Genomic DNA, 71,386 nt, shown 5'->3' with positions numbered 1-71,386 from the left:
TGCGATCATCAAAGTAAACTTGGGGAGGTTTTATTCAGTATCCATCTGTCCTTGCTGTGAATTATTATTGTTATTACTTTTTAATTCTGCTCCTAAAAATTATTGTATGAAGAATGCTACTAAAAAGAAACATGTTTTTTTCTAAAATTAAATTTTATTTGCATATGTTTTTGCTTCCCAGGAGAAGCACTAATTCTTGCTTCTCTTTAACAGCAGATTTTCTGGTTCTGCCATAAGCACTTTTATACTTTGGCCCAACACCTGGAAAAATTAAGAAGTTTTCTTCTTTTTTTTTCTTTTTAGGTTCTTAAGACATCAAATTCCAGTTAACATCAAGGAACTAAGTTTGTCACCATGAAAGTAGAATTATCCAGCAAGTTATTCATAAAATTAGGATCCGAAGTTCCAAACCTCCAAAGCCATCTTAATGAGCCAGTTTTTTTTATCATACTTCTAAATCACTGCTTGCAATAAATGTTTCCCATTCTTTTTTTGTTTGTTTGTTTGTTTGTTTGTGCGCGCGCGCGCGTGTGGAGGGGGGCTGAGGTAAGCTTTTAACTGAAATGAATGCTGAAACTCCTAATTAAAAGAGCAGTTATATAGTAATGATACCAATAAAAAAAGGAGCAGTTATTACCTCAACCCTTCTGTATAACAGATCCAGACTTCTTATAGCATCCTTTTCATCCTGTAAAGAGGTGATAAAATAATGTATACAATAAGATACCAAGAGTCGGAGGATAAAAAAATTAGTCAAACTTCTTTTAGCAATAGACACTGCACCAATTCTAAGATTTACTTCTGACAATCCCTTTCAAATTATCATAATGATATCCATGAGAGAACAGTACAAAAAGGAACCATAATCAATCACACTTTAATTATTTATTTTTTGGTGGGAGTCACGCTTTACTTAATATGTCTATGAAGATGATAAATTACTTGGCTTAATAATGTCATAATCCCATATTGGTACGAAGCCTGCCATATGACAAAGGAGGGCTGTGATGAATTGACAGCTTGAACGAACACTGCAAATCTGAGGAAAATTAATAGTTGGCCTAAAATCTGTTGGCCCAAAACACCAATTAGATTATATTTATCCATTCTTTAACCTAATAAATTCAAGGATTATTTGATACTTCAAAATATTTTCTTCCTTCGGTCGGATAACAAGCTAATACTTTTACCAATCATATTTTTAAGACAATATAGAAATTTCTATAAAAATTATAATTTTCTCAAATTTCATTTCAAAAAATTGTGAGATGATAGAAGTTCCAACTTCCAATTTAAAAACAATGCAGTGGCTGTCAGTAGCTGCTACTTTTCAAGTCACAAACTTCCACTAGTTAAAAGAGTCCCTCACTGCTTGCATACTTCTAATTTTCTTTTGTGATGATGAAGAAGTTGATATTTACTCTAACAAAACTAAAAAGAAAGAATAACTTTTAGTAATGAATCTAATCCAACTAAAATTTCAAGTATTTTCAAACTGTTTGTATATTATTTTAACGTATAAAAAATGGTGTCCCCTCCAAATTTTATTCTGTAATTAAATATTATTATAGCTCTACTTCACAAACACACCACTGTGTAGATCATGCTTCCAAAAATCAGATAATTGGGGACACAACATCTTCCAAAATGCAAATGATTACCTTAAGAACTTTGTGAGGAAAGATTTACAATCAAAGGATCAGATCATGGCAAAATAGTAAGAAATGTACGCTACTTCTTTTTCATCACAAAATGAAATACTGTGCAAAAGTTAATTGAAATATATACCTAGCATAATTCAGATGCTAAAATACCAACTTACATCACGCCGGGCAAGATCAAGGCGATTCCATATGACCATTAAAACAAGTTCGGTAAGTTCTCCTTTCTCAGCAGCTTCCTCAATTTTCTACCAGAAAAAAAAGGTCAGTCAGTAACTCTGAATATTCATTAAATGCTAGTGACACTTCAAAAAAAATTAGACACAAACATAAATGAAAGAAAAAAAAGGGCTTATGCCATCGGGACACAGAAATATTTTCATTTAAATATTTTCTTTATAATATTACTCTTTTCTTATCTGCACAAGAGACGCAGAAATTATCAATAATAAAAAACTGGATCGCTATACATTGTATATAATTGAATGGGAGGAATAATTTTATGCAAAAACATGTTAAGAAGACTTTGATAATGTGAACCATGTCAGACATAATGAGCTTACTATTCTTCTTGCTTTTTTCTTAGTTACACTTTTTTAAATGTGAACTACATCACAATTACTTCTAGTTACAAATGCAGAAAAAAAAAATTAGTGATCGTTCCCAGCAAATAACTAGCTCTCTCTCCCACTCTTTGCCAAACATGTCCAATTTACCAGTCCAGATATCAAATTTATAACCTTTAGAACACCTATGTATTATTCAGTTTTACGTTTGCGAGATCAATTCTCAGTTGAATTCCATATTATAGTTAGAGTGACCAAGGAAGTCCATTGCACTAAAATCAGGTTCTTGATGCACACCAGAAGAGAAAGATGACCCTTATATGGCCAAGAAAAAACACTCCAAACTTCAGATTGGTTACCCAACATTTTATCAAGGTGAGCCCTGTATTTATCCACCGTACAACAAGCAAGATCATTTTCATGATGAATTAAAATGCAATCAGGTGTAAATTTATAAAATGAAAATAAACACCTGATAATGATGAAATATTTATCTGCATGACATTAGGATATTGCTGCACCAGGAAATTACCTCTTCCACTTCTTCAGCAGCTCTTATAAAGCTTGAAACCAATTTCCGTGCTTTTATAACATCTTCTTCTGGATATCCTTTCAGCCGCATGCCAATTTCACGATACTCTTCAATCTTTCTCTCTTCTTCCTCGTCTTCTTCTTTGCGTTTTTTATGCCACTCCTTGGTCTTTTCACGTTGTCGGGCTTGCCATTCCTATCCTAGAGAAGGTTAATGAAATCTCTCCAAATAAAATCCTACAACAATTTTGGTTTAACAAGATAGCACACATGCAAGCCAAGAGACATACTCATGCTACAATGTTTTTATAGTCCATATTCATCGACCAAGGGGAAAACTGTCCACTCATCCACTGTACATTTTGATATAATAGCTATGAAACATAAAACAAACTTAAAAATCAGAATCATGTCAGGCATTTAAGATATGATAACATAATTGCCCTAAACATACCCTGCCAATGTTGCTAATAGAAGCACAGCCCCAATTGACTGTACTTCAAAAACCTAACCAAGGAAATTCAAAGCTGAAAACAAAAAATGGAATACGTAGGGTCAAGGCAATTAAAGAGGATGATTTTACATTCACAAAGTAATAAGGGTTAAATACTTTTAGTTTATATAGTGAAACCCCTCTCAAGAAGAGTATTCAAAAAAAAAAAAAAATCACCAGAAGGACCTTGAGTTCAAGTTCTTAGATAATGAAATATAAACAATCATGATTAAGCAATAGGTTGAAAGCAAATATAATGAGATAGACAGAGAAAGGTGCATACATACATCATCATAGTACTCCTTTGGCATCCCTTCTAGAAGAACCTCTTCCTTTTCCTTGTTAACACATCTCCTTAAAACTGTAAGCAAAACCCACAACACAAGAAAGGAAATAATAATCAATTTGAGTGTGTGTGTGTGTGTGTGAGTGGCCATGTTATGAAATATGTGGCGGAGAAAACTAACCTGCGCTGGATGTGCGTTTGTATGAAGAAGATGGAAATAAAGGAACTCTTGTTACATCAACAATGGATGAACCATAAAGGGGAAGTGGCAAGAAAGAAGCAGAGGTTAGAGCAAGAAGCTTCATCCCCACTGAGAATTGGGCTTAACTCAATTCAACGAGTTAAACCCTTTTGCTTGGCTGAGCGTAAAGGTGTTAACTTTGTGCTTTCTGTTCAATTAGATTTGAGAAAATTAAGGAAGGTTATGATATTGCTGGTTGCTATATGTTCCTTCAAAAGCGGGATTTGTCATAAAGGGTCAATAGCAGAGATAGAATAGAATTACACAAACTAACTCAACACAGATACAGATACAGATACAATCACTGCAAATATGTTCATGTTCTGTTTCCTGGTGGGAAGGGGCTTTTATCCAAGATTCTCTATAATACAAATTTTATAAGATAATGATCCAGATATGCAAATAGAAAAAATTGCAAGGAAGAAGACTAAAACCATTATTTTTAGGTTCAATTTAAAATTTCAAAAAATAATAAAATTTATAAAAGTGAAAACGAATAAAAGAAAGAATAAGAGATAAAAATAAATATAGAGAATTTTTTAATGAATTTAATTCATTATTTAATTATTTTTGTGAAATATTATTTAAGCATTTTTATCATCATAACAAGTTAAAAAAAAAATAAGAAATGGGATCATTTTATTTTTGTAGACATCGAATTATTTGGTTTGATTCTTGATCTTGATAAAATATGATAAACTCATCAAAAGCCAAAATTCATAGAACAAGACCCAGGCCCACCAGGCCCAGAATGAGGCGCGATGTCATCAATCACGCATTAGAGGGCGCGATGTCATCAAACCGCCCTTCAGCATAACTTCAAAAATAAGGAAGCAATCGCATGAACTAATAAAGATTCACCGCGCCATTGAACAAATAAAGATAATACAACACCAGCTTGCCACCACTCTACCAAGAAAGCCTATCTCAGCAAAGCTCCTCAATATTAAAAGCCATATGACAGCAAGCTACACCTTCTACATACTTCTGCAAACATTATTTCCAAGCCTCCTACAAGAACCAATAAGGAGGAATCTCTGCCTTCACTGTGAAGAAAGGCATCTCCCAAGTTGGTCATCTCTCCACTATAAATACATATGTGTTAACTCAAGGTACACATCTTCTACATAATTAAAACCTGCTTGTTCCATTGAAGACCAATGGGTTAAAACTGCTCCAACTGTAAGATGCTCTGTCCCAAGGCGGTTCCAGGCCATTTGTGTAGAGGGAGATCACATGATCGGTCCAATTGTAAAATCGATTCTGATCATTGACGCCGTCTGTGAGGAGAGGTAAATTTTAATTCCCATCCCCGAAAAGGTACACACAATTTGCCTTGAGATTTTATTTTTGCTTATCATACGTTAATGTTGTTACAAATATATTATGACTGTCTCGTATAGCTTCAAAACTCATCGCGCAAGGTTTGACTTGAATTTCTAACTTAAATCCCGTGGATTTATTTATTTACCAAGAAGACTTCATACGTCACATGTTGTTTAGTTCTTATCTTCAACATATTATAACCTTTCCAAATTTGCAACTGTGTTATAAGCCATACTCAAGATATATATGAATCCATCTCGCTAGCAAAACTTACGGCTTGTAAATCTTATAATCATGATATCTAGATCATATGCGCAATGAATATGCGCAATATATATAAACTTGCGAAATTATCGTATATATAAAGCGACACAGTGACGGCGCCGATGCTTTGGATATATATACATAAAACTTATGGTTATGGTTGTCTTCTTATTCCGAACATCTTACACAAAGTATGAAGTCTTCTTGGTTGAGAGGAATCATAGTAAAACCGGAATTATATTCGCCAGTTAAGAGGAAGCCGCACTGGTTGAGATATTTCCAAAATGATTGGGTTATACCTGCAATGGATTGGCTGAGACATGTTGGATAAGGTACCTTGCTCGGTATGGAGTTGAAAGCCGCAATCATTGTGACAAAATAAAGATCCTCATCGCGATGAACCAGCATAGTTAACGTGGCGCTTTTGGCAAGAACCACATATGCGCAAAAACCAATTATCATTCTTATCGAATTATGGCGCGATGAACCATATATGGCGTGATGCTACCGATACCAGGTGTTGAACCACATATGCGCAAGAGCCACATATGGCGCGATGCTACCAATACTGTATTTAATTCTATTCTACATTCAATGATAGCGTAACCAGTTAAGAGAATAATACCAATACTCCATATGCGCAAAAACCACATATCGTTCTATTATCAGCCAAGATGGCGCTTTTGGCATGATGCTATACAAAATATAGGTAGAAGCTCATACAAATGAAGAGTTTTTGCAAGCTTAGATATCTAACTACAACAAATTATTCTACCAGCTTCATGGTTAGGATAAGACAAAACTGACCCTTCTTCATTAGCCGTCTCGTTGACGGTTTAGAGATGAAACCATTTAAGGTTCTATATATATGACTTTATGCACGATAGGCTAAACCAACGTCTTCCTCAAAGTTTTATATATGACTTTACATGTGCCAAAATGCGCGATATGCGTATGCCAAGATTAAACATGTCCAAACTCTTCATCGAAACCATTCCTCTGATCAGTTTTAGGATTGCACCAAGAGCATGAATACAAATAGGTTTTATGATATTTCTTACTATTATCCCCAAGGTATAGAAGTGAAGATTCATGTTCAAAGGTTGGCATATAAATCTCCCATGGTAACTTATATCAACGACATGCTCTCTGGTATGTGAAATGCTTATATTACTCATGCTTCAAGAGAAAGGAACATAGCTACTACTCTGTGGCCATAAGGTTAAGCTCAAATGGTCTTCTTGAACGTTCATGCAATGTCTTCTTGAAACGTTCCTTAGTTAAGTTCATAGCCACAGTTCCTTTTCCTAAATAGTCTTGCAGTGTATCTTAGGGAAAAGGCTACAATTAATTAGAGGGAATTAAAAACAACAAATATATATCGTCCAGGAAAGTAAATCCTTGTTAGATGATCTCGTTTTTAGTATATGCAACGAATAATAGGGATTCAAGGAGCGATGAATATCATCCCTTAACAGATATTTGGCTTTTGCGGAACAATAGAAGACGAAGTCATCTTTGTGTCCTTTAGCCATTAGGAAGAAGTAAGAGCCAGACAAATTAACAGTACCATACATGCGCAATGCTTTAATATATCCGAGATGGCAAGGTGAATTTGCGCAATGTAATTTGTGCTTGAGGAGCATATTAAATTTGGTAGAAACGATGATAAATTGCACAAAGAGTTAAGCCTGGATCCTTAATCGCATGATGTGATTTTGGCTATTGAATTTAGAATGCGCGATGCATTTTTCTATCTCAGATTTGTAGTTCTCTAAGGCAACGTGACCAACTACATAGCTTACTTAGAGAGAAATAAATTAATTATATTGATTCTAAGGAAGCCTTTAGATGACGGAATAATTCTTCTATGGTGAGATTCATGTCAGCAAGGTTGACAAAAGTTGTGATGAAATAAGTGATTATTGCTGAAAGTACCCTAGAAGGAAGAACCAAAGTACATCACAGGGTGAAATTTGATCATTAGTAAAACATGATATGAACAATTTCAAAGGGGTGTTATAAAAGCTGTAGAAATTAGCTATCCCATTAAGGAACAACTTCAAAGTTGGATTGACAAGGTGAATGCTTATAAGCTTCCTTATATGAATTTTTAAGAGATTGACATTGATTTTAAAATCTCTGTATGGTTGATTTTCAAATTTTGGAAATACAAGAATATCAGTGAATATCGCGCGAAAAGGAGGCTTACCATAAAAGCATTAAGCAGATGCATATGGATGTATATGATATTGACAAAGTCTAGTCCGAGCACATCCTAGGCTTACGAATCATCTTTATGTATCATCTTAGTCCTGTTACAAGGGGTGAATTAAGGCAAACATAAAATAAGGCCTGGCAGGCTATCACATATTGAATCGTTCTGTGATTTTTACAAGCAACAAGATAGCATATTGACATAAGGTATTATGAATGCCTAAATCACTATTGTGATCGTACTTTTTGCAAGACTACATAACTTGTAGGGTGACTATGTGAAACAATCTTGATATTTATGACTTATTTTGAAAAACTTGTGTCTCTATTGTGAAATTCGTGAAAGATGCAGGGACCCACGAATAATGAATGGCAAAGATGTAAATCTCGCCTACAGGATCCAAACCAAAAAAGCAAAGACATGAATCTCGCTGCAGGGAACCATGAATAATGTTTAGAAGTTATTAAATATGCTTTATCTTAAAATTATCTTGAATTTCTCTGCTTTTACATGAAAGATTGCAGGAAATCATGACTGATAAGAGGCGAAGACAAAAATCTCGCGTGAAACACAGATAAATGATATCAGCAACATTATTATTTTGAACTGCTTTGAACTAATCTCATTGAACTTATCATCTTAATGATATGACATTATTCTGTGAGATTTGTAAAAATTACAGGTTTTACCGAATAAGAAAGATATGAGCCTCGTCTACAATATGCTGACAAAGTCTAAAGCTCTTAAGCTTAGGTTTGAAGACGCTTGAGGGTAAAGCCCGATAAAGGTTTAAAGCTCAAGTCTTAACTTGAGGATAAAGCCTAAGGGTTAAAAACTCAAGTATGAAGAAAAATGAAGGTAAAACCTTAACTGGCTAAGACTTTCATGAAGAAAAAGGAAGGTAAAGCCTTAATTGGACAGAACTTCCATGAAGATGAAGGAAGGTAAAGCCTTAACTGGTTAAAACTTCCATGAAGATGAAGGAAGGTAAAGTCTTAACTGGTTAAAACTTCCATGAAGATTAAGGAAGGTAAAGTCTTAACTGGTTAAAACTTCCATGAAGACTAAGGAACATAAAATCTTAACTGGTTAAAACTTCCTTCAAGCGCGATGAAGAAAAAGGAAGATAAAGCCTTAACTGGTTAAAACTTTCTTCAAGCATGAGGAAGGTAAAGCCTTAACTGGTTAAAACTTTCATGAAGATTGAGGAAGGTAAAACCTTAACTGGTTAAAACTTCCATGAAGCGCGGTGCAGAATAAGGAAGGTAAAACCTTAACTGGTTAAAACTTCTGAGAACATCAAAGTGACATCAAAAATGCGGCATCAAAGTTCCATAACTGTTTCACCTAAAAACAAACTTCAGCGGCATCAAACCCAAGAGAATACAAGATGTCACCGTTAAAAGCACCAACAGGGTACAGACCATAGTGCACAATAAAGGCGCAAGTAAAATGAGGTTGCTTAGTCACCACACAGGAAAATCATGTCGCAGACTTATACATCTCGCTACTCATACCTTCGGCATAAGCACCAAGCTGGGGGGCTTCTGATCTGGATAAAATATGATAGGCCCATCAAAGGCCAAAATTCATATAACAAGGCCCGAACCCACCAGGCCCAGAATGAGGCGTGATGTCATCAATCACGCATTAGAGGGCGCGATGTTACCATCGCGCTCAAACCGCCCTTCAGCATAACTTCAGAGATAAGGAAGCAATCACAGGAACTAATAAAGATTCACCGCGCCATTGAACAAATAAACAGAAGACAGCACCAGCTTGCCACCACTCTACCAAGAAAGCCTATCTCAGCAAAGCTCCTCAATATTAAAAGCCATATGACAGCAAGCTACCCCTTCTACATACTTCTGCAAACATTATCTCCAAGCCTCCCACAAGAACCAATAAGGAGAATCTCTGCCTTCACTATGAAGAAAGGCATCTCCCAAGCTGGTCATCTCTCCACTATAAATACATATGTGTTAACTCAAGGTACACATCTTCTTCTACATAATTATAACATGCTTGAACTATATCTGACTTGAGCGTTGGAGTGTCTTGCAGGTACACCCCCCCCCCCATCTTGTTCCATTGAAGACCCATGGGTTAAAGCTACTCCAACTGCAAGATGTTCTGACCCAAGGTGGTTCCAAGCTATTTGTGTAGAGGAAGATCACATGATCGGCCCAGTTGTAAAACCAATTCTAAATAATTCTTAATCATGAATTGGAAATAGTTATAATATATTATTACAGTTATATTTATTAACACAATTACCAAAGCACTTTAAACTTAAATTATCATAATCATTTTAGAGATAAATGCAAATTTTTAAGTTATTCAACATTTTTTTTTTTTTGGTAAACAAGTTATTCAACATTTTTAATAATGCTTGCAAATGACCTACTAATACCAATAAAAGATCACACATAAAAAAGCGAACTCAACCTTTTCATTGATGCTATTGTCTTTTATCTGCCAATTGATTAGAACGTTAGGTAGCTTAAATGCAATTGCTGGTTTTGTCGTTTATAATTGAATTAACAGAAGCTCTTAGATAAAGTTTCTATGTGATTATTTCACTTAAAACATTTTTGAAGTACTTTTATTCAAACTTTTTCCTACTTAAGGTAAGTTGGTACGGGGATAAAAAGATTATGAATTAGTTTTTAATACAATTTCACTAACAAATCTGATTCAAGAATTTTTCACTTGGAATTTTACTATCAGAATGATCCTAAATTCCAAATGTAAATAAAGCATATTAACGCTACGGGACCTATCTCTCAGACCACAAAACTTGTCAAGCATCACCCCTATTCACTAAAAACAAGGGACTGATAGCCAATGATGTTGGCTTAATTAGTAAGATCATCCAGCATCAATTGAAATATTTTTGGTTCAGTTTGAAATTCCATTTATAAACTCTCGCTAAAGCTTTTCAACTGTTTTTAGTTCAATTCCGTAAGTCATCTAAAATTTCATTTATGAACACTCCCTAAACCTAAAGCTTATATCATGTCCTGACTTTCAAATAACACACTCTCCAAAACTTGTGATCCCCTAAATAAAGACAAGGGGCTGGATATGCACAAGCCATTAATTAAATAACGAGAGGTTTTTGACAAATGTGAGGCGATTGCATAGAGAGAGCAATCTTGAAAGACAAAATCAGTCAATCAATCAACCCTTCTGAGTTCGGTCTCAAAGAATTCGGAAACCATTAAATACTAATGTGGATGGTTTGAACACTGATGAACTAAGCTTTGCAGATATGTGTGCATTGTTTATACATGCTTAGTTGCTATCCTTAAACTGTCATTTTCTTTGAAGAAAAAAAACATGTAATAAACAAAAGAAGGGGTAAGAAAACGCAATGCAGCTATATTTATATCACTTTTTGAAGGCAAAATTGGACAATGCTTCGAAAAGAAACAAAAGGAGAAGGCAATATAGATAGCCTCATAATTGGTAAAAGTTTCTAACCAAATTGTCAAATACAGATACATTACAATAATTTGACCAGCCAAATTAGCCACCCCGAGATTTCTCTCCTGGTTGCATCACGAGGCAATTGCACATATCTCACCACCGTCCCTCTAATGAGGCAATTCCTTACAGAAAGCTGCCAACAAATATAGAAATGTTTACACCCAGCATAGTTACATGGCCATCATTCATCAGGAGCGATGCACAAGAGAGTAATATTGGCTATAATGCTATATCATGAATAATTAAAATATAATAAAAGGCAAACTCTGATGCACAAAGCTCCTCGAATTACGAGAATAGGAGTAAAGATCGATTGTACCCGCCTTCCCTTCTTTTGTAAAGAGACTATTTCTCAAACTCAAACCCATGACAATCACAAGGAGCAACTTTATTATTACTCCAAGGCTCGTCCTTAAATAATTAAAATATAATTAACATTAAACTAATTACGACATAATCAGATATAACAAAATTGGCAGGAAAAGAACACAAAAGGATTCTTATCTGTATACACGCAACAGATGATGATTTTAGAAATTGGTATAAATATTCATCAGTTTTTTTTTTTTTCATTTTCCATGGGTGTTCTCACTCATTTTGATGAGATTAATTCCCTTTATAGCATAGAATGCGAAGGCTTTTGCCATTGGCCCCAAGTTATCGAAGCAAAGATTTTTCATCAACCCGCTTACCAATATAGTTGAGAAATTGTATAAAATATTCATCAATTCTACTATTACTTTCCATCGTACCTAAACTTATGTCCCAAAATCCTTTTGTAATTGTTGTGAATATTAGTTTAGAATAGTAGTTTACTAGTCTCACATCATGTATATCTCTTTGTACTTCCTTTCTTTTCAGTTATATAATAGACTCTCTGCTGTGTAGTCAAGACACATGGATTACTCACAACCTCTCGGGTCCTGATATTTAACATGGTATCCAGAGCCTAACGAGAGGAATTTTAATCTACGTCTGTCCGGTGGACCTACTGTTTATCGAGTAAAATTTTTCTTTTCAAAAGCTGTCACACCGACAGTATTCCGGCCACCGTCAGCCACCGTCCTCTGTCACCGGAAAATTTCTCCGGCGACCGTTTTTGTCAAAGCATACATCAACGGACTCAGAAGGAGCCGATCTACGCAAAGCCGAAGGACCCACCGTCATAGGTGGCCCCACGCTCTCTGACGCGCCACTTTCTTCTCTGCGCGTGGCCAACACGCGCCACCTTCCTCCGGCGCGTGCGGTGTTTTCCGGAGGCCGTTCGCCGTCGATCAAGGATAGACTTGGTCGCCCAGCTGTTCTCTTTCCAGATCAGCCTTCACCTCGTTCAACCGACTTCATTTGGATCCAGTTCACAGTTCGTGTCCCTTGATTGTGTTGCCTTTGTTCGTGTGCTGCTGTTTGAAGCCAGCCACAATCGTTCGTTTCTGTTCTCGGGCGAAGCGGTTCGCATTTGCTGCCATATCCAGGAGCTAGCTTTTTGGGTGGTGACCTCAAGGTTCTTAACAGTAATGATATCTTAAAGTGGTATCCCGCACTATAGCAGCAAATCTTTTTGTATTTATCACACCTTCTCTAGAGTAACAACATAACAAATCAACCTCACTATATTCTTCTTTTTAACGCAACCCTCAGTAATCTAATTGTCAACTTATTTTGCTGAGTTGGCATTTTTAATTGGATGGACGAAGAAGGGGACAGGAAAAGAGAACCGCAGAGTTGAATCCTACAATCATTTTTTTCTAGTAGATGGATTCCTACAATCATTAGTTCAACAAGAATGCAGTGTTATGATCTGAAGAATGATACTAACAAGTTCATGTGAAAATTTAACATAAGTGAGGAGTATACCTAGTAGTAACTAATAGATGTTTAGATTTAAGCAAAAATCCAGCACAAGCATGAACCGAAATCAGCATGCCCCAGTGGGCGCATGGTTCTACTTATGCTCCTCTTAGTAGTTATTAACAAAGAAGCATTATAAAATCCTCTCTATATGAAAAAAAAAAAAAAAAAAAAAATCCCCTTTCTCTGCACTTTTACGTTTAAATTTCTTTAGCCAAAGACTACATTTTTTTAACTTTTCAAATCACGTGAAGAGTGTAATCATGATCTGCAGCTGCATTCACAATTAACCAAATTCTGGTACACCAAGAAACAACTTGAATCCTGCTTGAAGCATAATCCAATTATTCATCCAATATGTGTATATTCTAAGTGCTTAAACGCTTGCTAAACCGAGCAATACCCAAAACCAAAATCCATAGCCTTGGAAGTATTAAGCGTGAAATAGAAATAGATCGTTTTGCTTTAGGAAAAAAGTAAAATGTAAAAAATCCTAGACAGAAATTGAGATGGTTACCATGTGAGGGTACTTGTACTGGTCGACAACGCGAGTGATTTCGAGCTTGATGTTGAGGTACTGATAGACGAATTGCAATGTGCCTCTGATGGCCAAATCGTTCTTGAGCTCATCCGTTACTTCTCTACCAACCAAATCCTTGAAGTACGAGAAGAACAACTACAACAACGAAATCGAAGCGGTTGACTTGCCACTTTGCCCATGAAGGAAAACACAGAATTCGAAGACAAACACACCTTAACATACTTGCCACTTTTACTCCGTTCCCACTTGCCTGCAACCAATATGTGGCATATTGGAGATGACCAAGTATGAATACTAGACTAATCAAATGAGCCTACTACCTAATTAACATATCTTTTAGATATCCGCAAAACTTGTATATCAATTCAGATGGCCCCAAGCACGTAATTATCATTGAAACTTACAATTAGTAAAACTTATTCGGTGTAATTTTGTATCATAAAATTGATAAAATTAATCCCAGAATGTTGAGTTCGCCACTCGTGTATATCATTTATAAATGTCATCCCTTAAAAAGTTAATTTTATCAAACTTCCAACTCCCCATTTTAATAAAAAAATGTTCATATCAACGGCAAAAATGATGCCATCTCTGTCACACCAAAACAGCATTTTTTGATTGATCAGCTCTTAAGGCAACATGTAGAATACCAAAACACAAATCCAAATGTAAGAGCAGACAAACAGTGCTTTGATCAATACTTTCATTTCAGACAAATGTTTTCCGAGTAAAGAGAAAAAGTATATTACAGAAACCTAGGTGAGACAGACCTGCAACAGCACCGAAACAAACTACATTTACATCTCCTAGACATGAATGAAATAAGCTAAGAAAATTTAGAATTGCCTCTAAGCCTATAAATGCTTATCGTCCCCCTCTATCTATGGCGCTGACTGTAATTTTTAAAGGCGAGTGAAGAGGGAGGAAAGAGGGTTGTACAGAGAGCTATTCAGTGTGCACACTATAGCCTTTGCTTCACACGCCTTCCATTTATGTCGCTGCCATCAAGTATTGCTTCATTCCTATGCTTGTACATGAAGTCCGAATGCTCAGTAAATCTAGCCACGTACTCCAATAGCTCAGTCAGAACAGATGGGCAACTTTCTTTCAAGTACTCAAAACCATCAGTCTGCATCACAGCTGAAGAAACAAAAGGGAAGAAAATACTTCAGTTGATAATTATAGTTCTGGATGAAGAATAAAATGAACCACCACTTTTTTTGTAGTTGATGTAAATAAATTTTCCAAATAAAAGATGAGATAGGATATTGTTACTACCAATTAGTGTTACTACCAATTTGTTTCACCGTTAGATCGATTGTGTTGATCCAACGGTTATATTAATTTTTACCTTCGTATGATTATGATTCTCATATTTAATGTGAAAGCATTAAATATGAGGAATCATAACCATACAAAGGTGAAAATAATTTTAAAGTATTAAATATAGGGAGAATAAAGAAGGTTTTTAGAAAGTAAAATTAGAACTGTTGGATCAACATAATCGATCTAACGATGAAACAATTTGGTAGTAACACTAATTGGTAGTAACAATATCTTGTCTCATAAAAGATTTGGGTAAAAGCCATCTCATTAATGATCCTAATCAGACAAGTTTAAGAATCAAGACTATATAAAGAATTCCTAAGGTCACTAAACTATCTTGCATTAATAAATTACTTGTAATTTTTTTGTTAAAAAAAATATCATTAAAAGCAACAACAGATGAATCCTTCATAGCTTAGCCTATTTTTCTTCAAGTTCAAACTGGAAGCATAATAGTGAGTTTGTGACTAGCATAATGTCAGTAACAAATTTAACTTCCAATGATGGTTACATACTGACTTTCAGACCTTTTAATGTCTCAATTACACCCTAATATTGCACTTTTGCTGTGTGTGCATGACAAAATAAAAAGTTCAAAGAAAGAAACACACCTCTGAGATTTTCAGGCCTTGCAATAAATTTCAGACAGACTGCTTTCAGCTGGAAACAATGGTGCTGCTCTGCCAATGCTAAAGTCGTAGCCACAGTGTTTATAGCAACATCTTCACAGAGACTTGCTTCACACATCAGCCTAAGCCTCTCTAAGCCATACCGATCAGCTGCTGCTAGCAGATGCTGAGCCATCAAGGTAGTTGCCCATGTTGAGTTCAACCCAGTAAGCTCTTGCATGTCAGGTAGTGAGTCCCAATAAATAACATGAAGCAACGCCTGCAAAAAAGAAAAATAAGGTAAGGCACAGCAGACAAGTTGCCCATTCCACATACATATTGCTATCTCATTAAACACAAGCACTGGATGTAGTAATTGTATGTAAACTGCATGGAATCAATGGCTGCTTGAGAAATAAAAAACAAACTCACACATATATAAACTTACACCGGTGATTAATCGTTGGTCCCACTAGCATCTATCCGATGCACGTAGATCAATAGCTAAGATTGAGTGTAAGACTTCTTATTCTTACACTGATGTAGAATGATAATATCTCAATATGTATGTATATAAGAAGAGTGATCTTTCGACTCCGGTGTAAGACTATGAAGTCTTACTCCCCATCCTAGCTATTTCCGTTCATCTAACAGTTGTATTTTATTTGGAATTAATAATTAATTAATTGATATAACTCAATAAACTACAACCAAGAGCAATGATAAAGCTATTCTTTCATGACTGAAAGGTCATGAGTTCAAATACAGGAAATAGCCTCTTTGCAATTATACAAGGGTAAGACTGCGTACAAGGATTGCCTCCACCCCACACTCACTAGTCAGGTTAAACAGAGAGTGGTTTTTTTTTTTAACTCAATAAACTACAACCATTAGATGGACAGAAATCAATAGCTGAGATGGAGTGTAAGACTTCTGAGAATATATATATATATATATACATACTAGTTTCACTCCTAATGTGCTTCAAAGAATTCAATATATTTCAATATGTATTAATAAACTAGTAAGTATCCAGTACATTACACAGGTATTTTTAAATTCAGGTAAAATCTAAAAAGTGTAAATTAAAAGAAAAGATATTTAATTTTTTTCTTTGTTGAATTATAAAGTATGCATAATTAATTAAACTAAAATATAAAAAATACAGATTAAAGAGAAAAATGCTTAAGATTATAACTAAAATATGTAAAATTAATTCAAAAAGAATTTGAATTTAAAATTTAAAAAAAGTGAGGTTGAAATAAAGCGCAAGTAAAATAAGAGATTAAACCATTCTTATGATAGTACTGTAATTTAATATATAGGGGGCGGATAACACAACTAAGACATATCCTTCTTAAGGCAACTATACATAGGAAAGAAAAAGAAAAAAATCAACAAAGAAGAGCCATCCCCCTCTACAGTTATTTCTTATCAATTTTTTTCTGTAGATTTAGGAAAAATAAATAAATCACATATTATATGATGCAAGATATCCTATCATGTTCATAAACCTCAAAGATCAAAATCAAGTTGACAACATTTAGCACTTAGAGAAGTGGAACTCAATAAAATAGCTTTACAAATATCACTTTCCAATTCAAAGCATAAATTATATAAAGCACCAAAGAACTGCTTTCCATAACCAAATAGCCATGTGAATCAATCATTCCAAATACAAACCACCATGTTACGATATGATACAGTACCAATTGTGTAACAGTACTGATTATATATGCAACCAGATGGAACAACTTGCCAAAGAGAAACCAAAATCAGAAAGGAACTCGTAACTACAGTCAATTATCAGAACTTGTTCATCTAATCAGATTTTTTTTTGGTTGGGGGGGGGGGGGGGGGGTGCCTTTCAAAAAGGTTCACATGATCTGTGTCAAATCTGTCGCAGTGGATTACTATCTAAAAAAATACTAATCTCTGTACCAATTCTTTTTTGGTTGCATAAATGAGGGAAGAGGGCAAAAATGTTGGCAAAAAATAGACCAAATAGGTTTCTGCATCAAAATATAATAGAGGTTTCATGGTACCCTTAGCATTTTTATTATTGGATTCTACTTCAACCTACGTGATTTGTACAGCACTATCCAACAGTCAATAATAATCCCAATGGGCAAAGGTACAATAGAATTTCAAAACATATACGTGTCCATTTCTATAAAGAAAAACCTGTTATAATAAAATGCTTTTAGATTTATCAACAGAGAAATACTACATGAGATTTGTAGATCAGAACAATCACTAAAACCATATGTTTTGCGAACAAATTTCAAGACCCACCTACTGAAAGAAATAGGCACAATTGGGCATTAAGTCAGTTACAATGATATGCTTAACTATGGTAAGGGAAAAACCAAGGAAAAAACTCCAATAATTATAAAGTACAATGTGTAAATCACGGCATGGACAGAAATGATAACCAAAACATATTTTGCAACCACATCACAAACACAAATCAAAGAGAGTAAGCACAATGAACATTAATTCAAACCTTGAAAACTGGAGCTTCCATGTCTTCAACATTTATACACCGGGTATTCTGATCTTTCATAGGACCAAAAAGTTGAGCTCTGAAAACAGGTGAGCGAGCAGCTAGTACCAACTTATGAGCAGCAAAAATTTCTCCATTTACTTCAAAACTCACATCACTTCCTTTTCCACTTTCCAGGAGCTTCCCAAATTGCTGACCAATGTTAGAAGGCAGTATCGCGATTGAATAAATTTTAGGGCCCTCCGTGTGTGACTTTACAACACCGACACTACAATGAACACTAAGGCAATCATCTTTAAGGTAGTCTGATGTCTCTAGTGCTGTTCTCTTAAAAAACCGCTTGTAACCCCTGAAACACCCAATTAAAAACAATCAGCCTTTGCCAAACTGTTCATCTTCCCTTGTCACAAAAAAGTTCCACATTCGTATCAGGGAGTATTTGGCCAACCCATAATCATACATCAACGTCTCTCATATATTCAAAATTACATTTCAAGGGGGGAGACAATTCACTTCAAAAAAAAAATCTATATCAGAAATAAAATTCTTCTTTTCTTTAGCTTTTTCTTTTTTTGGAGAAATAAAATGAAACATGTTTTAACAACCAACCCCACCCACAAATAATCAGAAGGATTAACAACTAAGCTTCAGTTCAATGACACATGTTGGCATGACATAAAAATAAATCTCTGAAAAGATACTTCTCAAATAACATGAACCCTCCCCAAGGAAAAATAACAAAATCCCACATTTAAAAAAAAATCCCATCACCGGCTCTTCAAATTTTCTCAGACAAACACAATATTGAATAACATAGCAGGATCAGAACATACACCAGTAAATCAAGAAATAAATTTTAAATTATATATATATAAAAGTCACGTAAAATCCAACTCACGCACCACATGCTACCACGGTATTTCAACGTGTACGGTCCACTCTCGAGGGTCCTCTCGAAATGACTATGCACCTTATGCCTCTCCTTCCCACTCTGATCTAAAAGGGTCAGCTCGAAAAGAGCCCTAACGTCGGTGCCTTCGCTAGCAAGCGCGATGAAGAGTGATACATGCGTAGCATTGTCCTCCACGCTCTTCCCGTCCGGGTAAAAATAGATCGCCCAATCGTACCCTCCGACCGAGAAAATGTCCGATGCTATGTATTTCCCAATCCCAATCCCTTTCGACAAAGAATACCCCGTGATCTTGAATCGGTGCGAACCCCTAACGGTATCGGTGATCGAGGTCGACGACGTCGTTGCAGGAGCAGAAGAAGGTGATGTGGACCAAGAATTAGAGGACGGCCTCGAGGTTTCTCGCAGAATCTTACCCATACGCAAGTCAAGATAGGTGAATCACCAATGTATTGAAATTATGAGATATGTTCCAGAATCTAAGTCCGGGATATCAAATTAAACGAAATGGGATTTGTAGATCTAGGATCTGTATGTAAAATCGGGATACTGGGGTCAACTGAATCTTTATCTTGGAAAAGTGAAAGGTTGGTGAGAAAATCTAGGAGTTCCTCAGGGAAATTTATTATGAGATTCTGAAAGATGAATTATCTAGGGTTTGCATTCAAAGAAAATTACTCCGAAAGAGAGATAAGGAAGAGAAATTATGAATGATGACTTTAAATGGCTATAAATAAAGAGAAAAAACGTTTCCCGTTTTTTTTTTATAACATTTCTATATAACTTTAGGCAAATGATCCCGTTTACACATTTTTCTTATAAATTATATTGTATATTTCTAAAGGATTTGGTGTAATTTAATATAGAGTACACAGTGTAATTTATAAGAGTTTATAAATATAATCTTCTTTATAGCTTTATGTTATATTATATTAATGATGTCTTTTTACTATATAATTGATAAAAAAATATTATTATTTTTTTCATTTTATGAAGAAAATAGAATATAACAAATAATTAAAGGAAAGAGTATTTGTCATTTTAAAGGACACAAAGTTATATTATTTTTAATAAAATTACGTTATTTTGATGTATTTTTACCTTCTCTCTTCTTCGCTTTTTTTCTTCTTCTTAATTATATAACAAAGAATGATAAAACATATCAAAATGACATAGTTTCATTAAAAATGACACAAAATTATATATAAAATGATAAATCTTTTTTCTATAATTAAATATATAAATCGGAATCTTCTTTAAAATAACAAATATTTCTGAAAAAAAAAACAAGTATAATATTGTAGGATAATTTTCTTCTCATGTTATAAAGATAATAAATGTGGGGTCCACCATGTTTAAAATAAAATAAAAAATACAGCACAAATATCGATGTATGTGTAAAAAAAATTTCATTTGTCATGTAAACAAATGCAAAACCCATATTTCTGATATCAAAAAAGAAAAAATGACAAACGTTTTTTCTCATAAATAATTATTTAATTTCCAGACAAGAAAATAGAAAATAATGCTGTGACGCGCATTGCGCCGCGGGTCTTTTAATTTAATCTTTCTTGGCGACTCATATTGGTTTATACTACGTGTCCCCTAACGATAAGCAAATTTCAGAAGAGAGAGAAATTATAACGGTACGAAACAATAAATTTCAGTCACATATGGCGGCGCCTCAGCTTCCCATTAAAAAAAAAAAACAATTAGAATTTCATTATTTAGGTAGAAATTTTAGATAATATAAATTTATCAACTATATTATGGCCAAGTTGAGTTTGGGAAGTTTTTTATTTTGGAGAAAAGTCCCAATTTACTTTTTCAGATTTTTTTTTAATATATTGTTTTGGGTTGGATCTTTTGACACCGATATCAAATTTAAAGTTTGACACTAGTGTCAAATTTTATGTTTGACATCTCATCTGAAAGCCGTTAGATCAAAAAAGATCAATGATGTCACATGCTTACAAATTCAAAGATATTGATATTTTTTTATCTAATTGTTCTCAGATGAGATGTCAAACTTCAAATTGACATCGATGTTAAAGGATCATATCCCATTTTTTTTATTAATTTAACTTTGTAATATTATTTACATTAAATTGATTTTATATATTTTTATTGTATGATATTTAATTCAGTGTCAATAAATAATTTTTAAACTGTTTTAATTTGAAATATATTATGAAAAAATAAATTGGTATAAAACAAATTTAGACGGTTTAATACTTAAAACTGTTTAATCTAAAATAATACTTCACTCGTTATTTCTATTTTTTCATTAAGGTATGGAAGGTTACCATATATATTTATTGAGCTATAGATTAGATTGTACTATATGATAAATTAATTTAGAATTTGATTATTTTTGTTGTTCATCGATGTCATCGCCCATTGATTAGAAGTAACTTCATAAAAATAATATGAACAAAAAAAAACTTCGTAAAAAAAATTTAACAATGTAAATTCTGTCTCAATAATATATATACACATGTGAGACTAATTTTAATCAAATTTTATTTTACAGGTTTCGATGAGGCCTAATAAGAAAGAAGTTAAATTTTAATTATCAATCTTTCCCGTGAATAACACGTATGCCTCAAATCAATAATTAAGAATATCTAATCCTTTTCCGAAAAAAAAGAAATATCTAATCAAATTGGGATGTCGCTTGTATTAAAATTTGCCATGAAGTGGATCTTACACGTCAGAAAATATAAGGTGAAAAATATCTTAGACACACCTTTGATTGGACAATAATTATCATTATGACTAAGATCTAACGGAACAATGACCATTGTGTCGCTGTTTCAAGTCTTATTTGTCAAAATGTCACGCCTACGCACTTTTTCCCCAAACTGCCACGCAGGCAAGTTCGCTGGGAGTAGTACCGAACTAGGTGTGGTGATGTGTCAACAGCCTGATGGTGCTCAAGTTCGCTACTGACACAGGCGGACTTGAGTGCAATAAATGCTGACACGTATAAAGAGTTCGCTGATAGACAACGCGGACTTGGTTTGCCACGTGTCTGACCCCAACACAGTTCGCTGGGGGACCAGGCGGACTCTTTGCCATGTGTCAATTGGCACACAGTTCGCTGACATTGACAGCGAACTAGGTGACAAGTGGCAGCCACTGACGCAGTTCGCTTCCCCGTGTAGCGAACTATGTGCCACGTGGCAGTCCACCACAAGTTCGCTGCCTAGGTAAGCGAACTACCTGCCGACAGTTACAGTTCGTTGCCCTAGGTAGCGAACTCAGTTCTACTTATACACACCCCCTCTTCCTCTCCCGAAGTCATTCTCGTCTGTTTTCCTTGAAGTTTCCATTTTTGTTTGTTACTTTTTGCTATTTCAGTACATAATGAGTGAGAGTAACAACGATGTAATATGCCTTCTATATTACAATGGGAGAAGATATTTTGAACCGAACGGTCAAGTGTTTGAAGGAGATACGAAGATCTTCTGCATGAGTCCGGGTTGCAAATATACTGAGCTGAAGAAAATAATATACAAGAAGTTGAGATTACAACGAGGTCAATCCATGTCTCGACTGATTGCTAGATGCTAAAAAGTGATACGAAAAGGCTGATAATGATTTGTCAAAATCACAATGACGGTTGTCCATGGAGAATGCAGGCATATCTTAAAAAGGCGGTCATGAATGGATCATAGGCATATGGAACAACATCCATACATATGTTAATCAGACACTTTCACAAGATCACAAACAACTTAATAGTTTCATTTGTTCATTGATCATCGGTAAGTCAACCAGACTCTCTATGTTTCAATAAATACCGTTTTCGTAACACTAATATTGGGCTGTTTCTCAAACCGCAGAAATGGTGCGTGAAAAGGATTGCATCGTGTCTAGGATTTCATATATCATACAGAAAGGCCTGGAAAGCAAAGCAGAAGGCAGTTGTGAGGGTTTTTGGGGATTGGGATGAGTCGTACGCATTCCTGCCGAGATGGTTGAATTATATGTTATTGTTTTCTCCAGGGTCTGCTTATAAACTGGACGTGAATGAACATAGGATCGATGGTCGCCTCGATGGGTCGCACAAGGTGTTTAAAGGGTTTTTTGGACTTTCAAACAGTGTTGTGATGCATTTAATTATTGTAAGCCTATGCTCCAGATCGATGGGACACATTTGTATGGAAAACACCGCGGAACACTATTGATATCTACAGCTGTTGACGGTAACAATTATGTCCTGCCTGTTGCATTTGCTGTTGTTAATTGTGAGAATATTGACAACGGGTCCTGGTTTTTGGCGATGTTACGAATCCATGTGACTCAGAAAGAGGGGATATATCTTGTTACTGATCGACATGCTGGTATATTAACGGCCGTCAATAATGAACATCTAGGGTGGCAACCCCCGAAAGCTTACCATGTTTTTTGCCTGAGACATGTGGCTAGTAATTTCAATCATAAGTTCAAAAATATCCTGTTGAAGAAGCAGTTAAACAAGTTAGGTATGGTCCTGCGCCCTTTTTAATTATTTGATACTGCATATGACTTTATTTCTTATATAATTATGTTATAATGAATTGTTGTAATTCGTCAGGATATACTACGTCGCGTTTGGATTTTGATGCTGGTTTGGAAAATTTTAAAGAATCAAGCCCACAAATTGCAGCATGGATTGATCGAATTCCAAAGAAAAAATGGAGTATATCGTACGATGTTGAAGAAAGACGATTTGGCCACATGACTACAAACTTGTCGGAGTGTGTTAACAAGGTCCTTAAAGGTGCCAGAAACCTGCCCATCACATCTTTGGTGCGGTTCACATACGCTCGGTTAAATAAATATATTTTGGCACACGGGCAGGAGGCTCAGGAAGAGATGGACAAAGGTAATCGTTACGCCAAAGTGTTCTGGGTTTCATACCTTAATAACCAACAAGATGCTGCAAGACACTTTGTTACGTCGTATGACAGACAAAAAACACGATTTGAAGTTCAAGATTCTTACAATCAAAGAACTCATAGAGGCGGAAAGAAGTGGTGGGTTTCGTTAGCTGATCGGGTGTGTCAGTGTGGTGAGTTTACCTCTTTTAGGTACCCATGTAGTCATGTGATTGCAGCATGCAAATCAGTAAACCATGACCCCTTACAATACATTGATCCTACATATGGTGCATCATATTAGTGTCAGGTATATTCCAGGAAATGGTATCCAATTGGCAATGAAGACTTCATCCCACCTGGCCAAGGCCCAACCATTCTCCCGGATGTGTCACTTAGACGTCAAAAATGGAGGCCACGAAGTACCCGCATCCGTAACGAAATGGATCAGCACAGAGGTGCGAGTATGTAGGTAAGATATGGTTATTGTAGGGTTGTTGGCCATGACAGACGTCGTTGTCCATCTCGCCTGCAAGGCACATGAATGTTGGGTGATCGTGTGATACAAACTTGCTAAAACGTTGGTACCTTGTCATCTTGTGTGTTGTCACCATTTTTTTTAATGTGGTTAATTATGCCTGGTTTTTATTTGCTTTCGTTATCGTACCTCGAGAATTGTAGTGAATGTAACTTGTCTATTAATATAATTATCGTGTGGTTGTTGTTAATTAATCCCTTTTTCGGGTTGTGATCATAGGCATTGCACATACCGCCACATGAAGTAGGAATAACATAAAAGCCTCAACAAAGAGTAATAATATAAAAACATGTCCGGTGATAAAGATAGAACAAGTATCCAAACTAAGACAATAGGTACAATAGGCATATTGACAAGAGCAAGAAATGTAACAAAAAATCATATGATAAAACAACGAATCACTGTTGTCGCCTCCTGCCATGATACCCGGCACAACGTGCCTGGTCATGCTCATATGGTGACAAGAAACACCGCTCTCTGGCCTGTCTATCTGGGTTACGCCTGATGCTGTTTCCACCGCCTCCTCCGGCTGCATCGTCTCCTGCGTCCCCATCAACATCCTCCTGTGAAACCACACCTGTAGGACCAGATACAGGTGACTGTAGGTAGTCAGTCGAATATGCCTGCGGTGTCGCCATGAGGCCAGGTGAATCGAATGTCGGTATGTAATCATCTGTAAACTCATCCAGACCATGCGTGGGCTGCGAACTAGACTGCCCTGGAAATTGACTATGCTCATGCGCATGAGGCTCAGCATACGTATAGGATGGTCCACTGGTCTGACCTGGGAACGGCTGACTGAAATGATGCTGAAATGCAGGGTACGGCTGCAACGGTGCTGAAAACCAAGGGTACCCGTACTATGACGATGGTCCACTAGGTTGTCCAGAACCACCCGTGGGAGGGACAGGCTGCGGAGGCCACCAGTATGGCTGCGACGGGCCACCTGAAGGGTAAGCTGGTGCATAAAACTGCCCGGCAGGACGAGGTGGAAGAGACTGCACAAGCACAGGCCGATCAGCCGTTGCGGGAGTCTGATGATGTAGTGGCAATCCCTCGTGGCGTGCACGCCGACTTCGACGCTCGGGACGAGGAGGCTCCACTGTCTGGACAACTGTCGGCGGAGGGGCGAGTTCTCCAGGTTCTGTCAGTCTACAAAACTCAGCGAATGCAGACATAGCCTGAAGGGCCTCGTCGTATATCTAGCGGTAAGTGAATGCTCCCTGCGCCTCGTCCGATGCCATATGAACAACAGTCTCAATGCGATCACTCTGTATTGCGGAAAAATGTTAAATTTGTGATGTCATTATTTATATTAAATAGTTCACAAAACTATAATGAAACGTCTGAATTAACATACCACATGAGAATGAATGGCTGATCTTTGCATCATCCATCTACGCGTATGCTGAAAATACCACTGGATGTACGTGCTGTTGATAGAAAGATGTCCATCTCCCTCGTCTGGCTGTAAACCCTAAGCAACGAGGGTGTGCCTGGAATGCCACTGCGCTATATACAGTCCATGTCGGTCCTTCCAGTCTACGTCACCCTTATCAGTTAGGGTGATAGTAAGCAGCTCTGAACATTGCAATGGATCGCTCGGTATCGGCTGCCTAAAACGAAATTGCCGCAGCACTCTATCGGGCTGCTGTTACATAACGACCTGATAGTGTATGAGTGGGTATACAATTAACCATCTGCACGCCTCCTCCGACGATGGTTGATGCACAACGAATCCATCGTATGGCCTCCACCGTATACTGTGGATGGGCATAGCGTCCATGTGATGACGATAGCGTCTGATGTGGGAGAACCGAAACCGTTGCTGCATATAGATATTAAATCTGCAAAACAATAAGAAAAATAAAATTACATTAATATACGTGATAGACACAAAAAAAGGAGTTAGCCATGACAACTGTGTATATTGAATGGAAGAAAACAAAAAAACTTTCAAAAGGCACACACCTGGCCCCGAAAATAGCCTCCGCGTCAGTGATCGCAGGGAGTGCGGGTGAGATAGTAGGGAAACGCGTCCATGCCCACAACTGTAGTAACAGAGCACATCCCCTCATATCAGATCGTCCTGGCTCAGTAACCTTGCACAACTCCCTGTACAAGGTAGCCAGTACAGCGGAACCCCAAGAATACGTCCCCGTCCGCTAAAAATCATCCAGAAATAGTAGATACCGCGCATGTACAAAGCTCGATGCAGTCTCAACGAACAAGCAACCACCCAGAATGCGCAAGATCAAAGCACGTGTGTATCTCATACGACCAAGTTCAGTGCCAGCATGTTGATGGTAATGCAGAAACTGTTCCCTCAGAAATGTCAGAGAAATTTGGTTCTTATACAAGTCGCGCGCTCGCTCTGGCTCTACCCCCAAGAAATCTCTAACCAGCTATGAGAAGGGATGGCCTCCAACGCGGCCACATACAACCTCTCCATCTGTGGGAAATCCCAGCAGATGGTGGACATCCTCCAGGGTAATCTTAACCTCACCCATCGACATATGGAATGTGCGCGTCTTAGGCCGCCATCTCTCAACAAGGGCCGAGATAAGTGAGTGATCAATCTGAAAAAAAAAATTATATTAAATAACAATTTATTAAACATAAAACATGTAATTTCACCTATTATAAAGTCAACGTATCACTAACCTCATGGTTGCGCAGACGCGCAACGTGATAAAATCCTGCCTGCCTAAGGTAAGGGTGGATATCCTCGGGTATATCCAAATGATCGTGTGACGCAGCGTGTCTGACATTGAGGACACGATCACGCACATTTGCGTCATTTGATGTGTTCCATACATGCGTGGAGATGTGTTTGTCCTGCAACGTCAGGATAAAGCGCGAGGATGGATGTAAGAACCCGCACCGTTAATTAAGGTATTTAATTAATTAATTATGCGAAATTAGGAAACGATTCCATAATTGACTCTAATAATTATTATGAGGCTTTAATAATTATAGTTAGTGAGTAATAATGCTGAAAGTCGCTTTTCGGAAGAAAAGTGCAGATACCGGTTCTGCTAGTCGGTAAAAATGTGTGCCGAAAAAGTATCCCGGAAAATTAATGTAAGTGCATGATAATTACTAGGATAATATGTAGGACTTGTAAAACGAGTTTCAAGTCCAAATAATGAGAACTGGTGCTAGAAACCGGTATTGACTTGGAAAAACGCGTACCGAAAAGTTGCTCAGAAATATATAAGAAAAATATGATAAATCTTAGAAAATTATGTAGTTTCATAATCCAAAGTTTGGGATTAAAATGCTAAGCATAGCAATTAAATTTAATACGGCGTGCTTAAGTGAGTTTTGGCTATAAATACTCCCATTTTGGGCACAAAACCCTAGACTCTTTCATTCCTGCGTGAGTGAGATGATCAGCTTGGGAGGGAGCACTGTTCCATTGCTTTCTTCTCTTGTTCTTGACCAAAACTCAACCTTGAACCCATTTTCTTGGTTGTTTCATCATCGTAAACACTTGGTGTGAGTGAGAGACATCATTGTGGGTGGGTGAGGGTGTTCTTCAGTGGTACTCCAGCTGCTGTTGGTGAGAGTTTTGGGGCTGACTTGGTTGGCTTGTTGGTGGAAGCTTGAGTTGGGTATTTTGTTGCTTAAAGAAGCAACCTTTGGGTAGAAAGGTCAAGTCTTGGTGTAGCATTTTCGTACACCATATTTCCAGTAGCTGTTGAAGCTGTTTTGGGAGCTTCTTGAGCAGTTGAACCTCTGTTTTGGCATTTGGTATGTTGTACCAACCTTTAACTTGAGTGTTAAGGCTTAAAAATGAAAGCTTGATGCATGTTAAGGTTAAAAGATGATAACTTGTTGTTGGGTAATATTGAACACGCCTAGAAATGCATGTTTAGGGGTTTAAAATCGGTAAAAGGGAACCTTTAAGGGATATCTTCACGAAAATGCAGAAACTGCATTCTGTCGTGAAATATCCGGATATCTGCCCGTGGAATATGCGGATATGGGATATCCGGATATGATATCCGGATATGTGTATTCGGATATGGGGTTTTGGGATATCTGAATATTGTATATTCGGATATGGGATTCTGGATATCCGGATATTGCATATCCGGATATGTACAGTGAGATATCCGGATATTGCATATCCGGATATGGTCCCAAGGAGTATCTGGATATTATGGGATTTCGCAGCACAGTAGCTGTGCTGTGCATACAGTAGGCTATTGGGGGTTTGTAGACCCCAGATTGTTGAAGTTAAACTTCTGTTTTTAATGGACTAAGCCAGAATCATGGGATTAAGGGCTTGTGGCTTTGTTAGAAGCTTTAAAACTTGAAAATGTAATGAAAAGGCGTTGTCTTTAATTTGTATGCATGTGGTACATGTTTATTGATTTATATTTGGTCCATATCAGATTGTGATCTGCTGTGATTGGACTCTGAGCTTGTGGCATTGGATAGCTAGCTTGGAAGTAAGCTTTCGTGTCCTCGGTTTAGTCATGTTGTGGTTCCACCATGTCCCATGGGGGTATGGTTTATGCATGTCGTGTACATGCTTTTGGATATTTGATATGTTGATTGAACTTTACATGTAATGGCTTTTAATATGCATGTATTGTTTCATCTTGACGGGAAGCCTGAGTATGTAGCGCCATACAAGACGGTGTGCCGGGGTGAATGCAAGTGGTACTTGCACGGTGTGTAGGTGATAGACGTATACCTGCACTGTCTCTGGCCAGTAAATTAGTATTGACACACATGGCATGATTATCTGCTGCATTGCATTGTTTTAGAAATGATAAATGATAAACTGCTTTTGAACTTATATTGCACATGTAAGTGAGCTTGGGGTGGAAGATCCTTGAGGACTCACTGACTTACTGAGATTTCTAGATTAGAGATCTTACCCCACGTTTGGGGAATGCTTATTTCAGGTTCAGGTAGTATGGGTACTGATGCCTCAGGCAGCGGGAGTCCGGAGCGTAGCTGATTATGTTGTTTCTGCTTATTTGTTAGCATGACTGAATTTGGGATGCAGTTTATGTTTTTCGCTATTTATGATATGTTGCTGTTGAGACTGATGTTGGGCATGTTGCCTTATTTGAGTGAGCATGGTGATTGTCCATGTGTTAGTACTTTTAGTTTAGGGTTTTGTTGGGTATTTTGTTGCTTAAAGAAGCAACCTTTGGGTAGAAAGGTCAAGTCTTGGTGTAGCATTTTCGTACACCATATTTCCAGTAGCTGTTGAAGCTGTTTTGGGAGCTTCTTGAGCAGTTGAACCTCTGTTTTGGCCTTTGGTATGTTGTACCAACCTTTAACTTGAGTGTTAAGGCTTAAAAATGAAAGCTTGATGCATGTTAAGGTTAAAATATGATAACTTGTTGTTGGGTAATGTTGAACACGCCTAGAAATGCATGTTTAGGGGTTTAAAATCGGTAAAAGGGAACCTTTAAGGTATATCTTCACGAAAATGCAGAAACTGCATTCTGTCGTGAAATATCTGGATATCTGCCCGTGGAATATCCGGATATGGGATATCCGGATATGTGTATTCGGATATGGGGTTTTGGGATATCTGGATATTGTATATTCGGATATGGGATTCTGGATATCCGGATATGGCATATCCGGATATGTACAGTGAGATATCCGGATATTGCATATCCGGATATGGTCCCGAGGAGTATCCAGATATTATGGGATTTCGCAGCACAGTAGCTGTGCTGTGCATACAGTAGGCTATTGGGGGTTTGTAGACCCCAGATTGTTGAAGTTGAACTTCTGTTTTTAATAGACTAAGCCAGAATCATGGGATTAAGGGCTTGTGGCTTTGTTAGAAGCTTTAAAACGTGAAAACGTAATGAAAAGGCGTTGTCTTTAATTTGTATGCATGTGGTACATGTTTATTGATTTATATTTGGTCTATATCAGATTGTGATCTGCTGTGATTGGACTCTGAGCTTGTGGCATTGGATAGCTAGCTTGGAGGTAAGCTTTCGTGTCCTCGGTTTAGCCATGTTGTGGTTCCACCATGTCCCATGGGGGTATGGTTTATGCATGCTGTGTACATGCTTTTGGATATTTGATATGTTGATTGAACTTTACATGTAACGGCTTTTAATATGCATGTGTTGTTTCATCTTGACGGGAAGCCTGAGTATGTAGCGCCATACAAGACGGTGTACCGGGGTGAATGCAAGTGGTATTTGCACGATGTGTAGGTGATAGACGTATACCTGCACTGTCTCTGGCCAGTAGATTAGTATTGACACACATGACATGATTATCTGTTGCATTGCATTGTTTTAGAAATGATAAATGATAAACTGCTTTTGAACTTATATTGCACATGTAAGTGAGCTTGGGGTGGAAGATCCTTGAGGACTCACTGACTTACTGAGATTTCTAGATTAGAGATCTTACCCCACGTTTGGGGAATGCTTATTTCAGGATCAGGTAGTATGGGTACTGATGCCTCAGGCGGCGGGAGGCCGGAGCGTAGCTGATTATGTTGTTTCTGCTTATTTGTTAGCATGACTGAATTTGGGATGTTGTTTATGTTTTTCGCTATTTATGATATGTTGCTGTTGAGACTGATATTGGGCATGTTGCCTTATTTGAGTAAGCATGGGGATTGTCCATGACACTTTCTGTTAGTACTTTTAGTTTGGAGTTGTATAAACTGTTAGATGGTCCGGTCTGCATTGTTGTAGTTCCGTGACTAGAGCCACAATTATAATATCTATGTTATGAGGTATTTCAGTGAGCTATTTTATTGCAATTACATACAGGCGATGTTTTATTAATTGATTATTAAGCAAGATTGGTAATGTTAATGGCATCATAATTGAAAAGAAAAAGTAATTCCGCATTTTAATTAAGCGCAGCTTAATACGATATTATGATAACATTACCGGATATATACGGGGTGTTATATTTATGGTATCAGAGCAATGGTTCGAGGGAAAAGCCTGTATGTATTGCAATTGCTAGGTTGTTTGGTTGTGTCTGTCTTTGTGTTTACTCCGTCGAATTTTATTATGATGCTGTATATGTGATCACATTGCGTGGGCCTGATCAACTCATAATTTGTGTAACTTGTGCAGAGACATGGTAAGGTCCGGGAGAACATGAGAGACTTCCGAGGATCAATCCGGTCCTATCCTGACTGCATTGGCTGAGATGCAGGCGGCTAGGTTAGCCGATCAGGAGGCCGCTAGAGTGGCCAACGCGGCAATGATGGAAGCTGTTCGCGAGGCGAACCGGATAGCCGCAGCTGAGGTTCGTGAAGCAAACCGGAGGACCACTGAGGAAGTCCTCGAGGCGAACAGGATGGCGAACATGACGATGATGAGAGTCATGTTGGAGGAGATGAGGGCTGGTCCTGCTGTAGGCCATGCTCTACCACCACCGCCACCGCCTCCACCTAGTGTTCAGGAGGATAGCCATAGTCACATCGGTAGTGCTACTCATGCCACTGAGACGGGGGAGCCCCTTGTGAGGATTGCTGAGGATCGTGATGTGATCGATCGCCGGTTGAATGCTTTCAGGAAGCATAAGCCACCTGTGTTTGAGGGGTCTTTGGATCCTATTGCTGCTGCGAGATGGCTAGAGTTGCTGGACAAGATTTTTCGGGTCATGCAGTGTACAGACCCACAGAAGCTGATGTTCTCGACTTACATGCTGGAGGGCGATGCCCATGAGTGGTGGACGCACAACTCTCGTGCTTTTGAGAGGCAGGGTCGTGTCATGACGTGGCCATTCTTTGAGGAGTGCTTTCTGGGCCGATACTTTCCCTATGATGCGCAGGAGAGGAAGCAGGGAGAGTTAGATCGTTTGGTACAGGGCTCGATGTCTGTTGATGAGTACCTGGCTAAGTTTAATGAGATAGTGAAGTTTGCACACTTCTGGATGGTTCCTCCTACTCCGTTGTTTCTAGCAGCTAAGTTCCGCAAAGGACTTAGTGAGGTGATTGCTGAGCATCTTGCTGATGCTGCTTCGAGGGACTTTGGTACACTGGTTCAGCAGTGTAAGGACATCGAGGATGTTTGCGTGGCAAGCAAGGCCAAGAGGGCCAAGGTTGAGGAGAGCAAGGGAACAGGTGGTTCCACTCCTGCTCCTACTTCTTGGAAGGACAGGAGGTTTGCTGATAAGGGCAAGGGAAAGCAGTTAGCGACTAGGCAGGCGCCTGGTCAGTTCAAGAGAGCTGTTTCACATCAGGGGAGTTCTGTTAGGCCTCCTACCACTCCGAGATGTTCGGGATGTGGGAAGGAGCATGTGGGACGCTGTGCTACAGGGCAGTTGCTGTGCTTCAAGTGTGGCAAGGAGGGCCACTTCTCTAGAGATTGTCCGTCGTCGACGGCGAGAGCTGCAGCTGTTCAGGCAGTTCCTTTGCAGATGGTTCCGATGGCATCTTCTTCGGCACCTGCAGTGCCACCTTCTATTGGGAGAGTGTATACACTGGATAGGCAGCAGTCGGACCGCGCTCTGAACCTTGTCAGAGGTACTATGTCTATTGGTGATTCTTTTGTGGATGCTATCTTTGATTCCGGGGCTACTCATTCGTTTGTTGCTACCCCGATTGCTTTGGGGCTTGAGTTGCCCAGTGCTGTGCTTTCTCCACCGTTGTGGGTGACTACCGCCACCGGAGAGATTTGTGATTCTACCATTGTACATCGCGATGTAGCGTTTCAGTGGGATGGCTGTGAGTTCTCGGTAGATCTGATAGGATTGCCGATGGCCAACCTTGAGATTATTCTGGGCATGGATTGGTTGTCTAGAAACTGTGCTTTGATTGATTGTTGTGCAAAGCGCGTGGTGATGTCTCCGTGTTATTCCACAGCTAGTTCCTCGCCATACATTTCACTGCTGCAGGCCAGGAGAGCGCTGCAAGCAGGGGCATTGGGTTATGTCATGTTGGGTGGTTTGGTGAGTAGGACATAAGAGGATATCACTGGCATTCCTGTGGTGGGGGAGTTCCTTGAGGTGTTTCCTGAGGAGATTCCTGAGTTTCCGCCACAGCGGGAGATAGAGTTCTCCATTGACTTGTTGCCCGGTGTGGGGCCGATTTCTTTAGCTCCTTATCGGATGTCGCCACCGGAGTTGGCTGAGCTGAAGAAGCATATTGAGGATCTTTCGGCGAAAGATTTCATTAGACCGAGTGTGTCTCCTTGGGGAGCACCGGTCATCTTCGTGAAGAAGAAGGACGGGACAATGCGATTGTGCACAGACTACAGGCAGTTGAACAAGGTGACAATCAAGAACAAGTATCCTCTTCCTCGGATTGATGATCTGTTGGATCAGCTCAGGGGTGCTTGTGTGTATTCCAAGATTGATCTCCGGTCCGGATACCATCAGATTCGGGTGAAGCCGGAGGATGTCCCGAAGACCGCGTTTCGTTCGAGATACGATCATTTTGAGTATTTGGTGATTCCGTTTGGACTCACAAATGCGCCAGCAGTGTTCATGGATTACATGAACAGGATTTTCCAACCGTATCTGGATCAGTTTGTGATTGTGTTCATTGATGATATTCTGATCTACTCCAAGACTGAGGAGGAGCATGTGGAGCATCTGAGGATAGTTCTGCAAGTGCTGAAGGAGAAAAGCTTTATGCTAAACCTTCTAAGTGTGAGTTTTGGCTCAAATCAGTCAAGTTTCTGGGGCATGTGATTTCAGCAGATGGAGTTGCAGTGGATCCCAACAAGATTGAGGCCGTGTTGGATTGAGAGAGGCCTAAGACAGCTACGGAGGTGAGGAGCTTCTTAGGTTTGGCCGGTTACTATCGGAGATTCATCAAGGGTTTTTCCACGATGGTTCTCCCTTTGACTCGTCTTACCCGAAAGGAGACTCCATTTGTGTGGACTCACGAGTGTGAGGCGTGCTTCCAGGAGTTGAAGGAGAGATTGACTTCTTCACCTGTGTTGATCCTTCCTGATCCTGAGGAGCAGTTTGAGCTTTACTGTGATGCTTCTGGAAAGGGGCTGGGCTGTGTGCTGATGCAGTCTGGTAGAGTTTTTGCTTTTGCTTCGAGGCAGTTGAAGCCTCATGAGGAGAACTACCCGACTCATGATTTGGAGTTGGCTGCGATTGTGTTTGCTTTCAAGATTTGGAGGCATTATCTTTTTGGTTTGAGGTTTGTGGTGTTCAGTGACCACAAGAGTTTGAAGTACCTGTTCGACCAGAAGGAGTGGAACATGAGGCAGAGGAGATGGATGGAGTTCATAAAGGACTACGACTTTGAGCTTAGGTATCATCCTGGCAAGGCCAATGTGGTAGCCGATGCTTTGAGTCGGAAATCTAGTAGTTCATCCAGTTTGCTACTTGGTAACTTCGATGTGGTTGAGAAGTTCCGCCTCTTAGCAGTGACCGATCCGTGTGCGAGCGTACTTCTCGGGTTGGAAGCATCAGATGTCGTCAACGAGCTGTTAGAAAAGATTAAAGAGGCACAAGTTCAGAGAGAGTGTCTGGATTATGTGAAGAGCCAAGACGGTGTGTCTTGGAATGATGATGGATTGCTTTTGTTCCAACGGAGGATTGTGGTTCCTCGAGGTCCGTTAACAGAAGAAATTATGGCAGAAGGCCATAAGGGTCAGTTTTCTATCCACCCTGGTGCTACTAAGATGTATCAAGACTTGAAGAAGAACTTCTGGTGGCCGGGCATGAAGAAAGATGTTGCTATCCTTGTGTCCAAGTGTTTGGTTTGCCAGAAGGTGAAGATTGAACACCAGAAGCCGTTTGGTAAACTTCAGCCTCTTGAGATTCCAGAGTGGAAATGGGAGAGCATTTCCATGGACTTCGTTGTGGGTTTGCCGAAGACTCAGGTTGGCTGTGACTCGATATGGGTCATTGTGGACAGACTGACGAAGTCTGCCCATTTTCTTCCAGTGAAGGTGAGCTTCACTACAGAGCAGTTGGCCAGATTGTATGTTCGCGAGATTGTGAGGCTTCACGGGGTGCCCGTGAGTATCATCAGTGATAGGGACCCGAAGTTCACATCTCAGTTCTGGGAGGTGCTGCAGGGAGCTTTTGGTACGCAGTTGAGATTGAGTACCGCCTATCACCTTCAGACTGATGGACAGACTGAGCGGACTATCCAGACTTTGGAGGACATGTTGCGGGCTTGCACGTTGGAGCAGGGCTCGGCATGGGATAGGTACCTTCCATTGGTAGAGTTTTCGTATAACAACAGTTTTCATGCTAGCCTGGGCATGGCACCCTACGAGGCGCTCTACGGTAAGAGGTGTCGTACACCTACCTGCTGGTCGGAGGTTGGGGATCGTGAGTTGTCTGGCTTGAATTTTGTCCAAGATACCACCCTGCAGATCCAGATGATGAGGGAAAAGTTGAAGCAGACGCAGAATCGTCAGAAGAGCTACTACGATGTCAAGCATCGACCACTGGAGTTCAGTGAGGGTGAGCACGTGTTTGTGAGACTTTCACCTGTCACGGGTGTTGGACGGGCACTCGGAGTGAGGAAGCTGAGCCCGCGTTTTATTGGGCCATACCAGATTCTTGGTAGAGTAGGACCTGTTGCCTACCGGCTTGCCTTGCCTCCGAACCTGGCCAACATCCACGACGTGTTTCACGTGTCTCAGCTTCGGAGGTACATAGCAGACCCTTCGCACGTGGTGCAACCGGATGATGTGGAAGTTCGGGAGAACTTAAAGACTCTCGTAGGACCACTAAAGATTCTCGATCGTGGCGAGAAGTAGCTGAGGAGCAAGATCATTCCGATGGTCAAGGTGCAGTGGACCGGAAGGACTCCTGAGGAGTGTACTTGGGAGCGTGAGGACGAGCTTCTCCGGCAGTACCCCGAGTTTCAACCAGGTATGTTTCTGATTTTGAGGTCAAAATCCTAAAAAGGTGGGGTGAATGTAAGAACCTGCACCGTTAATTAAGGTATTTAATTAATTAATTATCAGAAATTAGGAAACGATTCCATAATTGACTCTAATAATTATTATGAGGCTTTAATAATTATAGTTAGTGAGTAATAATGCTGAAAGTCGCTTTTCGGAAGAAAAATGCAGATACCGGTTCTGCTAGTCGGTATAAATGCGTGCTGAAAAAGTATCCCGGAAAATTAATGTAAGTGCATGATAATTACTAGGATAATATGTAGGACTTGAAAACGAGTTTCAAGTCCAAATAATGAGAACTGGTGCTAGAAACCGGTACTGACTTGGAAAAGCGCGTACCGAAAAGTTGCTCAGAAAAATATAAGAAAAATATGATAAATCTTAGAAAATTATGTAGTTTCATAATCCAAAGTTTGGGGTTAAAATTCTAAGCGTAGCAATTAAAGTTAATATTGCGTGCTTAAGTGAGTTTTGGCTATAAATACTCCCATTTTGGGCACAAAACCCTAGACTCTTTCATTCCTGCGTGAGTGAGATGATCAGCTTGGGAGGGAGCACTGTTCCATTGCTTTCTTCTCTTGTTCTTGACCAAAACTCAACCTTGAACCCATTTTCTTGGTTGTTTCATCATCGTAAACACTTGGTGTGAGTGAGAGACATCATTGTGGGTGGGTGAGGGTGTTCTTCAGTGGTACTCCAGCTGCTGTTGGTGAGAGTTTTGGGGCTGACTTGGCTGGCTTGTTGGTGGAAGCTTGAGTTGGGTATTTTGTTGCTTAAAGAAGCAACCTTTGGGTAGAAAGGTCAAGTCTTGGTGTAGCATTTTCGTACACCATATTTCCAGTAGCTGTTGAAGCTGTTTTGGGAGTTTCTTGAGCAGTTGAACCTCTGTTTTGGCCTTTGGTATGTTTTACCAACCTTTAACTTGAGTGTTAAGGCTTAAAAATGAAAGCTTGATGCATGTTAAGGTTAAAAGATGATAACTTGTTGTTGGGTAATGTTGAACACGCCTAGAAATGCATGTTTAGGGGTTTAAAATCGGTTAAAGGGAACCTTTAAGGGATATCTTCACGAAAATGCAGAAACTGCATTCTGTCGTGAAATATCCGGATATCTGCCCGTGGAATATCCGGATATCCCATATCCGGATATGTGTATTCGGATATGGGGTTTTGGGATATCTGGATATTGTATATTCGGATATGAGATTCTGGATATCCGGATATTGCATATCCGGATATGTACAGTGAGATATCCGGATATTGCATATCCGGATATGGTCCCGAGGAGTATCCGGATATTCTAGGATTTCGCAGCACAGTAGCTGTGCTATGCATACAGTAGGCTATTGGGGGTTTGTAGACCCTAGATTGTTGAAGTTGAACTTCTATTTTTAATGGACTAAGCCAGAATCATGGGATTAAGGGCTTGTGGCTTTGTTAGAAGCTTTAAAACTTGAAAACATAATGAAAAGGCGTTGTCTTTAATTTGTATGCATGTGGTACATGTTTATTGATTTATATTTGGTCCATATCAGATTGTGATCTGCTGTGATTGGACTCTGAGCTTGTGGCATTGGATAGCTAGTTTGGAGGTAAGCTTTCGTGTCCTCGGTTTAGCCATGTTGTGGTTCCACCATGTCCCATGGGGGTATGGTTTATGCATGTTGTGTACATGCTTTTGGATATTTGATATGTTGATTGAACTTTACATGTAATGGCTTTTAATATGCATGTGTTGTTTCATCTTGACGGGAAGCCTGAGTATGTAGCGCCATACAAGACGGTGTACCGGGGTGAATGCAAGTGGTACTTGCACGGTGTGGAGGTGATAGACGTATACCTGCACTGCTCTGGCCAGTAGATTAGTATTGACACACATGACATGATTATCTGCTGCATTGCATTGTTTTAGAAATGATAAATGATAAACTGCTTTTGAACTTATATTGCACATGTAAGTGAGCTTGGGGTGGAAGATCCTTGAGGACTCACTGACTTACTGAGATTTCTAGATTAGAGATCTTACCCCACGTTTGGGGAATGCTTATTTCAGGATCAGGTAGTATGGGTACTGATGCCTCAGGCGGCGGGAGGCCGGAGCGTAGCTGATTATGTTGTTTCTGCTTATTTGTTAGCATGACTGAATTTGGGATGCTGTTTATGTTTTCGCTATTTATGATATGTTGCTGTTGAGACTGATGTTGGGCATGTTGCCTTATTTGAGTGAGCATGAGGATTGTGCATGACACTTTCTGTTAGTACTTTTAGTTTGGAGTTGTATAAACTGTTAGATGGTCCGGTCTGCATTGTTGTAGTTCCGTGACTAGAGCCACAATTATAATATCTATGTTATGAGGTATTTCAGTGAGCTGTTTTATTGCAATTACATACAGGCGATGTTTTATTAATTGATTATTAAGCAAGATTGGTAATGTTAATGGCATCATAATTGAAAAGGAAAAGTAATTCTCCATTTTAATTAAGCGCAGCTTAATACGATATTATGATAACATTACCGGATATATACGGGGTGTTACAATGGACCAGGGTCAATGAAAGTCTCGTGCGGGTCCTGCTGCTCCATGGATCTATTTACAACAAATAAATAAATAATTACTAAGAAATGAATAAATATTCAACATTATTTAATTATTCTATAATTCATATATAATTGAATGTTACATACTAAATAATAAATAATAACCACATTAATATACTTACAACAATTAATAACACTAGTAATGACATACTAAAATTTGGATAATTATTCCTAATCAACAAATAATATAACACAAAGAAAATTCTACAATGGTATTTACAAACCTATAACAAAATAATGTTATTTGATTATTAGTAACAACAATTGCATAATAAAAATTATAAAATACAATAATTTAACAAATTAATTGTGTAATACAAAAATGATATAATATATTAAATTACATAAAACAATAATATATGATGTTATACAAAAATTAAATAATATATAAAAATTAAATACTAATTACTAAGAAATTAATAAATCAATATTGTTATTTAATATAATATATTATATTTACAAAATAAATACTTGCATACAAAGATATATATTATATTATACAAAAATTATATAATATCTTAAAATAAATATTAATTACTAATAAATAAATAAATAAATACATACATTATTGTCAAAATTATTCTAACCTATTTTTCAATCCTATAACTAAATAATGTTAATTAATTCAAATATTTTAATTATTGCATGATCAAGAATTTATTAAATACAAAAACTAACACCATTAGAATATATAAGTTTTAACCTACAATTCAACCCTATAAATAATATCAAACAAAAGGCTATTATTAAATAATACATTAATATAAATTACTACACCTAATAAGATTATCATACATATCATAAGCCAATGTCAAAATTTTCTAACCTATTTTTCAATCCTAGCACTAAATAATTTTTTTAATTCAATATTATTATTTATTGCATAATTAACAAATTATTAAATACAAAATATAACAACATTAATTTAAAAATTATCTAACCTAAATCCTTTAAATAAAGATTGCATATAAAAAAAGTTATTATATATATTAATTAAACTATAAAATATTTAACTACTAACATATTAACATGCAATTACTAAATTATTTAAAATAATAAATCAAATAATATGTCATCTAACCTAATGTTTCATCCTATATATAATATAAGTAACAACAATTAAAAACCGTAAAAATTTTTAATGAAATCATAAATGACTAACCTCAAATGAAGACAAAGAATGCAAATGAGAGAGAAAGAAAATTAAGAAAGGATGAGAGTGGGAGAAGAAAAATGAGAGAGAAAGAGAGACGGGAGGGGTAGGGACGCTGGGGAGGGGGATGAGGTTTATATAGGGGTGGGAAAATTAGCCGTTACATCAAGTTCGTTGCCACCCCCAGCGAACTTGGTGCATGTCAGCCACGTGGCAAGCTGACCGTTACGCAGATATCGCTGATATGGCCAGCGACCTTCCATGCGTGCAAGCCACGTGGCTTGGCAGGTGAGGCATTTATTGCACTCAAGTTCGCCTGTGTCAGTAGCGAACTTGAGCACCATCAGGCTGCTGACACATCACCACACCTAGGTCGCTACTACTCCCAACGAACTTGCCTGTGTGGCAGTTTGGGAAAAAGGTGCGTAGGCGTGGCATTTTGGCAAATAAGACTTGGAACAGTGGCACAATGGTCACATTTCCATTTTAACGCCATAAATTATGTTGTTATACCTAAACTCAACTTGATTGATAAGATTTCACCTTATGGGTTTAAATATAGGAGAAGTGTCTCCCCTGCTGAATGGTGTTTTGTAGGAGGAAAAATTTTAAATTTTTTAAAAAGTGAGATTGAGAATGTTATTTTTTTATATTTGGTATAAGGAAAAATAAAAATATTTTTGAAAATCTTGCTTTCTCGGAATTTTGATTTACATACAATTTTTCCACTTGAACTATCCATAGTGTGTAGGGGTGATAAACAAATCAGAGACTATTGGCTCGACTCGTGAAGGCCTGAGCTTACATGCTTAAAATTGATTGTTGGAACCAAGTTTGAACTTGTATACAAGCTCGTTTAATAAAAAAATATCAGGCTCTAATTCAAAAGTTCGGCCTTAGAGCCTCTCAGGCTGGTCTAATATAGTAATTTTTATTTTTATTTTTTATGCTACTTGTAATAGCCCTCTCTCTCTCGTCAATCCATTTCACCCCATTTTATTGGTTAAATAGAATTTTTGAATGATTTTATTCTATATTATGTTGTTTGGATATATATTGAATTTATTAATATTTATAGAATTACTAGTCCTGTTGATTGTATATTCTGTTTGGATAAATTTTTATTGTCTTATTCTTTTTTAACAGGCTAAATTAGACTTTTATTTTTCTGTAAATAAGTCAGGCCACAGGCCGATAATTATATTCATAATAGGTAACAGGCTTGGTCAGGCATACATTTAAACACAGGCTTAGCCTTTTAAGACAAAAGTTCGGCTCGGCTCGACCCGTTAGCACACCTAATAGTGTGGTATTTTACAAATCCCACATGTGGAGAATCATAACTATACAAAAGATGAAAGCATTAAATGTGAGGAATCATAACCATACATATGTCATTGTTGTATATAAAACGGCCATAGAAATGATTATATATATATATGTATATAAGGAGGGAACTGGCTCAGAAAAACAAGGAAGAACTAACTAAAACTTTTGGAACCTAAAGTTCCTTTTGCTTCCTTAGATAGCAGGCATTACAGACCAATAGGAGGATCCAATAGAACTTTATAGCTCGTTGTTATCAAGGGAGTAAGTTTAATGAGCCAATAAGCGCACTAATACTCATCTTTTTGAATATGAGTTCCACAACCAAACTAGCCTTTTTGGAACCACTCCTAAATATTAGCCACAACATTAGAGTTTGTAACGTTCAACGTTGAAGCTTGCAAGGTAGCTAGATCATGAATAAAGTCTCCTTCAACTTGAACCTGTCTTATATCGTGTCTCCAAACTAGTTGAAGACCTAATAACATCCCATGAAGTTCTGCGTCCAAAGGATTAGAGGGTCCCAAGGATGCAACATACCCACCTTTTGTGTAACGTCCCGGTGGCTGACGAGGGCGGGGAGTGATCACTGGTGTAAAAAGGCACGGACAAGGAGCGACTCCTAGCAGGCTTCCAGCGGAGGGGTACATGAATAAATCGATTACACACTCGAAAGAGAGGGATTCCAAAAACTATACATATATAGGACTCTATAGTTAGGGATAACTTAAAAGAATTAATTGGTACAACCTAGTCTAATAAGATGCATCTACTTTTTGGTAGCCCAGAACGGAAGAATTCCATAGTTAAGCGTGCTTAACTTGGAGCAATTTTGGGATGGGTGACCTTCTAGGAAGTTTTCTCATGAAGTCTATGAGTGAGGGCAAAGCATGCAAAAAAGGCTCGTGTTAGTTTGTGGGGATAGTCAATGATTCTTGAAGCGACTGTGCGTTACAAGTGGTATCAGAGCAGGGCCTCTCTCCCAGTATGGTGTGGTTCGAGGATGAACCAGGCGGAAGCTGGTGGACATATAAAGTCCAGGTGGCTGACAAGGGCAGAGAGTGATCGCAGGTGCAAAGAGGCACAAACAAGGAGCGACTTCTGGCAGGCTTCCAGCGGAGGATTCCAAAAACTGTACATATATAGGACTCTACAGTTGGGGATAGCTTATAAGAATTAATTGGTACTACCTAGACTAACAAGATGCATCTACTTTTCGGTTCCCCAAAATGGAAGAACTTCATAATGAAGCGGCCGGACGTTACATTTTGCATCTTCTTATTTCATCTCTTATTAGGTCACCACAAACTTATAGTTTTGGCTAATTTTATTTTGTCCCTAGCATGATAAGTTATCATAAAGGGGAATTCGATTTAGGAATAGACATGATAGGATAACAAATGTTATATCCCTATCATCCCCATGTGTTCTTATGTTATTCTTATACTAGCCACCACCATCGTCACCTTCTATCGCCACCCTAACCACCCCTGTTACCATTACATCACCACCACTACCATCAATCAATTATCCCAATTGTCACCGACCACTATGGTTGGCAAAAACGAGCCAACCCGTTGGGTTGGCTCGTAACCCGTCACAAATGAGTCGGGTTGGGTTGGCATAAATGAGCTGATAACCCGAGCCAACCCGACCCGATCCAACCCGGACAAAAACGAGCCAGCCCGCGGGTCAAACGGGTCAGCTCGCGGGTTGGGTTTTTTTTTAATTAAGAATAATAATATCAAAACTGCCCACGTTCATCGTCAGTCGTCACTTAGAGGCAGAATATAAGAAAGTATGAATTTTATTGATGTGATCTCCCTTAGCCCTAGATCAATGTAGAACTTAGGTTACGAAGAGAAAGTTCAACATCAAGAACTATGCAAGATTCAATTGGGCTGAACCCCTTGAACCCCATCAATCCTTATCTCCATCTCTGGCTGAACCCCACTTACAGAATCGTCATTCCCCTTGTTCTTACACTCAATTGAGATCTCATGCCACCTACCCTTCTCGTGGAGCTTAGATCTAGTTGAGAACTTCTTATTCCCAGATATATGTTGCAAGTTCTCAATGGAGAACTTCTTCTTGTTCTTACACTCAATTAATACCTTAGGGGTGAAACTGGGCCGGGCCGGCCTACGGCGCGGCCTACATCAGGCTAGACCTGACCTAGTATATTTTGTATAATAGGCCAGACTCGAACCTTAAAAAAGCCTGTTTAATAAAAAGACCGTAGGCCCACTTTCAAAAGGCCGGGCCTATAAGCCTACAGGCCAGCCTATATTATACTATTTATTTTAAATAAAATAAAATAAAATAGAGTAAGTATGCCTTGAAGAAAAAAAAGATATAAATTTAATCAATTGCAATTATTTATAACTTAATTATATTCGATTATATCTTAATAGAAATCTTACTTTATTTCTTATATAGGAGGAACCAACATCTCAACATGTTAGATTGTGTATATGAATATATTAAAAGATTTTTGGGAGAGGTTATACTTATTACAAGCAGCAATGATGTGTTTGTTGGATTCATGTAGTTATTTTAATTTACATGGTATGGATTTGTTTGTTAAATCTGATGAAATATATGTTATTTAGTTTGAGCATTTTGCTTTTGAAAATGACTTAAATGCATATTGTATTAGTTTTGTTATGATTCATGATTCTGTTTAGACGTTGAAATTATGATTTTTGGTGTAGCAACAGAATTTGAGTACTTTGTAAGGTTGATTCATGGTTCTGCTTGGAAGTTAAAAATTAACAGACCAAGCCAGGCCATTTGTTTTTTTTTATAAACAGGCCAAACCAGGCTAACAGTTAGACTTATACTAGGCTTGGGTCGGGCCAAATTGAAATTTTTTGACGTAGGCTTGAGCTTTTCGAGGCAAAGCTCGGCCCAACCCAGCCCTCTTTCACCTCTACGACTTTCACAGTTTTAGTTACATAGACAGAGTAGCCACACCTTTTAAGTATAAAATTAGTATGATCATGCTTGTGGCACGAATACTTCAAAGGGAAGGATCACAATGTATATCTGTTGCAACAGTTTTCATATCAATAATGATTACAAATAAATGTTTCATATATTTTTTGATTTTTTTTTCTATAAGCCATCATATAACTACTGATTAGTGACCACTTCCAAATATTTTTAGAAGACTGATAATTTTTACCATTTTCTTATATGACAGTTACTTTTTTTATTGTTAATGAGGCATCTGTATAAAGACACAAGACTATAACAGAAATCACAGGACAATGCTAATTAAGAAGTTGAAACAAAATTGATTAAGCATTCAATTTGCAATAATAGCTAGCTTAGCAGCAACCAATTCTTTTGAGTCAACCCGCGAGCTAACCTGCGAGCTTTTTTTTAAGCCAACCCGCGAGCTTATTTTGAAGCCAACCCGCGAGCCAACCCTAACCCGGCTCGGGTCCAGCTGAATTGGGTTTTCTGGCTCGTTGTTTTTTTGAGCCAACCCTAATCCGACTCGTTTTTTTGGGGTTGAATACTGATTGTGCCGGGTTGGCCCGTTTTGCCAACCTTACCGACCACCACTAGTAACAACCCATTGCCTTAGAGCACTGCCACCCAAACCACATGCATCATGCACTAACTATCACTACCACCACCACCACTAGTCATCACCATTGTCGCTATTCGTCAGCTACTACAATTGTCACTGTTCACCGTTGGTGTCACCATATCCATCGCCATTAGTCCCCAAACCGCCTCCATCATCAATTTAACCAGTCACACCTCCTTATCACCACCACCACCACAAGTTGTTGCCACTAGCTAACAACCATTAATTTTGATAATAAATTTAAAAATAATTTTTATTTTATTTTATTTGGTAAGGATAAATTTTTTTATTTTGAACAATTATGTAGGTTTTTTATTTATTTTATTTAAAATTGCGTTTTTTACAATTTTTAATAATTTTTTAAAAATTAATATGTAAATACTAAGTAAGTAGAAAAATAGTTTGAAAATTAATTTTAAAAAATATATAAAATGATATTTTTGTCTATTTATATTATATCATGACATCATATGTTTCGTTGTAAATGCCGAATAAGATAACATTATGACATTATCCTATCATATTGTTTATCTGAATACACATCAAACAATGGATAAATTCATTTCCTATTTTTATTCGCCTTTTATATTATAGGAATAAAGTATTTATATTACATGGACTTTGATGCTTGGTAGTATAAAGTTTGAGTAGACCTAATTTTTAAGTCTTTCAAGTAGTTTTATCATTAAATTAAGGGTTAAATGACTTTCCAACCAGAGAAAAAAAAACTCCTGATGACCTATTGAAATTCGCGTTGTTATTTTTTAACAAGTGTCCGCACATGTTTTTTTTTTTTTGTCTCTTGGCATAAGACAATGATATTTCAGGAGATTCATTTAACTTTTAAGTGGCTTTGGTATAAGGAAAAAATTTTGATTCCTCGAAAATTGATATCAATAATTCTATTTATTCTTGTTTGATATAAGAATTGTTAAAAAAATTTGAAAAATCAAATTCGCAGGAATTTTTTGTGGAAAAATCAAATTCCCACAAATTCCAAAAATTTGTGGTATTCTTGGATCCTGTGATATGGAAAAATTTCGCACAATTTTTGAGTAACATTCTTGATAATATTTTGACATTCCAAACAGTTTTTTAATAATATTCCGAAAATTTCATTTTTTCATTATATCCCAGGGATCATGATTCCTAAACATAAATTTTTTTATCCCTTACCAAATACCATCTTAATTAATCCTTAAAAAATAAAAACAGTATTTAATAGACGTGTTACAATAAGATGAAACATATAAATATATGTTTCAATTTTATATTTATTATATTATAAAAATAAAATAAAATAAAATATCGAGTTAAAAAAATCAGCACATTTGGTTCCAAAAAAAGGAATCGATGATAATAGAACAGAAACATTAATCCTTAAAAAAAAAAAATTCAGCCATATTAATCATTTTGATATAAAATGATCACCAAATCCATCCTTTTATGTCACTATTTTAGCGGTTTATAAATATGAAAACGGTGAAACTTTAAGTCTTTAAACTGGTAAAAGAATCTATGAAAGACTACATTGACGACAAAAAAGTGAATATAATAATGTCTCGTTATTTTAAGGGTTTTATAAGAGTTATGTTGTAGGAAAATTGATTGTGTAATGTTATAGAGATTCGTTTTACGTGCCGTAATTTTTTTTTTTTTTTCTTCAAAAAGTGTGGGTCCCACAAAATGTTATATGTGTAAAAAAGTTTGTTGTGTCATGTTAAATGACAAATGCAAATCCCTTGTTTTAAACATTAAATAAAGGTTTTGATCTAAAAGTTTTTGGGTGAATAGTTTGTTTGTTGCAAAAGAAAGTATTCAGCTGTTGTGCACTTCAAAAAAAACTTTGAAATATGGTATTGCATTTTTCGATACTCTATATTTTATTTTGGCACTTCAACACATATGGCATAGATTTAAAATCTTTTAATTTCAATCATTATATTTATTTGATTATGATTATTATTTTATTGAGTTTAATATAAACATTTGAGATATCTTATGTTTCTTTACAAAATTAATGGGTATTAGAAGTTCAACTCCATTTTTTTGTTATCAAAATTTAACATTTTTTATAATTAACATGTCGAAGTATCGTATCATATCTCATGTCCCGTATCAATATCGGTTTAACATAACTCACACTATTTTTTTTTAGTGCCTTACATGTTTTGCATGTACAACATACACCAAAATATCTCATGATATTCACAAGTCACAAAGTTTTTAGTATCAAATTAAAATTAGTTTATGAGTTTAATATATGGGGTTTATTAGTTTCCTTTTATAAGAAATTTTTTCTCTCCAGCTGCACTCACAAACCAGCAATGAGACCCACCAAAATAAGAAAGAAAGAAAAATTAAATGGACCCCACATCATTTTTGGGTCAGCAGGAAGAGAATGTTGTCTTCTTTGAGCGAAGAATAGTAAAACCCTTAATATATATAATATTATAAGAGAAAAAATTATTTCATATACATATAAAAGTATGTGGAATTAGTATAGTTTTTTTCTTTTTTCTTTTCACATAACTACACATAGACCCCATTAGGGGTGTTAACGAGCCGAGCTTTGGTCTTAAAAGGCTAAACCTTTGTTTAGATGTCCAACCTGACCAAGTATGTTACTTGTTATAAATATAATTATCGGCCTGTGGCCTGACTTATTTACACAAAATAAAAGCCTGATTTAGTCTGTTTAAAAAAAATAAGATAATAAAAATTTATCCAAACAGAATATACAATCAACAACACTAGTAATTCCATAAATATTCATAAATTTAATGTATATCCAAACATCATAATATAGAACAAAATCATTCAAAAAGTCTGTTTAACCAATAAAATAGGGTGAAATAGATTGAGGAGAAAGAGAAGGTTATTACAAGTAGTATATAAAAAAAAAAAATAATAATATACTATGCCAGCCTGAGAGGCTCTAAGGCCGAGCTTTTGAATTGGAGCCTGAAGTCTTTTTATTAAAGAGCTTTTATACAAGTTCAAGCCTTGTATCAACAACTAATTTTAAACATGTAAACTCAGACCTTCAGGAGCCGAGCCAAAGGCCCCTGGTTCATTTAGCACCCGTAGACCCATACATTTTTATATGTGTAGAGAATAATTTTTTCGCTTATCCAACCTTATAATATAAAAAAGGGCAAAAAAGAAGATCACGCATGCATGGGCCGGGCCCATTGAGGACAGATCTGTATAGGTAACAAATGGTAGCGTAGCTAATTATGACATGTAGACCATGGACACCCACACCACAACTCAATTAACCATGACTTTTACGGTCCAGATATGTATACCATATTCTAGTGAACGGCTGAGATGACTTAGGAATGATAGGGTAGGTGAGACTGAGGGTGCACAGGAATAAACCTCTCAATAAGTCCAATGGAGAAGAAGACAACCTTTTCCTTGTCCTTTACGGGACTCCAACCTGGATTTTCACATCGGAGTGCGTTGTCGATTGCTACCATTTCGGAAGTTTCTAGATTAAATAAATGGATCTCATAAAACCATTATTTATTTATTTTAAAATTTTTGGTGCCAACAAAAATTTCATGCCGTTGAAAATCTTTGGGATTTGAGGTCCAGGGAGGGATAAGTCGATGCTGGTTTGACAGAGCCACCAAAGGAGGGAAATTTCTGTTTGGAAAATCTCTTTTCTCTCTAAAAAAAAAAATGCTGCAGAAACTGTGTTTGATGGCTTCACATGGATGTTCTCCAGGGCTTGTTTTGCAGCAAGAACTAGCCATGGTTGGCAGCATTATGAAGGTAACATCTGGTCTGTGATGTGAAAATAGGTTTTTGATGTATTATCCTTATTTCAACAATATGTTAGAATTCATGAATTGGTTTCCTTCAAGCATAATACAATATAGAGCACAACTTGAATTTGGAATTGACCATGTTATAATTCTGAAATCAAGGTAGTTAGTATGGTTATGAATCTTATGATTGTGTGATTGAGTAATTTGGATAATTGGGTATGCATCATTTTATAATTGCCTAACATGGTTTATTTTTGTGCTTGAATTTTTGTTATGACAGGGTTGTCAACCGTTGTTGCCTTCTCCAGTAGCAAAACCTGAAATTATCAGATATCAGTCTCCCAGTCTTAGGCTAAATCCGTCTGAGGTGTCAAGGAAATCCCAGAATGAGTGGTTCAATTCCAATCAGTTTGTCAACGTTGACTTGTCAGCTCAAAGGCCCATGCATATTGATGTTCAAGGTGTGAAAGCAGCTCATTGAGTTGTGTATTTGATCCTACCATTTGATGGTTAACTCCTTCTACTGTGTTACATAATTGTTTGTTTGTTTCCATTGATTAGTAGAATATTTGATAGGTACACATAATAACAGCGCTCTCTCCCCTCTCCCCCACTTTGCGTTGTGTATGATTCTATCTTCTTCTTCTTTTCGGAATTTGGCTAGCTACACCACTTAAAGTTCTATTTAGTGATGTAATAACTAATAATCCTGCAAATTCACTTTCAATTTTGTTATAAAATGGCTCGAATTTAAGTACGTGTTTCTTGGCCCACCATGTGACCCCGCCAGGAAAGCATGCGGTGCAACAGGACATGGGATTTTCATGACACTCCTTGCAGCATGGACAAATATTGTAAATCAGTAGTTAGATCATAGACTGTACTAAATGTTAGCAACTATAAGGTTATGGTTGTATTGGGATTAGGGTTTGAGAGTTGAAAGACTACTCCTTGTAATCTTCATTGAACATACTGAATTTTCTTTATGTTTTGTCTTTGGATGTAGTAGGCCTATAGTTCGCTGTAGGTCAAGTAGTGTTTAATATAAGCACCATTGTATCAAGGACAGGTAACTCCAAGAATCTCAGTCAAGGCACCCGTGTCATGCTTGAAATCTAAGAGGGGGAAGCAAAGGCCCATGGAGAGAATTACCTCCAAGGACTCTTTTTTTCCTCCTTGAAAGGAATCTACTCAACTAGCTTCTATGTACACCATGGTATCTCCTTGGGAAGGGATGATCACCAAGCAAGACAACTAGTCAAGGGAGGGATTGGAACCCATCCACATGGATCATTGGATGTTCAACTGGTTACAATAATTTCTTCATCATGTGTCACTTCTCTCAACTTATACCATTATGGATAGCTTGTGTGTGTCTCTTGTTTATTGAATATGCATCATTCTTTCACATGTTAATTTAGTGTGAAATTTTAAATCCAATGACCAAAAGGTTACGGTAATACCTAATTAGTGAAGGTTGGTTTTCTCTCCTAGATATGATGAGTTGCTAGTTGGTCCAATGATGTAAGAAATTGGAAAGCAGATGGTAGATTTAATTCTTGTGCCTACTTTCACTGCTGAGATGAATGTTTAAGATGACTCATGCTGCTAAATCCTTTGTTTTTATTTTTTGTGCCTTACTCTAAGCAATTTCACTTATCTTTGGTTGCAGCAACTTGTCCAAGTCCAATACTTTTCAGCTTTGGCATCGTTGAACAATGCACTGAGTGTGACAATATTTTGCAGTTTATCATGTCTGGGACTGCTGAAGCAGGGATAGGTGGAGGTCATTTATCTTTGTTGTCTGACTTGATGGATTTGCAACTGTCAGGCATTGATGAACCTCAACAACTGTTGACACCTCTTATCTACCCAAATAGAAAATTCTACATCCCAAAGCCTTTGCTAGATATTTTTCAAGATTCACCCCTTAGTTCGAAGATCAAAGTTCATCCAGATGGTCAAGTAACATTTATGGGTACTGCGATTGAGATGAAAGATCTTCTTTCTGTAGTTGCTGAGTCGCACCTATCACAAAGCACACATAAGAATGAAAAACAGTCTATGCTCGTTCCACACTTTAGTAGGTATAAATATATGGACCTGTTTAAGCTTCAATTGGTCAGAGGAAATTCTGACTTTCCTGTTACTTAAAATTACTTTTTCATTGTAGAACAGAATAATCAGCAATTTTTTTTTTTATTTTTTTGTGTGGGTGAAGACTGTTGATCTATGAATTGACTCTATTGATTTGCATTCATGACAAATAGTTGAAGAATTATATCTATAAATGTGCATATCCAGTGTAATTAATGTATGTTGCATGATGAAATAAAAATGAAGTACATATCTCTGGAACTTTGGATATTTACTTACCTCTTGTTACACTTGTTTTGGAGGGACTGCTGTGTTAGTTTGGGATACTTTCATTTAAGATTAAAAAAACCACTCCCTATTAAACCTCGACTAGTGAGGGTGGGGTGAGGGGAATCCTTGTACGCAGCTTACTTTTGCATATTTGCAAAAATGCTATTTCCCGAACTCGAACCCGTGACCTTTCAGTCACAAAGGAGCAGCTTTAGCACTGCTCTAGGCTTGCTCTCTTACTTTCATTTAAGATAGCTGAAAAATTTAATTTGTGGGACGACAAACTTCCTTTAATTGTATGTGTGTTTTATATTTGTTTTTTTTTATACAAACAATTCATTAAATTGTGTCATCTTATTCTGCTGTAAATTCAAACATTAATGAGTGATAATATAAGTTGGAGTAGTTTAAATCAATTGCTTTACTTGTTTGTGCATAGTGATTCCTTGCTTCAACTGATTTTTCAATAAACTTTTGATGTTGCTGTTATACACTTAAGTAGTAGATATTACTCACCTTTTGAATGTCCATATTTAACAGTCTATTTTTGTTAGTTATATATCACGCAACTGACTTTTGCTGTGGTTCTGTATGTACAGGCTGAATATCGATGAAGTAGAGTCCATACGTCATTCCTCAACATTGGATATTCATTCTACATTGACTGTTCCTTTAAGGAGGTATGCAAAATATGCTTTCTGAGAAGTTATTTTTATTCAAAAAATCATTCAGAATCATTCTATTCTCCGTAAAACAATTGGAGCCTTAGTCTGAGGGCTTTTCATCTTTGTTTTAAATATATGCTCCACTGTTATGCATTTTGTTTCCTCCATAGTATGTGGACAATCCATCCAGAGACTGATTTTTGGAAGTCATCTGATGAGGGGGATTATCTTCTTGTAGAATTTCGTTTAAAGCAATATTTTCAACATGATGGTATAGGAATTGTGTTCAATTGTTGGGCTGCATTATTGCTTTCGTTTATGTTGACTGTGGATAGTCTCATCTACTGAGCATGCAATGGTCACTGTAATTTCTTGCTTAAGAAATATATTAAATTAATGCTTTTCTCGTGCTTAGCAGTCCTGAGAAAGTCAAATTCAAGCCATCACAAAAAAAGAACAAGAAAGTAACAAGGGATAGGGATCTCTACAAGAAGAACTACTTACATGCATGTGAGAGCCTTCTGTTCTTGATGGTTAACAAGAGGCAACATCGGAAAACAGCAATTCTTTCACTGAAGAAATCTGGCCCTGAGCTTCCTGAACTCCTCACACAATTTTCTGCTGGCATTGCTGGTACTGGCCTTGCTGTGCTGCTATCTGTCATATGCAAGCTAGCTTGTGGAAGGGTTCCCTTGTGCGCGTCTAAGCTCTTCAACACAGGATTCGGCTTTGGATTGGTTTGGCTTTCTTGGGCAGTCAATAAGCTAAGGGATACAATTGTCAGCACAAGCAAGAATGTAGGAAAGTTAGGATTGAAAGATGAGGTAATGATTCATAAGGTGGATAAGAGCCTAAGAGAAGTTTACTTCAGAGCCGCAACATTGCTAGCAGTGGCAGTGCTAAGGCTTGCTTGAGTTCTATCTCCAAAGACGTGAGCACGTGCAGTTTGAAGAGCTTTAAGTGCTACAGTAGATAGAGTAATGTTTGGAACAGCCATTGAATGTCCATGGCCATGGCTTTTGGTGAAGTGATTGCAAAGCAGAACAATCTTGGTTTCAAAGCAATTGAACCTTGTTGGAAGCACAATATTGTGGATGTTTGGCTTGATCAGCACTTGGCTGGTGTAGTTTATCGGTATGGTTATTACTTGGTTTCAATTATCCAAGCAAGCATCATAATCATTTGATTGGTATTATAGCTGTAAGAGAAAATGTATATAGTGTAATGTCAAATTTTGCAACGAAATGAACTTACTCTCTTAATAAAAATGTTATCAGGTTTTCATTTGCACAAAATCCGGATATCAGGGCGACCAAAAGATGCATATCTTTGCATGGATTATCACTGCAACAAGATTTCAGCTCCCAGAATTATATTCTCGAAAGCCATAATTAGTAAATATGTGCGTAGTTAAATGAAGGCATACTTGCTAGAACATAACTCATGTCATAGACTAATGAACTGAACAAGCATGATTTAGTGATTTACTTGAAAGAAGGCATCATATAAACACTAGGCAGGTGCATTAAGGCATGATGTGATGCTAGTGCTACTAATGTTCAACAGATATAGCAATAATCTAAGATATGCAACTAAATCATGAAACGTTTTGTTTTTTTAGTACATTTTTGATAAAATGTTTTTGTCAGAAACTATTTTTTACCCCCATCCAAACCTTGTCATTGTAATTACATTTTGATTATATAAACAATCAGATATGCTAAAACTGACTCATTTAACACTACATAATTTGTATTAAAAAATAATACTTATCTGTTTAATAACTTAATTTCACACCACCACCTCCGGATTTTAGTAAAACAATGTACAAATAAAAATTTAATCTTCTCTTTGACAACATGATCCTGTAATTCCTGTGGATAATTACTTGATTTCAAGCATTTATTTCTTAGAGATTAAACCAATTTTGAAGCCTACTTTAACATAGTCTGCATCTCCCCCTCAGTGTACAAACCCATAGTGAATGGAAGCATACATTATACCTCTAGATGAGAGGAATTCTGAAAGTAGCGAGATAGAAAATACGGTAAAAATTGATCAGCTGATATTATACAAAAGAATTGATTGAATCGAATCAATTGATTTTTTATTCACAACTGTATGAGGTGATCGAATCAAAAGTTATGTGTATAAAAAACATTATAATAACTTGTTATATAATTAGTTAATGAAAGTTACATAAATATGACATTATATATCTAAGAAATGGACAGTACATACAGGCAACGTAACACAATACAAACCCCCCTAATATTCTGCGCTCAAGCGATTCCGGCCCAATTTTTTTTTCCAATTCGTTTTCGACAAGGAAATAAAGGGTTAGGATATTTTGACTACCAATTTTTTCTACTACCACTACACTACCACTTTAATCACCATTGGATTAGAGGAAAAGTTGAATGAAGAGAGAGAAAAGAAAAATAACTTTTAATCCAATGGTGATTAAAGTAGTAGTGGAGTGGTAGTAGAAAAAATTAGTAGTCAAAATATCCTACCTTGGAAATAAAAAACCAACACATAAGCTAGTTTCGGGTTTGAGCCCATTTTTTTTTTTTTTAAAAAAAACAGCTCTGTCCCTTCTGTTATATAATTTATGGGAAAAAGAAATATAATATTGCATGAAAATTATTAGGTTATATTATTATAAAGATGAGATTGTGGGATTTACACTTATTTTTAAAAATAAAAAACAAAAAAATGTGAGTCCCACAATATATATTTCTATAATACAGTGTAACAACTTCCTACAATATTATACTTCTATTTTTAATATTTTATTTATTAATCATGTATAGTGATTTAAAAATAGTCATAATAAGATATATAATGACTACATTATATAAATATTTATAGAAAAATATTACTCTTCTTTTACGTAAGATAACTTCTTTTATGTTCTCTCACTTCAATTTTTGCATCTCACATTTTTTTTTTTGTAATAGTGAAAGCCACCAATTTTCTCTCTACAACATAAGATAATTATCTTATGTAAAAAGAGACTAATAAAACCCATATTTATAACGCAAAAATAAGTGCAAGTGTGCAATCCTTTATAGTGGGAAATAATAATTCTCCAAAAATAAAATTTATACTCAATTGGTTAATGGGTACCACCAGAATTTAACGCATGAGATGAACAGGTGTTTTTGATTGGATTTTTCTGGACTTATGAGATAGGAAAGGAAGGACCCCTTAACACGCAGGGTTACCACTTTACTCCTTGCATCAAATTCTCACACTTTTTTTTTTTTTTTTCAATATTTTTCTTCTCAAGCTTCGTTTTCCCATTTATTCTTTGTGTAGATGAAATAAAGAAACTTTCACAACAAAAAAAAACACATTTATTTCTTACCGCACTTTCCCTTTTGCCAACCCAAAAGCCCTTATCTCTTTCTCCAAACATTCCTCATTTTCGATTCAAGCAATGATTTTGGGTGCTTAGTGTTCAACGTTGATTAATATGATTCCTTGGGGTGGCCTCAGTTGTTGTTTGAGTGCTGCTGCTCTTTACCTTCTCGGCAGAAGCAGTGGCAGGTAAAATCAATCTTTGCACGTGAATCGCGTTCAGTGGCATTCTATAACATATAAAGTTTTTTTCTTTTTTGATTTTTGTTTTTGGGTATAGGGATGCAGAAATTCTTAAATCCGTAACCCGTGTCAATCAGTTGAAGGAACTAGGTATGTGTCTTTTTCTGGTACTGAATGTTGTATCATCAAACATATTTTGCTCTTCTTATGCTTCCTGAGCTACACTTATGCAAGTTTAAATTGCATTGTTGTTGTTTTGAATAACATCATCTGAGTCACTAATCCTCATATGCATGTTACTGTGCCGGTGGTCCCCCTTGTGATTTCATAAATAATTGGTTATAATCATATCTAGGAAATGGGAAAAAATTTCTCTCTTTTTAACACATGGGGTTGTTTCAGCTGTGTTGTATGGCTATTTACAATATAGATATTTGATGATGTTGGTTGAAGAAAGTACAGATCAGCCTGTATAAAATTTACAATCTCCCTTTCCACATTGATAATACTGGCCTTTCGATTGGTAGTTTAATTCCATACAAATTGTTGTTGGTAGTTCTAACATTTTCTCATGTTTGTTTGGTTTTTGAATGGCCCCTTCAAGGGGCTAAATTTGGGTGGCATCTTGCTGCAAAGTGCTAGTTGCCCGTGAGATTGATTTTATTTGGGTTGTTTGCTGGTAATCAATTGTCATGATATATTCACCCTTCTTGCTGAGCTTTTTTGTCGCAAGATTCTTTTTTTTTTTGTCATCATTTTGGTAACAATGAGTTCTCACTTTTCACTATCGTTATACGCTTGAGAGTGATCCATAAGATACTGGTTTCCTTGGAATGTATTCCTACTAGTAGTACTTGTTATTAAAGCAAAACTGATGTGCATTTCTATGGTGCAGAAGACAGAGTTTAGATGCACTTTCATTGTATTATAGTTAACTACTTCACTTGATAATTTGTGATACAAACTGTGCTGCTGTGGTTTCTGATCATGCTTGGGATTCTCCATTTTTCAGCTCAACTGTTAGATGCGGAAATATTACCGTTGCTTGTTACAATTTCTGGAAGAGTGGGCTCTGAAACCCCAGTTAACTGTGAGTTCAGTGGTTTAAGAGGTGTAATAGTTGAAGAAACGGTATGCGGACATAATATTTTGAAGAGCATAAATAATCTCCATTTTATAAGGATGTTGCTTATCTCGTTTTGGCCCTTTGCAATTAATATTGAACATGTTTTACAATTTTCATTTTAGGCAGAGCAGCATTTTCTTAAACACAACGATGCTGGTTCCTGGATACAAGATTCTGCTTTAGTGCTATCCATGAGTAAAGAGGTTCCTTGGTATCTGGTATGCAGTTGTCTTTGTTCCCAAGTGGAGTTCTTTATTTATTAATTATTATTATTAATATTATTATTGGTTTGGGATAAATATTATTATTGGTTATCACTTATCAGGATGATGGTATATTTGCTTCTTAAAGTCAATGTTGAATCTTATGAAATGAACATCCTTGAAAAAAGGAAAATAACAATAAAAAAAGATTTGACAAAATATAAGTTCTGAGTGATGACCAATTCACTTGAAGTAAATATTTAAGATCACAGTCCCTTCATTTGTGTTAGGATGATGGGACTGATCATGTGCATGTAGTTGGAGCTCGGGGTGCCACTGGTTTTGTATTACCTGTTGGAAGTGAGGCATTTGAAGAATCAGGTCGGTCACTTGTACGTGGAACATTGGATTATCTCCAGGGTCTCAAGGTGGGAGTGCTAGTAGTTCATCCATCTAATCCCTTCTACTCCCCTGTCCCTGCAAATATAAAAGAAAAGTAGAAGCATTGAGTTTATTTTGTGAACCGACATAATTGAAAGTTGAAACCATGTTTTCAGATGCTTGGAGTTAAGAGAATTGAACGGGTACTTCCAGTTGGAACTTCCTTGACTGTCGTTGGTGAGGTAATGTAATTAGTTTCAAGAATATTGTTAAAATATTTTCTCAAGAGTGTTGTTTATTACAGAATTTCATTATAATAGGTATTATCAGTGTTGCAGGGTAGATAGGTAATGGTACAAGATTGAATGTAGGAGTAATACTTCCACTGCTACTTGCTAGAACAATCATTTAATTAAACGTGTGCTTCGTGATATAGACCTGATGACATGAATACTCCTGGTGTAAATTTTAAATTAGAAAAGCTTCTTGTAGATTTGATCATTTTATACATTCAAGTGAGATGAACTACACGTTATAAATTGTCAAACTCTGATCTTAGTCATTGTTGTTCTCTCAAAAAATGAAAAGTATTACGTCAGAATAATATGTTCCAAAGCAAAAGGGATTGCAATTTCTATTTTGAAATGAGGTCTTCCTTTCTGTATTTGATTTTAAACTCTGGTGGCATTTTTGTGTTTATTAAATATTAATCCTTTGGTGTTTTAATTTTTTTTTTCAATAATTGTTAAACTGTATGATCAGGCTGCTAAAGATGATGTTGGGACCGTTCGAATTCAGCGACCCCACAAAGGGCCATTTTATGTCTCTCCCAAAACGATTGATCAACTCATTGCAAATCTCGGGAAATGGGCAAGGTTGCTTTACAAATATGTAGATGCTTATTTAGTGCTTTGGTGTACCAGATTTTTTATTGACTAGATTTTCTATAGGTGGTATAAGTATGCTTCTGCGGGTTTGACAGTGTTTGGCGCTTATCTAATAGCCAAGCATGCTATTCGATACATCTTGGAAAGACGGCGCCGCATCGAAATGCAAAAAAGGTACACGTCACTGGCGATTCTTCTCATTAGTGGGGAAAAACTGAATGCTATTGAAAGCTTTTTAATTAGGAAAAGAGTGTTACAATGTTGTTGTTTTGAACAAGTGTTCACCTCTCAAGTTTAAGTGGAAGTATGCCCTATAAAATTCCACTCCATTCGATGTTCTCAACACCTCTTTGTCTTATTGTTAATGAGTCCGAACAATTTTATGCAGGGTTCTTGCTGCAGCTGCTAAGAGGTCAGGACAAGATAATGAAGGTATATTGCTAAGGTTCTATGATCTATAAGTTTGCAATGGCTGTTTCAATAGGTACCAGAAATTTATGATTCTTTCTCAGGTGAAAAGACTGACAGCTTATCAGATGGTGCTAGAAGGGATCGCTTCATGCCAGAGTTGTGTGTAATATGCCTCGTGCAAGAATATAATACTGTTTTTGTTCCGTAAGCTATCAATCTTATCCTCTTTCTAGCTCTGCTTGACATAAAATGTTCTGAAGTCAATGCTTGATCTCTTATATGTTTCTCTGCATACTGTAACATGCTATATTATAGGGAGCACTGCCACTGGGAATGACAAACGTGCTGTAAAATGTTCTGGCCAATTTTGTTATTTCTTCCATCAATATAAAATATCTCAGCCATTATTATTAAACATGAAGAAAAAAATTCTTTTTCATCCAGAATGATTCAAAACAAAATGTTATGTGGACAGAAATGTGTCTGTTAGCTATAGTTTAATCTTAAATTCAGTCTAAGTTTTACAGGCAAAAAAAAATGTGTGACTTTGCAGGAAGGATTCCCTTTAATTCACCTTTCCCCCCCCCCCCCCTTGTTGAACTGAGTTAAACTCCTTTGTAATTTGTATTATATGCTTTTCCCAAACTACATCTGCTAGGCTCAGGTCGGTTTGTATTATACACACTGTATATATGCCTGCTACAACCACCCAAACTGAGATGTTCAATTTAGTTTCACATTCTAATTAAAAGCCCCTAAGGGTTCATGTTATATTGTCAGGTGTGGGCATATGTGCTGCTGTACAGAATGCTCTTCGCACGTAACCAGTTGTCCTCTATGCCGGCGGCAGATAGAGAAGGTAGTGAAGACTTTCCGTCATTGATCATCGAGCATACGCGGAAGCCCAACTTAGTAAAGCTACATGGAATAAGGAACCATGCCTTAAGAATCCAAAAGTAACAATTTGGTCAATGGTGATTATATGATTTGTGGACCTTTTCATCATCATTTTCACAGGCTTTGCCTATGAGCAATCCTGAAAGCATTTCTGAAACCAACAGCTTAAAACAAAAACAATCATGACGGTGATTTACTGATTGATGCTTTTGGAATCTAAAATTGTAAATATTCGTTATCAGAAAAAAGTTGTACGTTACTATAATCTGTTGTAAAGTGCTACTTTCTTGTTAGATCTTTTCTACTTTTTTGTTGACTGTTCCAATATATGATATGACTCACCGCACGGATTTCTTTTTAGGCATAGAATGCTTGCTATTGATAGCAGTTTGTTAATCTCACCAGGAGCTTGTTTTATGCCCTTCAGCCCTTAACGCACGCATGGATGTGAGACTAGATTATTATCTTTTTAATCACTATCTTATAGATCACTATAATCCTAAGAAATATAGTATTTATATGTTTTCCCAGTAAAAGACAGCGTTAACTTCTAGGTTACGGCATCTTGAATGCTTCAAGTTCATTGATTTGGGGATTGGATGTTTTAGCGGGTCATTAAATCGTCCATCACCACTGGTGATGTAAATCAGACGAGGGCCTATGTTTGATCTCTGGGTCAAAAGTAGTTTGTGTGCTATGTCTTCCAAGCTGTGTACAGTTTAGTTGGACAAAACTGATCGTAGAACTGTGAACAGTTTTGGCATATATACTTGTCTTTCTAAAGGACTTTAAGAAGCATACCCCAATGGTGGAAAAGCATAGATGGTAAAAAAGGGGAATCCTTGGTGTGAGAATAAAGTAGATCACTCATTGGAAGTGCCTTGCTTCAGAACACTAATGAATGGCATGCTTTCTTTCTTGAAGGGCTTGACAAACTTAAATTCTTATCTGTCTTGGCCCAACCAAATCTTAAGATTAAATCTGAGCTACAGCATATTACAGATGCTTGCAAGAATTCTTTATTTTTAAGTCAATGGGATTGGTTAAGTGGTGAGGGGTTTGTGTAGTTTGCATGAGGTCATAGGTTTGAATCTCATTATCATTATTGTATATATATAAAAAAAAAGTTTTTACTTTTTCATCACTTAAGCTACATTAAAATCACATAAATTATTGATTTGTTTATTTATCCACTACTATATATTAAATTAGATTACATTATGTTATAGTAATTTATTTTTTAGTGCATTTTCTCTTAAAAATTATACTTGTTTTATTAAACTTTCTTCTTCTAAAATTTAAATTAAATATGCATATTTTTTAGTTTTAAGCATATTTCTCTTTTAATTTTTACCTTTTTGAATTCTTCCTGAATTATTATATATATATAATTATAATTTTAAATATTTTTTTCTTAAGTATTATTCTCTTTTTATTTATTTTTTAAATTTTACCTATGTTTTGAAATATTCATGCCTTGTTAATTTATGGGGAGGTAAATACTAAATAGTACAATTTGTCCCTCCTATACACTATGAACATGGAAAAATTTAACATGCTTCAGGCCCATCATTTATTCAGTGGTTCCTTTTCTATATATGGAAATTTTTCTTCCATTTCTTCCCCTTTCTTTTTGTTTTTTTCCCTCCGTCCTTTTTTTTTCTATTTTTGGGAGGGACCACCATGGTCCCGTCCCACAAAAAATCTTCTCCATGAACATCTTGGTATTCCATTCGAGACTCGTCATAAGATGTATGTAAAGTTGTGAGCGCAACCTATAGGGGTTGTAAACATGATAACTAGAAAAGAAGATTTGTATATAATTGAATTGTATAATATTTGTACAAGAGTTCTCTATTTAAAGAGACTAAAAAATCAAATAGGCTAAGCCCAAATACACTTATAGAGTACAAAATAATAATAAAATAATTCTATACTCCCCCTCAAGCTGAGAAATGGATATTTATCATTCCCAATTTGGTAGTAAGTTCTTGAAATCTATCATTAGGAAAATCCTTGGTTAAGACATCAGCCAATTGACGACCAGAAGGAATATATGGAGTAGTGATCAGTCCACTGTCTAATTTCTCTTTAATGAAGTGGCGATCAATCTCAATATGTTTGGTTCGATCGTGTTGAACTGGATTGTGGGCTATACAAATAGCTGACTTGTTATCACAAAGTAACTTCATAGATCCTTCATATCTCACCTTGAGATCATCTAGAATGATTTTCAGTCATAATAACTCACAGATACCTTGAGCCGTAGCTCGAAATTCTGCTTCTGCACTTGATCTAGCAACCACATTTTGCTTTTTACTTCTCCATGTTATAAGATTTTCACAGAGAAACATACAATAGCCCGAAGTAGACCGTCGATCAGTCACAGATCCAGCATAATCGGCGTCTGTATAAACTTCTAAGGATAAGTTTTCTCCTCTCTGGAACAATAGTCCTCTACCTGGTGTGCCTTTCAGATATTGGAGAATCCTGTCCACAGCTCGCAAGTGTTTCTCTCTCGGATCATGCATAAATTGACTAACAACACTAACTGCATAAGCTAGATCAGGTCTAGTATGAGCTAGATATATCAATCTGCCCACTATTCGTTGATATTGTCCTTTGTCAACTGGATAGCTCTCATTTTCACTTCCTAGTCTGTGATTCTGCTCAATCGGAGTACTGGAAGGTTTACACCCAAGTTTTCCTGCTTCTTTAAGGAGGTCAAGAACATACTTCCTTTGACAAATAAATATCTCTTGCTTTGAATGAGCAACTTCTATCCCAAGAAAATATCTCAGTTTTTCAAGATCTTTAACTTCAAATTCAGTACTCAATCTTTTTTTCAGAGCACATTTCTCACCTATATCATCCCTTGTTATAATAATGTCATCAACATAAACAAGAAGGATAGTGGTCTTACCTTCCTGAGAATGTTTAAAGAAAAGTGTATGATCCCCTTGACTTTACTTGTATCCCAATAAAAGCATGACTTTGGTAAATCTTCCAAACCAAGCACGCGGGGATTGCTTCAAACCATACAACGCCTTCTTTAACCTGCAAACTTTATTATCTCCATTTGTAGAGTTAAATCCTGGTGGAATCTCCATGTAAACCTCCTCTTCTAATTCACCATTGAGGAAAGCATTTTTCACATCAAATTGGTTCAAATCCCAGCTAAAATGAGCAGCGAGGGACAATAGAACTCTTACAGTGTTCATTTTGGCCACTGGAGCAAATGTTTCTTCGTAATCAATGCCATAGGTCTGTGTGTATCCCTTGGCTACCAATCGAGCTTTATACCTCTCAAGAGTCCCATCAGAATTATACTTCGGAGTATACACCCATCTGCACCCTACTGTTCTTTTTCCATTTGGCCTGCCAACAACTTCCCATGTATTATTCTTCTCCAATGCATTCATCTCCTCATGCATGGCTTGAACCCAATTATCATCCTTTAATGCTTCATGTACTGATTTCGGGATTGAAATGGAGTCAAGTGCTGTAATAAAACTTCTATGCTGCAGAGAAAGATTCTTAGAGGAGACAAAAATGAGAAATAGGGTGTTGGGTACAATACCTTTTCCCTTTTCTTACAGCAATGGGTAAGTCATCAGAATTAATATCAGGCTCAGGAATAAAAGAAGTAGTGTGTTCAGTACTTACCAGCGGTTCAGGCGATTGCAGTTGCTGATGGGGTAGTGTGGGTTATTTCTTCCTTTGGTAGAATAGTTCAGGTGTCCCAGCTTTGCGTACTTTCTATCTATCAATAGGAGGCATGTCACATGAGGAATCAGATGAATTTTCAAACTCAGCAATTAAGTCTTCCTTTTCATTGTCATGTCGTGTAACTATTGGAGTAGAAGATGTAGGTAACAGAAAGGGAGACTCAGACTCGAAGAAAATGGATGAAGCTTCTACACTATTCTCCCCCTGAAGCTGAGGGTGTAGAAAGTAAGACTCAGATTCATGGAAGCTAACATCCATAGAGACAAAGAATTTACGACTTGGAGGGTGGTAACATTTGTATCCTTTCTTGTTGGGAGCATAACCAAGGAAGACGCACTTAAGGGCTCTAGGCTCTAATTTACTCCTATGTTGTTTATGGATATGGACGAAGGCAACACATCCAAAGATACGAGACTGGAGACTTTGCATAATTGGAACAGAAGGAAAAAAAGAAGTCATGAGATCAACAGGACTTACATGGCCAAGAACTCTGGAAGGCAAGCGGTTGATCAAATAGGCTGCAGATAATAAGGCTTCTCCCCAGTAAGAGTTGGGTACAGATGTTTGAAACAATAATGCTCTTGTGACTTCAAGCAAATGTCGATTTTTTCTTTCAGCAACCCCATTCTGTTGAGGGGTATCCACGCATGTGAGCTCATGAATCATACCCTTATTTGAAACGAATTGTGACAGACGCTGGTTGACATACTCCGTACCATTGTCAGATCTTAATCTCTTAATACTTTTACCAAACTGTGTCTCGATCATTTGATAAAATCGAATAAACAATTCTGGTACTTCTGACTTGTCTTTCATCAAGAATATCCATGTCATCCGAGTGCAATCATCAATAAAAGAAACAAACCACCTAGCACCTGAAATATTATGTACTTTAGACGGGCCCCAAACATCTGAATGGACAAGAGTAAAAGGCTCAATGCTCTTTATTGAACTTGTAGGAAAGGGCATACGATGATGTTTCGCAAGCTCACAAACATCACAATGGAAGGAGTCAATTGCCTGATCCTTAAACAAAGAAGGAAACATTGACTTCAATAAGCCAAATGACGGGTGCCCCGGGCGTTTGTGATGAAGCCAAATCTGTGAGAATGAAGTAGACGGGTGATGACTCATTAATAATTGATTCCCGGTATCCCTTGTAGCATGCTCTGGAATGAGATAGTACAACCCACCTTGCTCCTTAGCAACTCCAACCGTCCTCCCCGTGGTGATATCCTGAATAACACAATGAGTAGGAAAAAATGTGACAGCACAATTCATGTCAGTTGTAAGCTTATAAGTGGAGATAAGATTGGTAGAGAGCTGAGGAACCTAAAGAACATTCTTTAAAAATAAAGAAGGTTGAATTTGAATGTTACCAGAACCCACAACTGATTTGTGGGATCCATCAGCTACAGCTATAGTACGGATACCACTAGTAGGGTGATATGAAAGAAAAGAATCAGCTAGACAAGTCATATGATCAGTTGCACCAGAATCCATAATCCATGAATTTTTGAAATGAGTGCAAGATGAAAGAAGAGATGTAGGGTGTGTGATCTTACCAAACATAGTTGATCAGAAAAATAAAATAAATTTTTCCTCTTTTTTTTTTCGGGTGAACAGTGCGCGATGAACAGTGTCGCGTGAACAGTGCGCGCGATGAACAATACTTTTTTTTTTCTAGAGCTGTTCCAGTCGTTTGATGAAAAAGAAACCTCCGTAGAATGATAGATCTGAGAAAACAGAGTGAAACAGGGGTCCTCACGGTCCAAAAAGTCCTCGGATTTTTTTTTTCCGGCGGCGGCTTTGTGGCAGCGAGAGGCAAAAGGGTTTAATTTTTTAGAGGCAGTGATTTGCGGAAGCAGAGCCCTCAGAATCGAGAGCTCTGATACCAACTAGAAAAGAAGATTTGTATATAATTGAATTGTATAATATTTGTACAAGAGTTCTCTATTTAAAGAGACTAAAAAACCTAATGGGCTAAGCCCAAATACACTTATAGAGTACAAAATAATAATAAAATAATTCTATTATTTACAATATGATACATGGACAAAAACATAGGAAAAAGTATTTGTCCTTTTAGATGATACAACTTATGTCATTTCATTCTTACAAAGAGGTGAGACCCACACTTTTTTTTTTGTCCACTCTCTCCCCTCTTTGTCTATCTTTTTTTCTCTTTTAAAATGACATAAGTTTATATCTTTTAAGATGACACACACTTTTCTCAAACACAAAAAGCATTAACAAGCATTTAAGACAAATTATTAAATAATTTCTGCGCTACTATCCACATTCTTTTTATACAAATAGGGATTAGGATTCTGGTTGGTTCAAGAAAAAAAACAACCTACGAGCCAAAACCATATCCAGTTGCATCACATTATGGATTTTTTTATTTTATTTTTTAAATTTTAATATTATGGAGTCTATTTTCTTCTTTTAGTATTGTGGTATACTCAATTTCATGACTAGAAGTCATTTTTCACCAAAAGACGTTATTCTTATCTTGGCATTCACATAGAGCCATGTGAATCACGTTTCCTGAGTGGGAAGCCTGTACGTGATTCTTCCAGCTAGGGTTTGTTTGTTTATTTATCCAATCTAGAACTATGAGAGTTTGCTGAATCCTATACCATCCATGTGCTCCTTTGAAAGAAAGCCCTCATTTCATATTTAATGGACTAAGCTACCATGTGTGCCAATGACATATATAGAAATGGCCATAGTGAACAACAAAGTGGGAATCGATCCCCGCTACCCCATGCCATTGAAATTAAGAAAAATTCTTCACATTAGTGGCTGTTAGGAATCTTGGTTTCTTCAATTACTATTGGTTCCAACAAGGAAAACAATTCAAAAGTAGATGTTTGTTATTATTTTTCAAATATTCTTCTTGTCTTTCTATCTTTCCTATAAAACATTAATACAATCTTCTAAGCTTAATAAGCCTGTTTGAGTACACCATAACCCTTGGATCACTTGCTATGGAGAAAAACGACAATTCAAACTTTTCAGTGTGCAGGAAAATCCGTCAAGCAATTGCAAGCAACACTGCTGTCCGAGCTATTCAACGCATCTCAAGCTTTAACCAAGAACCTAAAGCTCCATCATCATCCCCTACTAACACCAATATCCAAACAAAACAACCACCTTTTCCTCAACATCATAAGGTTCATACAGAAACATCATCAGGAGAAATCCCCATCATGTTTGATTACCCAACCCCTACTACATCAACGGACTCAACAAAAAAAGGTGTTGGAAATTCAGTGGCTGCTAAAGGTGAACCTCAACCAAAACATGTTCCCATGCAAGGGAAACACCAAACGAAGGCAGAGGCACAACATGGTCATGGTGTGCACTCAGAGCAACAAGGTAAGAAATCAATAGATATTAATGACACTTTTCGTGAGTTCATTCAGAGTGCTAAGCACAAAATCAGAACCGTGTCTAACGTTGGTCGAGGGCAGAGTAACCCTGCTGCTCCATCAGATCATGAGGCCCATGATACCAACAAAAACGAAAACCAAAAAGACCATTTTTTGGATTTCATTCATCGTGGTAAGAAGAATTTCAGAACTACAACAATTGTTGGTAAGTAAGACTGGTTCCTTGAAAAGAGAGTACGAAAAGTGATGCTAGCTTGTGTTGCATCTAAAATCTAAATTAGGCTATACCCTACCAGGGTCTGCAAGCCTAATATTTCTTTCTTAGTTTAACTTTAAATGTATGTGTCCATGTCTTGATGTTGGTCTATATTTCGGTTCTCTTTCCCCTCTCATTTCTTCCTCTTTTACCTAAATATATTATCATGTAATTTAGAGTTTTCTAGAGTTTGTATTTCAACAGTTTGAGAATTAATTACGTGTAATATATGCTCCTTTTTTATTTTTTTGGTGAGATATATGCTCCCATTAAGTCTAATGAACATTGCACATGGTTACTTACTAGCCTACTACAACTCATTTGGGGATTACTCCAATACCTAATTTTAGTCGTTTTTTTTTTTATTATTATTATTGAATACTAATACCAATGTGAGCTTGGCTACCATCTCATTGGAACAGCGGATGCATTGAGTTACGTTTGGGGGTTGAGAGGTTAAAAAATTTAGTAGTTGTTAATTATATTTGGTAAACTTCTAAACATTCAATACTAATAAATGTTTAACAACGCACATGTAGCTTTGTGGATACCAAAATAAATTGCTTTGTCACAAAGGTAAAAAGGAATGATCCTGAAATGGTTTTCGAAGATGCTATTGGCTTCGGGGTTCATTGAATGTCAATTTGATTACCAGCAGCATCTTGTGAGCAGGGGTGTAAAAACGGGTTGACCCGACATGAATTTAACACGACACGAATACATTAACATGAACACGACATGAATTTTTGTTCGTGTCAAAATTTTCAACACTGACACGACATAGATTTTTTGCGTGTTGACACGACACGACACGAAAAATAGGGGTCAAAACGGTAATTGACAACCAAATTTAAAAAAATGGTTCAAATTAAAAAAAATTTAAAAATAATAATAAAAAAATAAAAATAAAATAATTAAAAAAAAATAAGGGTCGACACGAACACGAATACCTCAACACGAACACGACACGAATTTTTTACGTGTCATTTTTTTCAACACGACCACGACACGAATTTTTTTACGGGTCGACCCACGTGTTATAACCTATATTGACACCCCTCCCTGTGAGGACCAGTCGGAAAAAAAAAATTAAAAAAAAAATATTTATTAATCAGAAGAAAAATAAAATTAAGGGAGGAAAAAAATAATAAACCGAGAGAAGTACATATTATGATCTTTCGTTAGAATTTGTCGGCCCAACCCAATTGTTTAAATAGGAGCTAACCGAAGCCCAATGATTCCACCTACAGATCCATTAGCATGTCCGTCTAGTTCACCACCGCTCTTTGGTAAGTGATGACTTTTTATTAAAAAAAAATTCGGTAAACGATTTTTGATAAAATTTAATCAGACTTATTTTTGCATGAAATAAAGTAATAAATATTACTTGCTCATTTAAAAGACAACAAGTATGCAAAATTATTATTTAAAAAATTCTTAAAAAAATATATTTAATATCTAGCATTTTTATTAAAAATTTTTTTGGAGCTTTTGTCTAAAGTACCACATTTTTATTTCTAAAGTACTCAATTATTATGTCAATCGTTGCATTTGACACTTATGTCAAATTATTAGCCAAAATCTGCTCTTCTTCCATGTCAACTCTTCTCTCATTTATAAGTCTTACTTTGTTATCTTTTGGGAAAGAATCAATAAAACTATAAAATTTGTGAGTGAAAAAGAAAAAGAAAATGAATAGGTACGAGTAGGAGACAACAACAAAAAAAGACGAACGTGATGCAAGCTAGTAGGGCTGTAGGGGTGCCTTCAATTCTTCATCTACTTTTTCATCTTAATAAAAGTAATGGTGAGGAACGTCAGCGTTATTAATGTTTAATGTCTCAAGTATAATTAATGGGTTTTATTAATCTCCTTTCACATAAGATAGTTATCTTATGTGGTAGAGAGAAAATGGGTGGGTCCCACCATTACAAGAAAAAAGAAAAAGAAGAAAAAAGTGGGGTGCAAAAATCGAAGTGAGAGAAAATGAGATAAGTTATCTCATGTAAAAGGAGAGTAATATTTCCCATAATTAATTTCTCGTTCAAAAAAATAAATAGTTAAGAAAAAAAGCCGACTTTTTAGTTTGTGATCAAGATCATATTATGACATATACACATGAAAACAATCTGATACTCCTTAATTTATCTGCAGCTACACTTTGTAGATTAATTATTTGTGTGTAGAAATGTGCAAAATAATCAAAAAATTGAACCGAACCATAAACCGAATTGAACCGCCCTTAAAATAACCAGTTTTTAAAAATCAATTCATGAACCGAACCGGTTTTTAAAGAATCAGTTCATGAACCGAATCGATTTTTAAAACCAGTTTAAGAACCGAACCATTTTGAACCGAATCGGACCGTTTCCGAACCGAACTGTTTTCAAACTGAACCAAATTGATTTTTATAACTTTATTTTTCTTTTCTTTTCAAAAGAGGGTCGACCCGAACCGGTTCCAAACTGAATCGAACCGTTTCAAACCGAACCGAACCATTTAAATCAATTCAGTTCAGTTTTTCAAAAAATCCGATTCGGTTCGACCTATACACATATCTATTTGTGTGAGTGTCCGGTTCGGTTCGACCCATGCACATCCCTATGTGTGTGTTTAGGGGGAAAAAATAAATTTTTTAATTAGAAAGAATGTTTAATTGTTTGAAGGTCATATCTAAAAGGTCTTTATTGAAATCTTTCTTATGTTCTTTCATTGGTATATAATGTGGATGAAATATAAATTCATGAAAATAATATCTTCTATCTGTTGTATGTATATCAACGTATACGTGTGTAGAAGTGGGCCAATTAATCAACAAGCCCAAAGCTAAAAAATCACTCTGGGCCATGAATAGTATCGGGCCTCTCTGAATCTAACCCTCAGTCCTTGACTTACGACCATAACGAAATATGAGACTGCAAAATTTCATGAATCCAGTAAATATTTATACCCGTATTTTTAAGTAAAATTAAAATATCTAAAATTAAAATAAATATGTGTATAATTGATTTAAAATATAAATTTAAAGGGGAAAAAATAAATTTATGAAAATATATGTATAATTAATTCAAAAGAATTTAGATTTAAAATAAAAAAATTAAACTGACATGTGTCATTCGAAGTGTACTATTTTAGAGATTGAAGAAAACAATACAGAGATTGGGACAAATTACCTTTTTCCTGTTTCTATTTAATTGCTTGAAAATACTATTTTAGAACAAGTTGTTTTCGAAGTGTATATATATTATATGGGAAAAAGAATTCTTATGTTGTAGGAGGGCTCTTTTCTCATGTTAGTGAGAGTTCGTTTTGCGTGTACTAATTTTTTTTGTTTTCTTTATTTTTTATGTGTGGGCCCCACTATAAATTTGAGTGTGTAGGAGATTTCCTCCTCTCCAATAGCATAAAAAATCATTGCCCATATTATATTATATATATTAAAGTACAATTCGAGCTTACGAAAAAAAAGAAAAAAAGAAGGTGCAATTCGACTTAGGCCAGAGGTTTCTTTCTTTCACATCCTAAGTCCTAACAAGTAACAACAAAGGTCAAGGGACGTTAAATATACTTTCAGAGTTTGAAAGTGATATGAATGCAAAGCAAACAATCTTTTGGGATTCTAACCAAAATGTCACTGTTCACCAATTTTTTTACCTAAATGCCATGCGAACAGTGTTATTTCCCAATCTGCCTCGGGGGCAAGTTCGCTTCTGACACAAGCGACCTCGGTTTACTGACGTGTCACATTTTTAGTGGATAACAAATATTAAATTTAAAAAAAAAAATCAAAAAAAATGAAGTTCGCCCACCATGTAGGCGAACTTGATTAAAATATTGTTGGAACCGAGGTCGCCTGTGTCAGAAGCGAACTTTGACACCACCAGGAAGCTGACACATCAGCAAACCGAGGTCGCTTGTGTCAGAAGCGAACTTGCCCCGTGGCAGATTGGAAAATAACACTGTTCGCGTGGCATTTAGGTAAAAAAGTTGGTGAACAGTGGCACAATGGTCATTCCGAAAGAAAATGGGGAGGGGGCGCGGATGATGGGAAGGGAAGAGGGGGGGTTTTATAGGGTGAAAAAGTATCCGTTGGGCACAGGTCGCCTGCGTGGGCAGCGACCTCCGTTTCATGCACGCCACGTGGCCTGGCTGGTCAGGCATTAATTGCAACAGAGGTCGCCAGCGTCAGTCGCGACCTCGCTTGCATGCACGCCACGTGTCCTGGCTGGTCAGGCATTAATTGCAACAGAGGTCGCCTGCGTCAGTCGCGAACTCTGACACCACCAGGAAGCTGACAGCTCAGCATTCCGAGGTCGCTACTACTCCCAGCGAACTAGCCCGCGTGGCAGTTTGGGAAAAAAGTTTAGGTGCGTGGCATTTAGGTAAATAACAGTGGCACAATGGTCACTGTTCCTTTTCTTTTTCTCTCTCTCTCTCTTAATTTTCTTGCTCTCACATTTGGTCTTTTTGTCTTCATTTGAGGTTAGTGATGTATAATTTGATTAATTTTTATTCTTTTTTAATTGTTAGTTAGTTATTGTTTAATATATTATATGTAACATAAAATATTAGGTTAGATGACATTTTAATTGTTTTATTATTTTAATTAGTTTAATATTAGTAGTTTAGTAATTACATTTTAATGTTAGTAGTTTAATAACATATTGTTTAATTAATGTATGTAATAAATAGTTTTATATGCGTTATTTATTTATAGGTTATAGGGTAAGATAATTTTTATGATTAATGTTATGACACATTAGGTTAGATGACATATTATTTATTTTATTATTTGAATTATTCTAATATTAATAGTTTAGTAATTGCATGTTAATTTAAGTAGTTAAATATTTTATAGTTTAATTAATCTATTTAATAAATTATTTTATATGCATTATTTATTAATAGGATTTAGTCAGTTTATATTTTTATATGTTAATGTGTCTATTTATGTAGTTAATAAGTTGTTAATTATGCAATAAATAATAATA

At 36.7% G+C, this 71,386-nt stretch overlaps 6 protein-coding genes across 11 annotated transcripts in view; 4 read left to right on the top strand and 2 right to left on the bottom strand.

Moving 5' to 3' along the window:
* LOC133294601 (protein PALE CRESS, chloroplastic) overlaps positions 1-4,147 on the bottom strand; it is a 5,820-nt gene extending 1,673 nt beyond the window's left edge. Inside the window, exons 1-5 of the mRNA XM_061493306.1 lie at positions 3,719-4,147; positions 3,539-3,612; positions 2,760-2,954; positions 1,823-1,909; positions 638-688 (exon numbers count right to left, since the gene is read on the bottom strand). Of these exons, the coding sequence (XP_061349290.1) occupies positions 638-688; positions 1,823-1,909; positions 2,760-2,954; positions 3,539-3,612; positions 3,719-3,842 (531 nt within the window). The 5' untranslated portion in view covers positions 3,843-4,147. The remainder of the gene's footprint in view (positions 1-637; positions 689-1,822; positions 1,910-2,759; positions 2,955-3,538; positions 3,613-3,718) is intronic.
* A 10,013-nt stretch (positions 4,148-14,160) lies between these two features.
* On the bottom strand, positions 14,161-19,499 carry LOC133294487 (BTB/POZ and MATH domain-containing protein 2-like). Of its 2 annotated transcripts, XM_061493170.1 has the most exons (4): positions 18,810-19,499; positions 17,908-18,256; positions 15,405-15,681; positions 14,161-14,607 (listed from the first exon to the last, which is right to left on the bottom strand). In XM_061493170.1, the coding sequence occupies exons 1-4, from the start codon at positions 19,235-19,237 to the stop codon at positions 14,429-14,431; spliced, it is 1,233 nt and encodes a 410-aa protein (XP_061349154.1). In that variant the 5' UTR covers positions 19,238-19,499; the 3' UTR covers positions 14,161-14,428. The 2 variants fall into 2 exon arrangements, with proteins under 2 accessions (XP_061349154.1, XP_061349161.1); XM_061493177.1 differs by lacking the exon at positions 15,405-15,681 and having other exon boundaries at positions 14,161-14,581; positions 17,938-18,256.
* Positions 19,500-21,613: 2,114 nt separating this feature from the next.
* On the top strand, positions 21,614-23,986 carry LOC133294501 (uncharacterized). The gene is made up of 5 exons (XM_061493186.1): positions 21,614-21,757; positions 22,181-22,358; positions 22,829-22,893; positions 22,965-23,307; positions 23,400-23,986. Exons 1-5 carry the CDS (start codon positions 21,614-21,616, stop codon positions 23,984-23,986), a joined length of 1,317 nt encoding a protein of 438 aa, XP_061349170.1.
* A 24,310-nt stretch (positions 23,987-48,296) lies between these two features.
* On the top strand, positions 48,297-53,171 carry LOC133294554 (uncharacterized). 3 transcript variants are annotated; one of them, XR_009749225.1, is made up of 6 exons: positions 48,297-48,530; positions 48,807-48,987; positions 50,199-50,613; positions 51,493-51,573; positions 51,974-52,692; positions 52,836-53,171. XR_009749225.1 is itself a non-coding variant. In XM_061493246.1 (5 exons), exons 1-5 carry the CDS (start codon positions 48,438-48,440, stop codon positions 52,470-52,472), a joined length of 1,269 nt encoding a protein of 422 aa, XP_061349230.1. In that variant the 5' UTR covers positions 48,297-48,437; the 3' UTR covers positions 52,473-52,829. The 3 variants fall into 3 exon arrangements, 2 of the variants coding, with proteins under 2 accessions (XP_061349230.1, XP_061349240.1); XM_061493246.1 differs by lacking the exon at positions 52,836-53,171 and having other exon boundaries at positions 51,974-52,829; XM_061493256.1 differs by lacking the exon at positions 52,836-53,171 and having other exon boundaries at positions 48,299-48,530; positions 51,977-52,829.
* A 1,625-nt stretch (positions 53,172-54,796) lies between these two features.
* Positions 54,797-59,351, top strand: LOC133294584 (E3 ubiquitin-protein ligase SP1). Of its 3 annotated transcripts, none has more exons than XM_061493297.1 (11): positions 54,797-55,113; positions 55,205-55,257; positions 56,120-56,238; positions 56,356-56,451; positions 56,727-56,864; positions 56,994-57,059; positions 57,580-57,692; positions 57,768-57,878; positions 58,093-58,149; positions 58,254-58,319; positions 58,896-59,351. In XM_061493297.1, exons 1-11 carry the CDS (start codon positions 55,040-55,042, stop codon positions 58,996-58,998), a joined length of 996 nt encoding a protein of 331 aa, XP_061349281.1. In that variant the 5' UTR covers positions 54,797-55,039; the 3' UTR covers positions 58,999-59,351. The 3 variants fall into 3 exon arrangements, with proteins under 3 accessions (XP_061349281.1, XP_061349269.1, XP_061349274.1); XM_061493285.1 differs by having other exon boundaries at positions 54,799-55,113; positions 58,093-58,136; positions 58,196-58,319; XM_061493290.1 differs by having other exon boundaries at positions 54,801-55,113; positions 58,093-58,136; positions 58,217-58,319.
* A 6,248-nt stretch (positions 59,352-65,599) lies between these two features.
* On the top strand, positions 65,600-66,577 carry LOC133294609 (uncharacterized). Its single transcript, XM_061493315.1, has one exon. The coding sequence runs from the start codon at positions 65,735-65,737 to the stop codon at positions 66,350-66,352; it is 618 nt and encodes a 205-aa protein (XP_061349299.1). The 5' UTR covers positions 65,600-65,734; the 3' UTR covers positions 66,353-66,577.
* The last annotated feature ends 4,809 nt before the right edge of the window (positions 66,578-71,386 follow it).

The sequence above is a fragment of the Gastrolobium bilobum genome, unplaced genomic scaffold (assembly GCF_033153095.1).
Source record: "Gastrolobium bilobum isolate Gb01-03AN ecotype WA unplaced genomic scaffold, APGP_CSIRO_Gbil_v1 utg5178, whole genome shotgun sequence".
NCBI classification, from domain to species: domain Eukaryota; kingdom Viridiplantae; phylum Streptophyta; class Magnoliopsida; order Fabales; family Fabaceae; genus Gastrolobium; species Gastrolobium bilobum.
Note: the sequence above shows the minus strand (reverse complement) of the source record. Positions and strands in the feature narration are given on the sequence as shown.

Excerpts from the sequence above, each read along its gene's own strand:
- LOC133294554 (XM_061493246.1), top strand. The coding sequence starts at position 48,438 with ATGCTGCAGAAACTGTGTTTGATGGCTTCACATGGATGTTCTCCAGGG. Across the intron at positions 50,614-51,492 it reads CTCGTTCCACACTTTAGTAG|GCTGAATATCGATGAAGTAG; the intron begins GTATAAATATAT and ends CTGTATGTACAG. Across the intron at positions 51,574-51,973 it reads TTGACTGTTCCTTTAAGGAG|CAGTCCTGAGAAAGTCAAAT; the intron begins GTATGCAAAATA and ends TCTCGTGCTTAG.
- LOC133294609 (XM_061493315.1), top strand. The coding sequence starts at position 65,735 with ATGGAGAAAAACGACAATTCAAACTTTTCAGTGTGCAGGAAAATCCGT.
- LOC133294584 (XM_061493285.1), top strand. The coding sequence starts at position 55,040 with ATGATTCCTTGGGGTGGCCTCAGTTGTTGTTTGAGTGCTGCTGCTCTT. Across the intron at positions 56,865-56,993 it reads ATTATCTCCAGGGTCTCAAG|ATGCTTGGAGTTAAGAGAAT; the intron begins GTGGGAGTGCTA and ends CCATGTTTTCAG. Across the intron at positions 57,879-58,092 it reads CGCATCGAAATGCAAAAAAG|GGTTCTTGCTGCAGCTGCTA; the intron begins GTACACGTCACT and ends AATTTTATGCAG.
- LOC133294501 (XM_061493186.1), top strand. The coding sequence starts at position 21,614 with ATGACCATTGTGTCGCTGTTTCAAGTCTTATTTGTCAAAATGTCACGC. Across the intron at positions 22,894-22,964 it reads GCCTCGATGGGTCGCACAAG|ATCGATGGGACACATTTGTA; the intron begins GTGTTTAAAGGG and ends CCTATGCTCCAG. Across the intron at positions 23,308-23,399 it reads GAAGCAGTTAAACAAGTTAG|GATATACTACGTCGCGTTTG; the intron begins GTATGGTCCTGC and ends GTAATTCGTCAG.
- LOC133294487 (XM_061493170.1), bottom strand. The coding sequence starts at position 19,237 with ATGGGTAAGATTCTGCGAGAAACCTCGAGGCCGTCCTCTAATTCTTGG. Across the intron at positions 18,257-18,809 it reads AAATACCGTGGTAGCATGTG|GGGTTACAAGCGGTTTTTTA; the intron begins GTGCGTGAGTTG and ends TGGGTGTTTCAG. Across the intron at positions 14,608-15,404 it reads AAGGCCTGAAAATCTCAGAG|CTGTGATGCAGACTGATGGT; the intron begins GTGTGTTTCTTT and ends TTGTTTCTTCAG.